The sequence below is a fragment of the Malus sylvestris genome, chromosome 7 (genome assembly GCF_916048215.2).
Source record: "Malus sylvestris chromosome 7, drMalSylv7.2, whole genome shotgun sequence".
Lineage (NCBI taxonomy): Eukaryota > Viridiplantae > Streptophyta > Magnoliopsida > Rosales > Rosaceae > Malus > Malus sylvestris.
The window spans coordinates 10,839,187-10,911,275 of record NC_062266.1 but is presented as its reverse complement, the minus strand read 5'-3'; the positions used below and the strand labels follow the sequence as shown (position 1 = coordinate 10,911,275).

Below are 72,089 nucleotides of genomic sequence, written 5' to 3'. Positions count from 1 at the left end.
TCGAAAGATACTCTCCACCATGATCTGTCCTCAAACTTTTGATTGGAAGGCTAACAAACTTTTCAACTTCAGCCTTAAAATCTTTAAAGGCTTGAAATGCTTCAGATTTTTCTTTGAGGAAGTAAACCCAAACTTTTCTTGAGAAATCATCAATAAATGTAATGAAATATAGATTACCTCTAAAAGATGCTACTGGCATTGGACCACACAAGTTAGAATGAATAAGCTCTAATGGCTTATTTGCTCACTAAGAGGACTCTGAAGGAAATGAACTTCTATGTTGCTTACCAAATTGACAATCTTCACAAACGCCATCCACCGGATCAATTTGAGGCAACCCATGTACCATTCTTCTGTTTGACAGCAACTTTAAACTTCCATAATTTAAATGGCCATATCTATCATTCCATAACTTAGATACTTCTTTTTCAGCATTCACAAAACACAATAGTTTTGTTGTATGGAGCTTCAAAGGAAACAAGTTATTTGCAGTAAGTCCAACCTTAGCAACAAATTTATCCTTCCTTTTGAGAATACAAAAATCACCACAGAGGCGAATATCATAACCTTTCCTCAATAGATGACTCATACTCAATAAATTACTCTTCAAACCAAGAACATAATAGACTTCAGAAACTTTCTCAATTATTCCAGATTTTGATTTGAAAGACACCTCACCAATTCCCTCAATTTTATAGGCTCTATCATCACCAATTCTTACTTGACCATGATCAAACTTATAGAGGGCAGAAAAAAAGGTTTTTGTTACCTGTCATATGCTTGCTAGCTCCACTATCCAAATATCACACATCATTCATTTGATCTCCATGACATGCAAGCAATAAAGTTTCTTTATAATCATCATCTCTAGAATTGGTTTGATGTATATAACTTGCTCCATATTGTTTTTCATCATTAGCCTTTTTTAACCTACATTCTCTGATCTTGTGCCCAATTTGTTGCGGTAGTAGTATCATTCCGGAGTGCCACGTCCTCTTCCTCTTTGAAAAACACGTCATCTTCCTCGGTATGAATTGAAATTTCTTTCACCTTCATTTTTGGAATTGCTTGATGAGCCTTGTTCATTGCCATAAGAATTAGTGCCTCTACCATTCAAATTTCTTCCTCTACCTCTTCTGCCTCTTCCACCTCTTCCACATTTGAAGCTTTGATTAGGGCTAGAAGCTTGATTGCCATTGCCTCCCGTAGTTGCAACTTGAGACTTGAGTGCTTGATAAGGTTGAGTAGCAGGAGGATTCCTCAAATTAATTTGATCTCATGTTACTCCAATTTTCCTTGTACCTCTTCCATAGAAAAAGTTGAAATATCATTTGACTCTTCGATCGCAGCCACAACATAATCGAGTTTCGTAGGTAAGCTACGGAGAATTTTCTCAACAATTCTTGCATCTTCGAGAATCTCCCCATTTAAAGCCATTTGATTAACGACAAAGGTAACTCTGATAAAGTAGTCTTTGATTGTCTCATCTTCTTTCATCTCTAACTTTTCAAATTCTTTCCTTAAAGATTTCAGGCGAACCTTCTTTACCTTCTCCTTACCTCTGTAGGCATTTTCGATCATATCCCATGCTTGCTTTGCATTCTCGGCTGTTGCAACTCTTTCATATACTTGCATCTCAATGGTTTGATAGATGTGGAAAAGTGCCTTGCTGTCCTTCTTTCAGTTCTCCCTCAAAGTATTCATCTGCGCTTGAGTTAACGCAGCTTCATTATCCGTCTCTTCATAGCTTGCTTCAACAATATTCCATAGCTCCAAAGCCTTCAACAACACCTTCATATTGTTGCTCTAGTAGTTGTACATATCACCACCAAATCGAGGAATTAGTGAAGCCAAGTTGTGACCATTTGCATTTGCATTCGCCATATTGACAAAACTTCAACACGGCTCTGGTACCAATTTGTAGGAGGAAGAGGAAGAGGGATAGAGAAATGTAGAAGAGTGGAGAGGTTTTTAAAAACTTGAAAATACTCTTTTGATTTCTGATTTCTTTTCACACACCAAACTCATTACACTACATGGCTTTTATAGCCACTACAATACATCATCATTTATTTAGGTAATTATAAGGTTCTTGAACATTGAAATATCTAGAGAAACCATGATTAACTCTAGAATTCCAAACATCACAATTCTAGACCTTCTATCTCCCTGATTTATGACTCTTTATTTGTAACTTAAAATTGGTTTAATCTTCCAACAGTGTTTCAATGGAGCATAATTTACCAGTGGAGACACCGTGAATTGTTTCATTTTCTTGTTTTTTCTTTTGAAAATAGTATGAGTATAATTCAATGCAATAGAAACAACATATATGCGCCTTCATCAGAGTCCCCAATGAGGTTCTTCCACCCTCTTCATAACGTACATAAATGTAGATGTTTGGATTAAAACTTAAACTTTGGGCTCGAAAGGGAATTAGCCCAGACGAAGGAATGGAAAGCAAGAAGCCCAAGGCTCAGCCGAAGCCCAGAAGGCGGAAAAGGCCTTTTTCCCGACTAAATGCAGATCACTCAAGTCACCTGCTCACCTACCTAAAGGTCAGGTGATGTAGACCAGCCAGCTAATCAGCCCAAAAGTACTTTACAGTGGCAGTAGAAGTAAAAAGCTGATGAGTCACTACCTTTCAGCAGCATTCAGGCAAAATTGAAGGTGCAGCCAGCCAAGCCAAATCGTCTATAAAATGAGGAAGGAGAATCAGAGACAAGGACACTAAATCAAACAAACAAATACAAGCACAAACTCTACTCAAACCAGATTTGCCTTCACGAAGCTGTAGTTAGCCCCCCAAACCTTCATCCCTTTCGAGATTAACTCTCACCCAAAAAGCCTTTGTAAAAGCTCTACTACCCTGTCTAAATCTTGTTGTAGTATCGATTTCTTCCTAAAATTCACCTTCCAATCTCCCCTTCTAGCACTAAACCCTTTTGTAAATCACAAAGAGAGGGAATTGCAAGACTATCAGCCTTACTTGACAAGGTGAAACCTTGCCCGACCTCCTTTGTTTTTGTCTTTTCATTCATAGATCTAGTAATATGATGTATATTTCCATCTGCATCCAAGTTATTTCTAGCCAGTTTATGATTAAAAGACTTCTAAGTTCTAACCAGTCGGGCAAACAAGATTGATCAATTAAAAGTCCTTGGTCTCAAGGCATAAAAAAAAAAGCCTCATGTTGACTTAACCCACCCACGACAATCCTTAATAACAAGAAGTCTGAAGTTACTTGGGGCGCAAGTAATTAGCCTATTTCTCAGTCTTACTTCTGTTATATCATGATTGCTACAGAACGCTAGAGTATAGAATTAATTCTGATGGGAAGCCTCAAGGCCTACACCTAAGGCCCTACAAAGGCACCTATTTGGATTCATTCTACTTTTAGGGCTCAGGCGATCAAAGTATAACAGTTGTAATACTTCTGCAAAGAATGAAACAACTACTATATGTTTAAGTACAAAGTTAGTTTGCAAGCCTCAAGGCCTACACCTAAGGCCCTACAAAGGCACTTTTCATAACTAACTCGGTCTCTCGGGCATATATAATTACAACTAAACATCTGTTTTACATCTGTCATGCTGAAGATAGTAGTGGCACGCCTGAATAATCCAAAGTTAGTTTTGATTGCGAGCCTCAAGGCCTACACCTAAGGCCCCACAAAGGCACCTTTCAGAACTAACTCTGTCCTTCTCTTACAGCCTGCTAATAAGCATAAGCCCGACAGACAATATCAACCGGCGCCAAACCTCTTGAGGAGCTGTGTGCTCGTTGGTCAGGAAACATCCCCACGGGATATTCCTCCAGGCGAACAATAGATTTTCACTATAAAATGGATGGAGGGAGCAAAGGAAGTATATTCCTGGTAAATACTCCCACAAAGACAAATTTCCACCAATAACACATGGATAAAAGGGATCTGCAGTGGTGTTAATATTACTCTCTTGATGCCCTTGCACAAGCTTGACAACAAAGTCCTTCAGCCGAAATCCATCACCCTCATAACCAATTTGCGGTCTCATAATTACCGAAACCTCCACTTCATCTCCTCCTCCTAATGTCTGATTCTCCATTTTCCAATGGCTCAACCATGTCATTTCTTCTCCCTTTTCTGGAACACCATAGAATAGTGGGCCATAGATCCACTTCAGACCCTTGCTCTTATTACCTACTTTAATCGTCATTGGATCATAGATACAATCGTCGACAACTTCAGATTCAGAATAATTAATATAATTTTCATAGACAGCAAAGATATTTAAGCCTCTGTGATCAGGAAATAAAGGCACAGTAAATGATATTGAGGATGACCCTCCACTTTTGCAGTTCAACCGGCCTGGAACTTCATTCCTCTGAAAAAAATTCATTCCCCGGCAAAAATGTGCTGAATATACCATATCGATGCAGTCCCTATATACGCGCTAAAGAAATCACAACATTATCTAGTCAACTCTTTCCAATTATATAAATATATGAGAGAGAGAAAGAGAAAGCACCTTGACGGGAGTCCAATCAGAGTCATTCAAATAAATTCGATCGAGTTTGTGCATCCGAATGTTTGGCAGGGATTCCAAGGTGCACAAGCCCAAAAGTCTAACCATTTCTACCTCAACTCTTTCGATGGGTTCTAACTTGTACCAATACTGCTACTCAACTAGGTTGTCGGTGTCACCCCCAATGGTGTGGCGTTCAGGAGACCAATTAAAAGACTGATCCAGCAGATATGTTACTTTTTCTAATGATTTATAACAACTGACATTCATAAGTTGGCATCCTTTTGGTAACCCCGCAAGTGATTTAAGCCTCGTACACCGCACAAAAGAGAGATAATCGAGCCTTGTTAAATCTCTCATGCAATTTGGCAGGCTAGAAATTGGATTATTATCTAGATATAGTCTTCGCAACGAGGACAGACTACTAAAATCCCTAGGAAAGGCATCTCAGAAAGATTGCACTCACGGAGATCTAAATCTACTAAAGAGCATGGCAAAGAACTCAAGATACTTAAACATCGTTCTGGCCATAATTCACTTAATGGAATTACATCTGTTTCAAGAACTTTCAGGGATTCTATTTTCTTCATCATCTCCACTCCAAACACATCAAGATTTGAGCAACCAGATAAAATGAGCTTTTCAAGTGATTTAAGCATGCACATGTTCTTCGGAAGCATCCCAAGATTCTTACAATCCTTCATATTCAAGCACACAAGTCTCTCCAGGTTTCCGATGGATTCATGAACAACAATCAGGCTTGTGCAATCTACAAAAATCAGTTCTTCTAGACTGGGGCAAAGTGAGAAGTCCATGATTTCAGTGAGGCCATGAGAATGGCTGACGTCAAGGATCTTCAATGATGGCAGAAACTATGGAAAATAAAAGCAAACAAACAAAAAATGTGTGTAGGAGTTACTTCTAACATAACTAATTAGTCAAAGAATTAAAACCTAAAGAAATAAAGGGAAAGAAATTGAAAAGAGTAGAGTAGCGTACTTTTAATCCTTTGAAGACTTGTCTCAAGCTGGTATATTGCATTTCAAGAAATACCACTTTCTCCAAATAAAAGTCAACAGGAATTGAATACAAAGGAAATTCGGGCCAGCACAACCATCTTAACCCTGTAGGAATTTCTGCATAACATCCATCCAATAGTACATGTCTAAGACGGAGTAGTTTTAGTTTGTGCATTCTTGCAAATGCATTGGTTCCCAAGACAGTTTCTTTTGAGCTTCTGGGAATGTTTGCCAGCAGTTTATACATATCCAAGATAAGACCTTCAATTGCTAGCGTACCCTATAAAAGAAATGGGAAAAACAATTGGTTAAATAGCACAAGAGAAAAAGAAATGTACTGGGAAAAACAATTGGTTAAATAGCACAAGAAAAAATACAATGAACATTTCTTACATTCTTTTCTCTCAACACTTAGAAAGAATCCTTAGGGTGCCATAATCTAATACGATTCCCCGGCTCATCTGATTCTCGACGAACAATTTCTCGTCCCATGTCACAAATCACGTCATGCATAGACAACTTTGTTATCCACATCTATTGTCACCAAGCACCTATCCCTGAGATTTTGAATGCCACGGATTGTATAGAAGTCACATCCATTTAGTATTCTAACAATGTAATCTTCATCCTTTCCAATAAAGAAACAAGCAATAAGGAGAAATAATTTCTGGTCATGGTCATCTTGTAAAGAGTCGTAGCTTATTCTCAATTTATTCACGATTTCACCATTTGGAATAACTTCTAACTTCTCCAACGTACTTTTCCATACACATTTAAGTTCTCTAAAAAGAGAAAAACCCAAAACTTTGAGAGCTAATGGAAGTCTTCCACTGTGTTGTACGACCTCTTCAGAATATTCCTCATAACCTTCAAGGGGATGATCCTGGCAAAAAGCATGCCAGCTTAAGAGCTCCAATGATTCATCAAAACTCAAAGGTGCAACACCACGCACCTTGATACCTTCCTCTTCCTTTAGCAACCTTTCACACCTAGTTGTTATGATTATTTTACTTCCAGGATAAAACCGATCTTTCATCCTTAGTGTTGCATCTGATTGGTTCATATGGTCCACATCATCAAGAACAATAAGAACTCCTCTAGAGCTTATGGCTCTTTCAATCTTACTTATTCCCTCACTAACATTGTGTATTTTCTCATTTTCCCCTTTACAATATCATAAAGAATTTGCTTTTGAATTTGAACTAAGCCGTTCTGTTGATTTGCAGTTTCTCTGATATTTTCGACATGGCTGCTTCCTTCAAAGCTTCTAAAGTTTGAATTGTAAACATGCTTTGCAATGGTTGTCTTCCCTATTCCAGGAATACCATAAACAACAAGTGTACCAACATGTTGTAACCATAAATTAATGTCTTCGACTCAAGAATGTATTCCAATCAATTTTGATTCAACACTCAAGGGTGTGCAACTTAGCTTGTCACTAATTACTTTCACAATATCTTTGATAAACTTTGACTCGTACCTAGGAATTTCCAAACAAAATGAAAAATATATCAAACATGTTGTCTACTTTATATTGATCAGGTATGTCTCACAAATTGGATGAATGAATAATGAATTGGGGAATTTAGATAATTAAAACATATGTTGATGGCCTTTATTTAAAAAAGAAAAGAAGGAATACAACACAAAACTTTACTAACTGTAGACAAATAGAGAACAAAATACATCCCAACTTTTTCCTCACCAGCTAAATTACCTATGAATTATCAACATGAATGAAAATTACCTATTAATATTCACTACTGAGATTGAATAAAAAAAACATATACATATAAAAATCAAGGTCCCTACGGATCATATATCAAATTAGATAAAATTGTTTAGGGTTTGAAGTGTATGTTTATTCTTCTCTCTAGGAGGTAAATATATAGTTGTACAATATCCCACATAACAGGAAATAAGAATCCCAATTATATAAGGAATAAATTATAGGATTACATTCCTAAACTAAATGGTTGACTCACGCCAACACTCCCCCTTAAGTTGATGCATAGATAGCTCCTAAGCCCAACTTGTCAAGTGAGTCTTGAAACACCCTTGCTGAAACCGCATGAGTTGACACATCTGCAACTTGTTCTTTGGACCTCATGTATGGAATATCAATCAATTTGACATCTAACTTCTCTTTGATTAAGTGTCTATCTACCTCCACATGCTTTGTACGATCATGCTAAATGAGATTATTGGCTATTTCTCTCGCAGCTTGATTGTCGCAGTATAATAACATAGCTCCCTGAGGTTTGTACCCAATCTCAGTGACAAGAATCCTAAGCCATAACAATTCACAAATTCCATGTACCATCCATCTGTACTCTACCTCGGCCATGGATCTAGCCACTACATTTTGCTTCTTGCTTCTCCAAGTTACCAAATTTCCTGCTACGAATGTGAAGTAGCCTGATGTGGAGCGACGATCAATAATGTTTCATGTCCAATCAGCATCAGTATACCCCTTTACCTCCATATGTCCATACTTCCTAAAGATTAGTCCTTTACCAAGTGCACCTTTCAAATAACTCAATATACGCATCACTGCTACCATGTGATCCTCACTAGAAGCATGCATGAACTGACTTACAACACTAACTGCATACGCAATATCCGGACGTGTAAGTGATAGGTAAATCAACCGTCCAACCAATCTCTGACATCTTTCTTTATTGGTAGGAACTTGATCATGGTATATCGCCAGGTGATCATTCTGCACAATGGGAGTTTCAACTGGTTTACAAGCCAACATTCCAGTTTTAGGGAGAAGATCAAGAACATATTTCCGCTGAGACAAATTAATACCATCACAAGAACAAGTAACTTTAATACCCAAGAAGTAGTTCAAGCCTCTTAGATCCTTCATCTCAAATTCTGATGAAAGATACCCTTGCAGCCTTTTTATCTCTTCTATGTCATCACCAGTAACTACCATATCATCCACATAGATAATTAACAAAGTAACTTTACCTCTCATGCGTTTGATGAATAGGGTGTGGTCCGCATTTCCCTGTCTATAGCCGTACTTTTTCATTGCTTCAATGAACCTTGCAAACCATGCTCTAAGTGATTGTTTGAGTTCGTAGAAAGCCTTTCGAAGTCTACATACTTTCCCTGCTTCATTCAGTGTTTCATATCCTGGTGGAAGATCCATGTATACTTCTTCTTCTAGATCTCCATGTAAGAAAGCATTCTTCACATCGAACTATTTTAAAGGTCAATCCAGGTTAGCTGCTAAAGATAAAAGGACTCAAATAGTATTCATTTTTGTGACCGAAGCAAACGTTTCTTGGTAGTCAACTCCAAATGTTTGTGTGTACCATTTAGCTACCAATCTTGCCTTGTATCTATCAATGGATCCATCCCCCTTGTGTTTTATGGTGAACACCCGTTTACATCCCACTAGTCTCTTCCCTTGTGGTATTGACACTACATTCCACGTTCCGTTTCTTTGTAAGGCTTCCATTTCTACTCCCATGGATTCTACCCAACGGGGGTCTCACAAAGCCTCTTCCACTTTTGTTGGAATTATAATCCCAGCCATTTGATTCACCATGGCTTGGTACTTGGGTGATAGTCGATGAGTGGACACATATTGTGTAATTGAATATCTCACTTTTCCTTCCGGAGAAAACCTATTAGGTGGTTTCCCACGGTTTTGCCTATGAGGTAAAATATAGAAATTTTCAAAAATATATGGAGTATGAGAACGTACCTCTTGGATATCCGTGGGGACATGAGCGTGTACTAGTGGAGGAGAATGAGGGTTATTTTCTGTTTACACAATTTCGGTATCACTCGCGAACCCATTACCTTTTACTAAATCCATAAATGGTGTAGGCCTACAATTCGATGTTGCATGAGCTATCTCTCGGTCAGGGGTTTCATGGTCAAGATCCACTGGGCTTTGGCTTGTTGTGTCGTTGGCCACTACCAGGTTCTGAACTGCATTATCGTGGCCTACTGTTGGGCTTTGAATTGATGTGTCGCGACCCTTTGGTAAGGCACGGTCATGTGGGTTGCTCATAACACCAAAGTCTTCAGTCTCAGTCTCGCATGTACTACTGGGACCATGCCAACTGTCTCATTCATGTGGAACATCAAACCAAATGTAGTCTCCGTATTTATTATTCAACTCCCCCTGAAGAGTACAGTGGGTTTGATCAGAGATGAAGAACATCTCGGTTTCAGAAAACGTCACATCCATGGCGACATAGAAATACTTAGTAGGTGGATGGTAACATCGATATCCCTTTTTTGGCTATTAAATCCCAGAAATACACAACGAACAGCACACGGATCCAATTTACTCCATTGATTCTTGTGAAGATGCACATAAGCCACACATCTAAATATGCGAGGTGATAATTGAAGAGAAGATGGTAGAGTGACATAATCCGTCAAGACTTCCATGGGAGTTTGGAAGTTGTGAACTCGAGAGGGCATTCAATTAAGAAGATAAACAGAATACGTAACTGCATCCGCCCAATAGGCATGAGGAGCATGAGCCCTAATTCGAAGAGCCCGTGTAGTTTCCAAGATATGTTTGTTCTTACGTTCTGCCACACCATGTTGTTGAGGATCTTGAGGACAAGTAGTCTCATGAAGTATGTCATGCTCTACGAAAAAATTATGATAGTTCAGAATTAAGATATTCCCCACCATTATCGGATCTCAGGACTTTGATAGGAAGAGAAAATTGATTTCCAATCATCTGATAAAATTGTTGGAAAATTTGCCCAACGTCACTATTCTGTTTCATGGTATAGAGCCAAGTCATTCTGGTGCAATCATCTACAAAGGTAACAAATGACCGAATACCGTGGCGCATCGCTGTTGGAAAGGGACCCCATACATCGAAGTGAATTAACTCAAAGGGCACTGATCTTTTATTGAGACTAAAGTGGTAAGAAGTATTATAACTTTTTGCAAGAATGCATTCCTGACACTGAAAATCAGGGTCTCAAACGCCATTAAATAAAGACGGAAGTAATTTTCTTAAATAACCAAAAGATGTATGTCCTAGTCGACAATGCCATAACCAGACTCTCTTAACCTTGTTGTTGTGACCATTGCTCATTTGGTTGACTTGGCCCAGTACCACATCATCCACATAATATAACCCTCTCCTCTTAGTACCACGCCCAATGAACCCCCATGTTTGGATATCCTGTAATAGGCAAAAAGTGGGAAACATGAGTACAGCACAATATAATTGTTCCGTAACTTGACCAATAGAAGTAAATGATTCGATAGTGAAGGAACAAGAAGAGCGTTATGCAGAGATAGAAATGGAGTAAGGGCGATAGAACCCGCTCCTGTAACTGGAGCAATTTCACTGTTTGTTGTGATAACATTCTCTTTGGATGGCACGGTTAAGTGGTGAAACAAGGATTCATCATATGTCATATGGTTTGTAGCCCCAGAGTCAATTATCCAGCTAGAATCTCGGTTAGCGGATGTTGTGAATGCAGTGCCAATTTTACTTTGATCATCAGATTGTTCTTGGGACGAAATCAAATTCAATAATGAAAGTTGCTGGCCCATACTCTCTGGCCCACATGGCTATTCCAGTACGCAGCGAATTGTTGCTTGGTTGGACTCACACCGAATTTGCTGCTTCTCTCCATGCTTGATTGATGCACTGTTGGACACTGGGCTCCAGGCTCTGCAAGCCTAGCCCGCTGGAGATCACTGCCGCAAGGAATCATGCCTTGGTGCTTGTCGGCCATGGAAGCAATGGTCTATTTGTGATTTAGATTTCTAGGTTTTTTCAATGGATGGTTCTCTTGCTTTGAGACCACGCTGGGGTTTTGTAATTTAGGTTTCTAGTTTTTTTTTTTTTCTATTCCCGTAGTTGGTTCTCTTGCTTCAAGACCACACTAGGATTTTTCTGGGTTTTCAAGGATCAGTAGCTAGGGTAAAAGGTTAAGGGAAAAAGACAGGCCGAAACCTGCTCTGATGCCAAGATAAAAGTGTTTAGGGTTCGAATTGTATGTTTTTTCTTCTCTCTAGGAGGTAAATATATAGTTGTACAATATCCCACATAACAGGAAATAAGAATCCCAATTATACAAGTAATTAACTATAGGATTACATTCCTAAACTAAATGGTTGACTCACGCCAACAAAATTGACTCAAGAAAGAGAAGAGAAATGGAGAAAATAAAAGTTGCCCATCAGCTTGATTTTGTAAGACCATGCCTGTTTGATCTGCAACCTCTGCAAGTGCCTCCCTTTATCCCTTCACCTTTCCCGGCTACTGAGTTTTCTCGTTTCTAGCAAATGTTTTCTCAATACTTCCCGTCTGCTTCCTCACGTAAGACGGATCGACATCGTAGAAGACTGGTAAAACAACATGGTCTGAGGTGGTCCTCTTGCGTTCAAGGATCACCACAAGCTCATCAAGGCACCATCTGGACGACGCGTAATCTTTCGAAAACATGACAACATAAGTTCGTGACAGCTGGATAGCTTTTTGCAGTTCCGGTTTCATATCTTCTCCTCTCTCAAGTTCATCGTCGTCTCTGAACGTGAGAAATCCTGCATTGTTCAAGGCTGTGTAAAGGTGGTCGGTAAAAGTCTTGCGAGTGTCTTCGCCTCTGAAGATCAAGAACTCGTCGTAGCGACAACCCCGAGAAGTGTTGGAATCAGAGGAGGTTCCTTGAGATGTTCGCATAAGAGCCATAGATCGATGAAGAACCAAGTCAATGCTTGTTTTTGGTCTAGCAAATGCTAAATGGAAAAAAAAATATATATATTTCGCTCAAGTATCGTAAGTGATGAGAGGAGGGGGGATGGTGGTCAACAATTATTAGTGGAGGTGTCGGTGCCCATACAGGGGTAAGCCAAATTTTATTTATATCTTCTCGAATATGTTGGTGCAGTATTTTTTTTTAATTATTATTATTATTAAAATGAAAGATGAGTTCGAAATTATTACAATACATTAAGGAATTGGAATTTTCGAATTTACAATGTAAGGGTAGAAATGAAACACCTTGTATATTGAACAACTTGCAATTTTTTTTTATTTATTCATTATTAAATCGTAGAGGTCGCACTTGGTGCGATGGCAAGTGCCTTCGCCCATGAGCGGTAGGTCTCGGGTTCGAGACTTGGGAGCAGCCTCTCCATAAAATGGGGGTAAGGCTAGCCGACATTCACCTCTCCCAGACCCTGCGTAAAGCGGGAGCCTTGTGCACTGGGTACGACCTATTCATTATTAAATCGTGGATGAATAATACCAACTTGGTCAACTGTTATTTTTCATTTCAATGCTGGAAAAGGTCTAGCTTTTGTTAGTGTGAATTGAAATCTGGTTATGAATTCGAAGAAGGATGTATGAATACACACTCAGAGGGAAAAATGGAAATGGATGCTTCACTCTGTAAGTCACAGAGGAGCTACTGCATTTTCATTAACCTTTATCTGATACCCTCTCACACACAAGTTGTGCAAGGAGGGAATATTACCGTTAGAGAGGCTGATGGATCCTTCTCTTCCTATGCTTAGATCACAGTCATTCATCTAACTAATAATAAAGGTAAAAATCCAAATGGCACTCATGGCCTTTACATATCAGAAATTTACACTTGGGCATTCTTTGCACAAGTGGATACACCATTTAACACAAAACTTATTCTAATAATATCAGCTCACAACTTATAATTCAACACTCCCTTTTAAGTTTTGAGCTGATTTCACTCTAAGTTTGTCCATGAGGTAGCTGAAACGATCCTTCGCCAGTGCCTTTGTAAAAATATCTGCAATCTGCTCATTTGTAGGACAGTAAACCAAATCAATGATCCCTTCTTGTAGAGCATCCTTGATGAAGTGATATCTTCAATCAATATGCTTGGTTTTCTGGTGAAACACAGGGTTCTTTGGGATGGCAATTGCAGCAATATTGTCACACTGAAGTGGAGTAGCCTCAGCTTGAAATTCACCAAAGTCTTCCAATACAAACTTGAACCAAATTGCTTGTGCATTTGCCTCTGATGCACTAATATACTATGCTTCAGCAGTGGAGAGTGCTACATAGTTCTGTTTGATTGAAACCCAAGAAAAAATCCCACTGCCAAATGAGAAAGCATACCATGTGGTGCTTTTACTATCATCAATTGAACCACCCCAGTCACATCACAGTAGCCAATTAGAACTGCACTTCTTCCTTTCACATACTCCAAACGATAATCAATAGTTCCTTTGATGTACCTAAGAACTCTTTTTGCATTTCCAGCATGAATCTAGCAAGTAGACTAGATGCATACATCACATCAGGCCTTGTGGCTGTGAGATACAGTAGACTTCCCACGATTTTCCTATATTGTTCTTCATTGGCTGGACCACTGCCATCATCTTTACTCAACTTTTTAGTTGTAACTAAAGGGATAGAGACAGGTTTATAGTCACTCAAGCCAAACTTATTCAACAAAGATGTTGCATAATTTCTCTGATGAATAAAGATGCTTGAGTGTGTTTGGATGACTCCCATTCCCAGAAAATGATGCAAGAGCCCCAAATTTGTCATTTCATACTTTGTCATCATGTCTCTCTTGAATTCCTCCAGCATTAATTGACTATTCCATGTGTACACAATATCATCTACATATAGGGACACAATCAGAATTTCTACTTCTCCTTTGGTTTTGGTATATAGAATGGCCTCACTTTGACTCTTTTCAAACCCATATTGAGCAAAGTAAGAGTCAATTTCACTACACCAGGCCCTTGGTGCTTGTTTTAAGCCATACAAAGCTTTATGAAGCTTGTACACTTTGTCTTCACTCCTCTTGACCACAAAACCATATGGCTGCTCTACATAAACCTCTTCTTCAAGTACTCCGTTTAGAAAAGTAGATTTGACATCTAGTTGGTATAATTTCCAACTCTTCTATGCTGCCAACGCAACTAGTGTTCAAATTGTATCAAGTCTAGCCACAGGTGCAAAAGTCTCATTATAATCAACACTTGGTTTCTATGCATAGCCCTTGGTTACCAACCTTGCTTTATTCTTCTACACTGATCCATCAAGATTAAGCTTGGTCTTGAATACCCATTTAACCCTAATTATAGGTTTATTAGTTGGTCTGTCTACCAGTTCCCATGTTGCATTCTTTTCAATCATTGCCAATTCATCTTCCTTAGCCTTCATCCATGATTCATCTTGAGCTGCTTCTTCAAACTTCTCAGGTTCTATAATGCAAAGATTGCATTGTGCAAAAACATCATCTAGGTTCCTCCATATCAATGGAGAATGGTCATAACCTTGAGCAGCTTCCAGATTTCTGCTTGTATCAGTTATTGATTCACATGAAGGTGTCAACCTTGATGATTAAGTGCATTCGCTTCTATCAAGAGTTGTTCTCCGAGTACTTGGAGATATAGAACTTGAACCAAACACTGTTTCTGCATTTCTTTCCATACTGGTTGTAATTCCAGATAATTCTTCATGGCTAATCACAGTTACATACTTCTCAGAGGTGTATTTCCAATTCCAGGAAGAGCCTTTATCGAATACTACATCTCTTGACAAAATCAGCTTCCTAGTGACTGGATCATATACCCTATAACCCTTTTCACAAGTTGCATATAGGGTTGGAATTTTTTTCCATGTGCCGACTTACCGACCGAACCAAATCGGTGGGGTTCCTATTGGTACGGTAGTATTTCGGTATATCTTCAAAATCGGTTGGCATGTAACCGAACCAATCATTAATGGTACAGCTTTGGTTTGTGTTTTGTTATACCGGCGGTATACCATACCAACCGATATACATTTTTTTTAATACTTTAAAACTATCTTAGATATTGTTTTGCATGCAAAAGTCATTCAATAGTCCTAGCCTTTAGGGTTTAGAAAATTAAAACCCACACACAACTCTCAGTTTCTTTCTACTCAACACTTCCCGATGATCTCCCGTAGCGCAGCCTCGCTTGCAGTTTTCCTCTTCTCATTGACGAATCAACAGCCACCGCGCTGGTGACCTGCTCTCCGATAACATATTGCACAAAAGATTTGATTTCCATTCTTGCTGACATTGTTGTTGCCTTATGAAGCAATGATTTGATTTCGATTCTATATTTTTAGTTAGTTTAGTTTCTTTTTGCTGTCCTATGATGTAATATCATATGAATGATGCTTACATGGTTCGAATTAATGTGATTTGATTATAATTAAATCATAATAGCTTGTGTATATATGATATTAGTTTCTGCTTGTTACCTTGTGCTTGCTGCCTTATTAGAATTGCAAGTATATACGATATTAGTTGTTGCTTGCCTTAAGAAACAATGACATTCTATATATGCTTACAAAGTTTGTGAACTATTATATAATTTGTATCATATTAGGTGCTACTGCCAGTTATGCCATTTACCAACCGAACCAGCCAACGGTTTCGGCTGAACCAATTTTCGGCAATCGCAAGATAACAGTTGGTTGGCAATAGATGATTTTCGGTAATTGTGTATATATGGATGGTTGGTGGCACAAGGAATTTAGCACAGTTTGCCTACCGAACCCAGCCCTAGTTGCATACCCTACAAACACACATTTAGTAATTTTCACATCAAGCTTTTGTCTTAGTCCACTTGGTATATGTACATAACACAAGGAACCAAAAACTTTAAGATGAGCAATTCCTGGCTTTCTACCACTGTAAGCTTCAAAAGGAGTTATATTTCCAAGAGCTCTTGTAGGACACCTATTTAGGATATAAACTGTTGTACACTCAGCCCACAAGTACTATGGCAGACCCTTGTCATGCAACATAGCTTTTGCCATTTCAACCACAGTTCTGTTCTTCCTCTCCACTACTCCATTTTGTTGTGGAGTATAAGCCATAGAAAGTTGCCTTTGAATTCATTCCTCTTCATAAAGTTTATTAAACTCACAAGATGTGAACTCACCACCGCTATCACTTCTCAAGCATTTCACTTTAAAACCACTCTGTAATTCCACTATTGACTTGACTTTCTTAAAACAGTTTAGTGCTTCTGACTTGTATATGAGGAATACACCCACACCATTCTTGTACTGTCATCAACTAGGAGCATAAAGTATTTGTTACCAGCAAAAAAGTCATTTTGCATAGGACCACAAAGATCTACATGTACTAGCTCTAGAGGATTTCTTGCCCTCCATGCTTGTTCTTTTGGAAACCGTTCTCTATGTTGTTTTCCAAGTTGGCATCCCTCACAGACTTCATCAACTTCTTCCAATTGTGGGAGTCCATGTTTGTTCTTTGTCCTTGAGCTATTGAAGACCTCTAAGATGCAAGTGGCCTAGTCTCTTGTGCCATATCCAAGTAGATTTAGAAATACTTGCCTTCAATACCACCTGATCATTTGGTACCAGTGCCAAAGGATAACACATGTTCTTCTTCATTTCAACTTTAAGTACAAGACAATCTAGTGATGGGCCATCAAAAATATTACACATTTTTTCCTCCAAATAGCAGGTAGTAACCATGTTCATCCATTTGTCCCACACTTAGCATATTCTCCTTCAACTCAGGTACATTACTTCCTTGACATATTTTCTGCCTTTGCTTGCTTCTATCACAAGAGTACCAATACCTGCCATATTTACAAGTTCTCCTATGGGCATTTGAACTTTGCGAACCACATTTGTCTTTATATCAATCAATAGTTTTGAATCACCTGTCATATGGTTGCTACAACCACTGTAAACATACCATTCTCCATTCACCTTTGGTTCATTGATTGTACTATTTGCATAAAACAAGTTCCCTGTCACCTCTACTTGATTAGCATTGTTTGCCTTTTGCACTGGCTTACCTACAGTGCACTCTCTAGCCTAGTGTCCAAACCTTTCACAGTTATAGCATTTAGGCTTCCCCTTATATCTACACTCACCAAAGTGAAACTTAAAGCACACTCTACACTAAGGTTTTGTAGCTTCATGGCCCATTGACTGTGGTGAATATGCAGCTTGTGCAAGACTAGCAGGAAATTTCTGCTAAAACTTAGGTTTTGAATCCCATTTCTTGCCCTTAGAATTCCAATTCTTCTGGAATTTAGATGGACCAGATTAAGCTCCACTTCTATTTTGCCCTTTTGGACTCACTAAGAAGGATGCAAATGCCTTCCCAGTAGTATCAACAGTGTGTAAATCAAACCATTGTTCTTGGCTCTTTAAGATTGCAATTACCTCCTGCAATTCTACAGTCTCCAGACATTTTGTATTTTCTATGACCAAACAGATAGGATCATAAGGTTTACTTAGACTAATCAGAACCTTTTGCACAAGTCTCTCATTAGAAAGAGATTCACCAAATGTTTTCATCTGATTAATCAATTCATTCAGCTTGTAAGATAACTAGATAAAGACTCATCATCTCGCATCCTAGCATATTCAAATTCTCGTCTAAGATTTTGAAGTTTTACCGATCTAACTTGATAACCACCATGGTATTCTCCATACAACAGATCCCATGCCATCTTGGGTGAATCAACGTTGGCAATCTGAGGGAAAATCTTGTCAGAGACTGCATTTTGTATGATTCCTAGAGCCTTCGCATCCTTCATGAACACAATGGTCATTTCTTCGTCAACTTCATCTTCTAATGACCCTTCAACTTTCTTCTTCTTCTTCTTCAAATCGGAGGTTGTAATCCCCTTTTCAACCAGATTCCATAACCCAAGAGATTTGAAGATCATTATCATCTTAATTCTCCAGAACTCGTAGTTCTCACCAGAGAAAGTTAGAGTTCTCACTTCCAAGCCTCCAAATCCAAACATCTTTGGTCTGAATAAATTGATTTCTCTTCTCAAATGATAACAGGACTTCAGCGACCTTCACCGAGCTTCGAGTAAGCTTCAATTTAGCTCAGTGACTTCACAGATTTACGCCCAAGCTTAGATGATCAAACCTGGCTCTGAGGCCATGTTAGTGTGAATTGAAATCTGGTTATGAATTCGAGGAAGGCTATATGAATACACACTTAGAGAGAAAAATGAAAATGGATGCTTCACTCTGTAAGTCACAGAGGAGCTACTGGATTTTCATTAACTTCTATCTGATACCTCTCTCACACACAAGTCGTGCAAGGAGGGAATATTACCGTTAGAGAGGCTGATAGATCCTTCTCTCTCTAAGCTTAGATCACAACCGTTCATCTAACTAATAATAAAGGTCAAAATCCACATGGCACTCATGGCCTTTACACATCAGAAATTTACACTTGGCATTCTTTGCACAAGTGGATACACCATTTAACACAAAACTTATTCTAATAATATCAACTCACAACTTATAATTCAACAGCTTTGTCTACTGTTACTTTTGTTGATTATTCATTATTTTATTTTATGAGAGATTTTTTCATGCAACCAAATTTTAGTTTTAGTAGCTTTATTGTTCAATAAATATTTGCCACAAGCACAAAAAATGTAAACCCTTCTAATAAACTATTGTCACGTGATAAGTGGGGGAGGGTGGGGGTGAGGAGGGAAGGGGGGTTCAATAATTATTATTTTAGGTGTCGGGCCATACAGAGGTTAGCCAAATTTTGTTTATATCTTCTCGAAATGTTGGTGCAGTTTTTTTTTTTTAAATTATTATTATTAAAATGGGATGTGAGTTCAGAATTATTGCAAAAAATTAAGAGATGCGGGTATCTAATTCCGTTCGCTCTCCATGCTTTCCCGCTCTAGCGTCGGGCAAACAGGCCAAGCCTTGGAACATACTACAGCCCCAGATGGCGAAGAGCCGACATGGAGGTGCCAAACTAGAAATTGAGTCCATGTAATGCCACAGGTTTTAAAACTGTGTTGAACACGTTGGTTAACTGTATTTCGAAACACGGAAAAAAAATTATTGGTTTATCAAATTATCTATCGAGCCATGAAAAAGTTAGTAAATGCTTTAAGAGGGATGAATATGACCACAACCCGAATAAGGCATCATCCCATGAGAAGTATCAAACAAATCAAAAAAAATTCTGGTATCTAAATATCACAATTCAGTGTGACCTAATCTGCATTCAGCATACTTCAGTTTTAGGCTTCTTTACGTTTGTTTTCTACTATTGATCTATGATACCAAACTAAACTTTCACTTGATTAAATCTTAAACACTTCAATTAAATCTTAAATTAAACAGAACAGTTCAATTCTATTCAACTACATAGAGGCTGAGAGAAAGAGAGAGGAGAGTGACATGAAACAGAGAAAGACATGATCCAATACAAAGAAATACATGAAACGGAAACTTAAAAGGCCCCACCTGGACATTGCTTTCTTCCATTAATATTTCCTTGGCCTTCTCGCAGAGCACCCTTACCCATATTAAACAAACAAATTAAGATGAAAATCATTTTACATCATTGAATGAAAAAGAAATATGCAACCTTAAAGAAACTCTGAAGAAACCATAAGAAAAAAAGGTCATTCAACAAACACTAAATTGAACATGCGTGCACTTTCAATAACAGATTTCCGGATTGTTGGTGAATGTGTAATTAAGTTGGCTATTTCCTAGCAAATGTAAAGAGTCTGTAAGTTGGTTAGGATTAATGGTAACGTGCAAAGGTTGGAGCTTGCCTTAAATGAGGAGCATGATTGACTGATGTTACACGGCAAAGCTCTTTTCTGGTAAGAATCATTTGCATTCATATAGGATTTGTTTTCCTATTAAAGAATGACTTGGTCTAGGATTCTAGAAGTCTATGCAAATCTGCATAGAGTCTTAAATAAGGAAGATGTTTAAATAAGGCAAATCTCTTTGTATATTAGGTAAAAGAGTTAACCTAGCATATAAAGGGTTGTGCTGGGAGTTTTAAAAGACAACTTTTGCACTGTAATCAAAATAGTGAGATTGTTTTATAAGGTCCAGGGGGAGAGACAAAAGACTATTAGGTTCTTAGATTTATCTAGGTGATAGTCTGAGAGCATAACACATCATTCATTCATCATGGAACTTTGTATAAGCTTTGCCTATGAGGAAGATCATCAACATGCGTGAATGAGTGTTCATCCAAGAGAAGGTGAAGAGGGTGTGTTCTACAAGACAAGTATTTAATAAAGCTTCTTTTGTGGTGTAAGAAAGTATCAAGTGAGTCTTGTATAAGGGCCAGTTTGGGATCATTGTGTTTTTCTTTTAAAACTGCTTCTATTGTACTTAAAGAATAATCAGCTATAAAATAAAGCAGATGAGCATTTAGTTTAACTAATGAAAAGGGTTTGAAAACTTTGAGTTTTAACGATAAGGACAAAATAATGGGTAAAGAGAATAGTAGCATGTTTGACATTTTAGTGTAAAAATGTGATTTTTTTTGTTAAAATGAATAATACCGCGGGCTTTTCGTTAAAATTCCCTTGAAAATATTTATTAAAGACTCAACTCTGCTTTTTATTAAAGCAGCTTTTAAAAGCAACCTACATACTGTTTTTAAAAGTTGTTGTCTAGAGGTCATTGATTTTAAAATAAGCAGGATATTTTACTTTTACCAAACACTTTTTTACTGCTTAATTTTAAAATAAAGTAGTTTTTGATGAAAAAAAAAGCAATATAAGTCCTTAAATTTTTTTAGTGAAATTGGTTGTGTGCCTTTACCTTTTTCTCTCCTGTGTGGAGGGTTTTTTCCTCGTACAAGATTCCATACATATCAATCCTACATATTGCATTTTAACATTTATCCATCCAGGTTTACAATTATAGTTGCTCATTACCGCTTTTGGAAAACAACTTTTTTGGTCTTATTACGTATAAACAGTGTGTAGGTTGGTGTACCATAGAACATAGCCAATGTTCTGAAATCCAGGAAGCAATATAGCAACTCAGTTTCGAAGCTAACACTCTTGTAAAGTATGCTATCAACCTAGCATACTCACACAACCCTTCATCCCTCCCCAAGAAATATGGATACGCTTACACGCACTATAAAGCATATACCGCAGCGTGCACATTATTTGGTAAATCAAAAGGTGTATAGAGAGACACTTAGTACTATGGTCTAGTAGTATTCTTATTTACTTGTAAGTGAGAGGTCTTAGGTTCAATTCTTACCAAAAGCGAATTTGAACCACATTATTATTAGCTTATTGTGAGACTAAGCCCACCCCAGTATAGACTATAGAGTTTCCTCCAAGAATGGAACGTAAACAAAGGAGGTTTAACATTACTGATTTCAGTACTGTCCAAATAAGGAAGAATTCAAGGTATCTCCTTAACAATATATTACAATGTTCACATTGAGCCACTTTAGAAAGCCATACAATGTTCATGTGGTTTCTATTCCATCTTTATCTCTTCTAATTTTAAAGAACACAACAATGAAAACAGCTTCTTTTCCTCCCATTTTCTCACCATCCAAAATCATACACAAAATCCCATTTAATAAAGAAAAAATAAAAAATAAAAAATCCAAGAATCCAAGTCATAACCAACAACCAATCATCAACAACAAACCCCATCAAGCCCAAACCCAAATATAAACACCGCTAACATAATCACACCCAAAATTCACAACAACAAATAGTACTAAAATCAAATGAAATTCTCAGAAATTCGTGGAAAATCCTGAAATGAACGCTCACAAAAGATGAATACATATAAATTCAAACAGAAAAAGAGAAGAGCAAAGTTACTAGAAATACCTCAACAAAAGCAGATAGGCAATATTTATACTAAAACTACAATTAATTGAAAGCTATGAAGAAAAAGAGTGACAGCGGATAAAAGCTTAGAATTCAACAAAGACTATATTCCCAATCTAACTATTGACAAACTCCAGCACAAAATACCCAGGTCTGTCCAGAAGGCTTTATATCAGAAAAGCAAAACTGCAAAAGGCTTTATATCAGATTAAGCTTTCAGTTTCAGACTTTCGGTTTCACTGTTTCAGATATGGGTTTTGTGATGTCCTCAGGGAATCAGAGATGGGTTTTAGACTTTTAGTTTCAGTTTCAAAGTTGGGTTTCGGTTTCACAGTTTAACTATAAACAAAGTGAAACTAAAAACGAAAGCTCACCACTCACTCACAGGAGTTGCAGACATAGACGAAGGAGACGACGGAGCAGTTGCAGACGGAGAAGATGGAGATGACGGAGACGACGGAACTGTTGCAGCTGACGGTCTGATTCGTGAAAGTCTCCCAAGCAGAGTGATTTCTAATTCTGAGGTTCGAGAGATAAATCCAAATTTTTTTTTCGAATTATCCTCCGATTTTAGAGTGATTTCAGTTACCTAACTTCGATCAATCACTATTCTACGGATTTATTGTGATTATTTTTTATTTTTCTTTTGATTATCCTCCTATTTTAGTATCAAACCTATCCGAAATGTATGATACTTGTATCTGGACAATACGATACTCGTTTATTATCAGTCTGATACGTATCTCTTCATTCTGATATGTATCGGGCGCATATCCACACGTATCCTTCGCGTATCCGTATCCTCAGAGTGTCAAATACGGGATACGGAGGTTTTCACCCATGTCCATGCATCGTAGCACGACGATAAACAATGGAAGAAATACAAAGAAGCAAGGAAGGCATAAAGATTACAAGACGCTGCCACTAAAGGCTAATGCGTCAAACCTAGACTTGCACTAAGAAAAATGGGCTATGGAAGACAAGGGAGGCCATCCTTGTTCAGAATTCCCACCAGCGAGGATAGGGGTCTTTCAACCCACACTAAGTTGCGCATCCTCACTGTCACGCCCCGATCCCAACATACGTCCTGAATTGACACGTGACGTCACTAATACCCGTACATCTAACATACCCCACCTTCGGGATATGTACAAAGCATAAATCAAGATTTAAATTTCATAGCATTTTTCGTACAATTTATGGCTGCATCTAACTGTGGAGCCAAAAATATTCATTAGGCGACACGTGGACTTTTGGACAAAAGAGGACAAAAATACCCTCGAGGCATACCGGGTTTCCTACACGCGAGCAGTAGAGAATCATCCATCAACCAAGTCAGGATACCCAAAATGGGTAACAATTCGAAACCTATTTCATTCCATATATGTTTTTACCTCATTTTTTCCTTATTCAATTAGCCATTTATTTCAAACATTCCATAACATCCTCAACCAATTAATATAATCAATATATTAAAGGCTAATTACATCACCCATTATACCCCAAAAATCACACCAAGGGCCGGCCATTCCCATCCAAAAAGAGCCTATCATATTCTCTACCTTTTCCACCATTTTCCCTTTTTAATTATTTGGTAACTCCTAATTAAACCTAAATTAAACCCAAAAAACCCTAGCCACCCCTATCCCTATAAATATACTCTCATTCTCACCAAAAAACCAATTCCAACACTTTGGCAAAAATCCCAAAATTCTCTAAACACTTTTTCTCTCTAAATTCTAACTTTGGCATCGGAGGTTCTTCGGCCAAAGCCCCCCCATTCATCGTGGGCGCGTGAGGCTCTTGGCCTTAACCTAAGGTGTTAATTGTTTTGTAGGTGCAAAATCGTCCAAGATCGAGGAGGAAGAAATTTGCATCCACAAATTGGTGCTTTCATTGAGAGTTGAAATCCATACTCGTAGAAGACTCTCGCACGAAAAAGGTTTTTTCTTTATTTTCTAGTCCATTTGAATATTTTTCATACATTCTTATTATTAGAATTTTTTACTTGCAAAGGTTCTTTGATAAAACGTATAAGCAAAATATAATGGCTAGAAATTTAGAAAATTCCATAAGTGAAAATTCTAGTGTTCAAGAAATGGGAGTGCGGAGATTCGTGAGGCAAAATGCAACAATAAGGGGAGCGGCATCACCACCACGAGTGACCCAGCCTGCTCCTGCCAAGCAGCCTGCTCTCGTGACCCAGCCTGCTCCCGACGAGCAGCTCACTCCCATGGTCCAGCCTGCTTCCGTCGAGCAGCCCACTCTCACGGCCCAACCTGATTTTGCCGAGCAGCCTGCTCTCGTGACCCAGCCTACTCCCGACGAGCAGCCCACTTTCACGGCCCATCCTGCTCCAGTGGCTTTCCAAGCAGCCCAAGTCGACCCAAGACTATCTCAACCATCCGGACCTACCATCGAGCCGGGGGCATTCTCACCACATTTTTTCACGGATTTGACATTTCCCAATTCAAATCTCGCGCCCGGAGTCTACCACATTCCACTGCCCAAAGAGGCGCATTCCTTCCAAGCTCTTCCAATCCAAATGGCGAACAACACTTGTCTCGACAAGTCATAGAGTTGACGAGCGCCCTTGCACAACAGACAACTTTGGTGAATCAACTTTTGCAACGCATCGGGATCCAACGTGCCCCGGACGAGGTATCCCGAAGTAGGACAAGGGCAGACGAACCTTTCTAGCAGCGTCCCGGCAACCAGCCATTCGACCAGCCACGAGCCGAACATTCAGGCAGTGTACATTCCCGATTGGGCCCCCGAGATAGCGTATATTCCCGTCTTAGCGCGCGGAGGAGCGTGTACTCTCGACTAGGCCCACGGATGAGCATACATTCACAGTTGGGGTCACACTCTGATAGTCAACATGAGCCACCTTCCGGACAAAGTGTTCATTCGCGGTTAAGCCCACAATGAGCATCATCCACCTCACATCAGAGTAAGCAGCACGACGGACGGAGAGAAGCAGTCACTCAATCCAACTCAAGTTCAACCAGCAGCCTGCGAAGAACTCGCTCGCCTGCTAGGAACGTACCACATACACTGCATTTACGGCATAGACGAGCCAAACACATGGAAGAGCAGCCTAGACCAGCAAGTCATGGCTGGGGGCAGCCGAGAGCTCCACTACCCCAACAAAGGCAAATTCAGGAAGAAGTAGACAGACTCTTGACCAAGCGATTGCATGATTTCCAACGCAACGAGGTCACCGACGAGGCACTACAACGGAACATAACCAACATAAGCAGGTCACCCTTCACGGACGAGATCGAGCAGGCAGAGCCTCCACGAAAGTTCAGCATGCCACATTTCACATCTTTCAAAAGGGATGAAGACCCGGAGAGACACTTAAAGCGCTACCGAAGCGCAATGATCCTTTATCGAAACAACGATGATCTCATGTGCAAGATATTCGCCACCACTCTACAAGGCGAGGCGCAAGATTGGTTCTACACCCTGCCGCCACAATCAATCCGAAATTTCTACGAACTTTCTTTGGTTTTCACCAAAGAATATTCATCCTATCGCTCGATCAAAAAGAAGTCTGACCATTTGTTTGACGTCAAGAAGAACTCAAATGAGTCGCTTCGCGACTATGTGAGGAGGTTCAAAGTAGAGAAGGCAAAAATAATCGGATGCAACGACTCGATAGCTAGAGCAGCCTTCCAAAAAGGACTTCCAGCAGACCACCCGCTATTCGGAAAATTGATCATGAAATAAGATCTAACTCTAGCAAACTCTTTTGCTTTGGCAGAGAAGTATGCACTTTGGGAAGAGGCTTGCCAATGCACATTCAAGGACTTGAAGAAGTACCCGACATCACCTTCCTAGAAGTAGCGGAGGACTTATTCACATGTTTGATGGTATCTAAAGTAGCAATAAGCTATACCATCATGCGAGAAGAGATGGGGGCCCGACTACCTGTATTCCACAGTTACCTGTATTCTACAGTTCAGAAGCTCTCATCGATGTTATTAAAAATTCAAAAGCTAACTTTTGCGATAGTTTTTGCAACCCAGAAGCACAAGTTTTCCTTTCAAACGCATGCAATCATCCTCATGACGTACTATTCTGCCCAATCCAGACGCGCGACGATAAAGGCGTAGACCCTGGCGGATGTAAAGTTTTCTGACGAACGCAACACTAGAAAGACACACTCGAAAGCAAGTTTTGTCCTCGTCACCGTAAAATATTCTACATAGGAGCAACATGTACTGGCAGTTGAGTACCATTTCTTGCTGCGTATCACACGACCCTAGCCGACCCTTGCTCAATGATTCAACTCTATAGTGGCCCAATACCGGCAATTGAACATCTCCTGCTGCGTATGACATGGCCCCATCTCCACAGCTCCCTACTGCGCCTTCACGTCGAGCCTAGGTGATGCAACAGAGCGGCCCAACGATGCCTCAGAAGTAGCCGAGCACACTCTAGCTGCGCCTACTCCACCCGATGGAGACTTCTGGCATTTGCATGTTGACGGTGCAGAAAAGCCTTCATCACTGCCGGCAACGAAGGCTCCAAAAAGATGGATCCCATCTAGGAAGGTCCGTACAAGATCAGCAGAGTAGGGGGCAAGAGTAATTACACCCTCGCCACCATGAAGCGGCAAAAAGATTGAAAAGCAATCCTACAATCTGAAGAAGTACCATGTGTGACCTCCCACTACATCAAAACACGAAGACTCAATAAGCTCGACGGGCACCACCTCACAAACTGAGGACTATCCAGTTGTTATGCAGTTCCTACCTTACAGCTAAAGTTCTCGTTCGTTTCACTCGTTTTTCAATGAGGAATTTAGAAGTAATCACAACTTGGCTTGGCTGCATGCTTACAACAACTAATCACTCCTGCACTTCAAAAGAAGACTGCGCCCTTCTTAGGGACTCATCGCAGGAATTACGCCCCCCGAGGGACCAACCATGCTCTCCAGTGCGAGAGGGTAAACCAATTCTCCGACACCCATATGGGTCAGCTCTCCAAGACGGGAGGATAAACTTTACACTCTGAATATCCAGACGTGGATGAGCCTGGCTGCCCTAGTATAACTAGATGCACGATGGCTTGCGCCGGGATTCCTAGAAGTAGCCGCAATGGTCTTTTTCAAGGCTTAGCTAACTGAAGGATTTTGGGTCTCTTGGCCTAATTCGTGGGGAACCGGGCCCTAGAGACGGAAAAGGCACATTACGTAGTACATCCGATGGACGGCTGCCCTGGAATCCTAAAGCTGCTACCGAGTGCACTAAGGTAGCCTACGGATTCGGGAAGACTGCCTACGGCTTGCCCTTCGAGCAGTAAAGCCGCACTAGACTTCTACAACCGCACATTCTTGTGAAAGGTTAAACAAGCTAGCGCGCATATACGAAGTTTTATCCACTGCCGACATGCTACGTAGTCGATAAGCTTCACCTCTGCCAAGCGCGGAACAACCTACACCAAGTCCTAAAGTGTTGTGATACTTGCTACGCAACCTACGAAATTGAAGAAAGTCAAGGTTAACAGCCTAGTGGTTACGCGGACTTGTCTGCTTTTGTAAGTAAGGCATCCGGCTGCCAACCCTATGGCTAACAACTTTGCAAAGTTCTACACCAACACCTACGGCTGCATAGGCTACGCGAGTTTGTCTGCTTATAAAAAAGTAGCATGCCTGCCACTGGTTTATCAAGTCTAAAGGTTACGGCATGAACAAAAGAAGTAAAGATGAAGAAAAACGAAGGAAACATGTTTATAAACAACTAGCAAAGGCCGAAGGAGTTCAAGCAAAACAAAAGCTACAAGGAAAAAAAAGAAAATCCTAAAGGCTACCTAAAATACTACACTACAGCAGCTTGGACATCCCACGACTACTCGGTCGCCACACCTTCAACAGTCGTAACGCTCTTAGCAGCGGCATCATCCGGCGCTTCACCCCCGGCTGCCCCAGTCTGGGCACTAACTTCTCCAACTACTTCACCAATGGAAGCCTTAAAAGTAAAAGCAAGCAAGTCTTCTGGAGAAATAGAGAAGGTCTTAAAACCTCAAGCCCACAGCTGCTCATTCTTCTTAAGTAGACTAACACGGACGCGCTGCAGCTCATCCACTCCCTTCTTAGCATAAGCAGCGAAACGAAGCTCCGAAATTGCAAGCTTAAGATCTTGAATCTGAGGCGAATCAATCTCAGCAGCAAAGGGAGCAGGCTTTAGCGCCACTTTAGCAGCAGAGTCCACCTTACCACTCTTCATAATAGCAAGTCTCTACAAAGGTGAACCGGACTTGGCTCCCAAAGAACGTCTTGGTACAGACTTCGGCACTGGGGGCATGATAAAACCTTTACGCTAAGCAATCTTATCCACAATTGTACTAGCCATTCTCAACATGGAAGACGCCACATGCTCAGATCTAGCAGCCTTATTTTTCCTCCCATTGGAAGAAGTCATGTCAATCACATACCTCTCGGTAGCAAGCGGACCCTCATGAGCAGCAGAAGAAGTCTTCAGTTTTTTCTTAACTGGCATCTCATGAGCAGGCGGGGAAGATCTCTTCTTTCTATCTACATTCATAGTAAGCTCAACGACAGCGATCAGACGAGCCAATGCATCCGCCTTGATCCTCTTTACCTCATTTTTCTGGAGCAGCCCACATTTCTTTCAACAAAGAGGACTAAGCAGCCAACGACATTCATGGTACTCAGTAGGGGAGCTCAACCCAGCATTCCAGCAGGCAGGAGGCCTGCATGCCCAACATTCCAGTAGCCCATAAGACCCGCAATCTCCTTATCTCTCTCAATCGCCAGCCTGGCCCGAGTCAGGTCCAAGAGCCCAAAGGACATGAGCCATGCAGCTCGCCTAGCACTGCGCCCCAACGCCACAATCCTCGACCCCAGCTGCACAAGCTGCCCTTGGCTCAAGCCAAGCCAAGCTACCCAAGTAGTGGTCCCTACCACGACATCTCCTCAACCCATGTCGAGCCAGCTCCTGGCTCCTGCCAGCCGACGTGCCGCACCACCCCGACGGCTACCCCGCAATAGCACTATCCAAGAATAAGGCAAGAAAAATTAAATTTTTCTTACATTGGTGCGGCACGAAGAAGACGAAGAAAGCAATGAAAGACGGTCCTTTGCATGGGCAAGATGTAGAAGATTGCTAGAGGAGGGGGAACAAATATCCTCTAAGCTATCTCTCTTGTAGGGTAGAATAAATCGCTCTCCAAAGTTGATTTAATAACCCACTTAAGGTGGACTTAAATAGGCTTTGAGAGAAATTTATTTCCTTTTCCTAGAAGGATCTAATTTCCTATTAAAGAGAGAATCAACAACAAAATAGGAAGCAGTCTTAAGTTTCCTAAAGCAAGAAGATCTCTACACCTGCTGCCCTTTTCTGCGAGCCAAAAATATTCATTAGGCGACACGTGGACTTTTGGACAAAAGAGGACAAAAATACCCTCGAGGCATACCGGGTTTCCTACACGCGAGCAGTAGAGAATCATCCATCAACCAAGTTAGGAGTACCCAAAATGGGTAACAATTCAAAACCTATTTCATTCCATATATGTTTTTACCTCATTTTTTCCTTATTCAATTAGCCATTTATTTCAAACATTCCATAACATCCTCAACCAATTAATATAATCAATATATTAAAGGCTAATTCCCATCCAAAAAGAGCCTATCATATTCTCTACCTTTTCCACCATTTTCCCTTTTTAATTATTTGGTAACTCCTAATTAAACCTAAATTAAACCCAAAAAACCCTAGTCACCCCTATCCCTATAAATATACTCTCATTCTCACCAAAAAACCAATTCCAACACTTTGGCAAAAATCCCAAAATTCTCTAAACACTCTTTCTCTCTAAATTCTAACTTTAGCATTGGAGGTTCTTCGGCCAAAGCCCCCCCCCCCATTCATAGTGGGCGCGTGAGGCTCTTGGCCTTAACCTAAGGTGTTAATTGTTTTGTAGGTGCAAAATCGTCCAAGATCGAGGAGGAAGAAATTTGCATCCACACTAACCTCATCGTTAGACTGCCTACGTACCCTCAATAGGGATCAAGCCATTCGTAGTTCAACGTTTGTCAAACTTTAATCTTTTCGTAAAATACTTATAGTGAAAAAAAAACATATGTACCACACTACGCATCAACCATAAGCCATACACAATTATCATCTTGTCATGCACGCAGGTATGCTATGCCCACACATATATTTTCCACTTCATCCTTCATATAAATCACTACATTTCACATGATTCTCCATTTCATAATATGCAACATCTTAAAGAACAATCAACGGATTACCATGCTATTCTCTAGCCAAAAATAGTAAACGAGTCTAATTATAATGACAAAAATCACAACCAACATTATTCCACAATCACATCAATCAACAACACATCATATACCAAAATGCAGGGCTAAAACGACACAGTTTGGCCGAAGCCTACATCTCTGAAGCTAACTCAATCCAAATTCAATAAACCCTAAGGTGAACACGATCCCGGACCATCTCTCAACGGAATCGCGAAGTAGGAAGGATTCCAGACCCTCTTAACAGGATCCAAGTGGGTACGATTCCGGACCATCTCTCAACGGAATCATAGAGTACAATGCATAATCACCACTAAATGAAACCCAAGTTAAATATGATTCTGGAACATCACTCAACGGAATTGCGGAGTAGAAAGGATTCCGGACCATCTCTCAACGGAATCCGAGTAGATACGATTTCGGACCATCACTCAACGGAATCCAAACCAGGATACGATTCTAGACCATCACTCAACGGAAACGCAGAGTAGAAAGGATTCCGGACCATCACTCAACGGAATCCAAACAGAACTTAGTTCCGAACCACTCAATAGAACCGAACGGAAGTCCAAGAAGCATAACTACGGCTCGAAAGAACAAGACAGGATTCAAGTTACTCAATTCACGAAGACTCAACAAAACGAACTAATATCGAGCAACAAATCCCCATCACAATGGGTTATCGGTCCATTACTAGATCTCACATCTCCCAACCAATTCAATTTGCATTTCAATCACATGACACAACCATTTCCAATACACAAGTCAAATCACATTTCACTACATCATACCAATCACTATGCTTCCAACATTATATCTCAATCCATAGCTTGTAACATATCAGGGAATCACGAAGCACAATATTAATATTTAATATTTAATTACGTTAATCAATCAGTGAGATAGCACATCATTTCACGAGTTTAATTAAAGAACTCTACATAATTCCCTACTTGGGTTATGAATAATAACATGGTAATTCTAATTTGTATGCACAAGATCCATTGTGCGTAATTCTCATTCACTCGAATTTAGGATTCTAAGATAACCTTATGGAAATGAGCAAAAGCAAGGATTCCAGACCACTCAACGGAATCCAACAACACTGGGTTCCGAACCACTCAACGGAACCAAATTACAAGTATGAGATAATCAATAAAAAGAAAGACCATTGATCATAGTTTATAACCTCAAATATAAATTCGTGAATATGAAAACATAATCAAGTCTCTAACAACTCTGAAGGAGTCACCTACACCATCAACTTCTCAAGGTCACCACTCATATGTCACCTAAGCATATAAGTGCTACAACATACCTCTAATAGGATTCTAGGATCACATTGTCATGAAAATAATCATACACCTCATACATATCTAACCACATTTCATAAACGTTTCCAAGCTATAGTCGATTCACAATTACTAAACATAGATCGATGCTAAAAATAAAAATAACAATTCAATAGAAAGCACATTTAATAAACAAGTATAACTCAATATGGTGCCACTAATACGTATATCGAGACACACGTCAACTGGGAACGACACGTCATCATGATGAGCCAACCAAGCTCCATCAAGCCTTAACAACTATAGAGATAAGCGACACTCTAGAGTAGAGCACGATGATTAGAACATCAATTGTCGATAAGGTAGGTCCATTAAGGTCAACAACCTAAGGTTATTCAATCCGGAAGATCCGTACATCGGATTTCCGATCTGTAAGTTCTCAAAGGTCCAACAACTGATAACTAGGGTGTTCACAAAATTGTACGACGATCCAACGATCGGATTGTCATCAATCATACAAACAAGTGGTCGTCCAATTTGATCACCACACCAAACAATTGAATTTCGGGAAACCAAGCTAGATATAGGTTCACAGGGTCACTATAAGGTATTTGGTACTTAAACAACACTCGTGGACTGTCCCACGCACCGCCACACGTGGTGGTAGCCAAGGTGGAGGGTTTAGAAAACCCAAATTTTCAATATTAATTAAATGAGTTCAAATTTACGTGGTAGCTAGAGCTCAACAAGGAAAACACTTTTCACAACTAGCCCAACGACAAATTCAAGCCGTATGCCATCCAATTTCACTAGGGAAAACCGGATTTCTAGGGTTCTAAACACCCAACACTAAAACGACTACAAAAACACAAACCAAGCATACCAACTTGAAGATTATAAAGAGTAGGTAAAGTTTCATACCTCACTCGAAGGAAATGACTGCCGGATTCACCGGAAAAATGATAAAACCGCCAGAAACCCACGGAACTTTGCTGCCTCCAACTGAAACAATGGATAAGAAAATGGGAAATATAAAAATACAGAGATGTAGGGCTCGCCAAGAGCTTTCCATGGACATCAAGATCACCCAAAACGGAGCTCGGATGAAGGAGATACAAGTGGGTCAAGTTTATGGGTCAAAAGGGTTGAAAATGCCCAAAAACGGGTCAAAACCAGACCCTCCTTACTCCTTTTTTTTTTTCTGTCCGTTCCCTTTTATTTTCCATTTCTCCCTGGTCCCTCTCCCACTATGTGGGAGTTTTAAAATAAATTAAAATATATAGTTTAGTAACACAACTTCAAATATCTGTAACTATACCGTTAAAACTCGGACTCACAAGTGGCTTTCGCCTATACGTTCGTGATCTCGAAATCTATTTAACGATATAAATTGTGACCTCGAAAGGTCTACGGATTTTAAATAATTAATCTCCAAAATTCAAACTTCGTAACTAATTTAATTAAAATCTTAATTCAAACAAATTAAAATAAATTCTCGAAAAATAATATCAAATCTCAATAATACAAATACGTAGATTATAACAGTGAAATCTAGGAACGGGATTTCACACTCACCAAGCTATCCGACGCCACAAAATACGCTGCTGAGTTTGCTGATCTTGGGACCCAAGACTAGGTGCAAGCTTGGAAGCTCTGTACTAAATGCACAACTCGACATAAGATATGATAGATTTCCCAATTGCTACACTCCAAGTGGTCATTCAGGGACGAGAACACCAGCTTGGAATCCGATTCAACAATGATGTGGGAAAAGTTTCTCCTTTTCGCAAGAGCACACCCCTCCCAAATTTCAAGGGCCTCAGCCATGAGAGCACTAGAATCCACAACCTGGGATCTGACCACCTCAACGCAACGCCAATGGGCGTCTCTGACCACCAAACCCACATACCCCCGAGATTCCCCATGCTTCTAAAAGGCATCGACATTGACTTTAAAGCAAAAGAGGGGTGGAGGTGACCAAATGATAAATCTGGAAGCCGCGGGTAGGATGGGCAATTGCACCGCACCACTTCTATCTTGAATAAAGGAATCATAGGTGCAGTTCACCGCCAAAATAGTGGTAGCCCGGGCAGGTCTGCGATGTTCAAAGATAGCCGAGCATCGAGATTTCTAGATATGCCAGCAGGAGAAAGCCACCAAAGAGAGAACCCGCATTCTATTTTGTTTATCCCCCAAGTCCGAGTTACCCACCTTAAGAATCCAATCGTCCAGGGAACCAATGGACGCTCTATCAATCCTGAGTGTAAGGGGACCCCTAAACCACACTGCCTCAACCCAAGGGCAGAGGAGGAGAAAATGTTCGACAGTCTCTTCATGATCACCAAACTTAGGACAGAGAGGGGAGGTTGCACATCTGCGTTTAAATAGGTTCAGTTTGCTTGCCAGGGCCCCCCGAATCCTATGCCATGTGAAATTGCGGACCTTTGGGGGAGAATCTAAATTCCATACAAAGCGCCAGACGGAAAAGTGAATAATGCGTGATGAAGAAGGCCTTTGAGGTCGACGCCTGGAAGCTCTGGAATGGACCCATCGACAACCAGATTTCACTGAGAATTTGCCCTTCCTATCCACATGCCAAATTAGTCTGTCAGGGTTAATAGGATCCCCAATGGTGATAGAGGAGATTGCAGCACCCACGTCCACCGAGATGAGATTAGAAATGGAATCAATTGCCATTCCTTAGACTCATGATCAATGATTGTGCTCACCATTTGGTCCGGATTAGTCACCTCTCCCATATCGGTAAGAAGGTGCCCATCTAGAATTCCAGGGACCCAATTATCTTTCCATAGCCGCACCTGACATAATTAATATCTAAATATTTGTAGTGTAATATTGTTATTGGTATAAAACAGTCCAATGCAACGATGGTTTGTGGTTTGGAGAGTTTTTCTTTATAACCTCCAAATTTAATGAAACACAATTCAAGTTGTTGAAAAAGTATGGCACGACAACTTCAATAGAGAGAGTGTAGAGATCAACAACAAGCATTGCTCACTGTCAAAAACTGATCAATGCCTAGACCAGTCTGTCAAGAACAGAATTCTCCAATTTTTCAGTTTCCATCCTTTCCTTCTTAGAATACCATTTGGAACTAGATTTATCAGCCTCCCAGTAATGTAATTGAAGACCAAATTTGGTTCCGATGGACATGTTAGATCAACCTTTATAATCTAAGAAGAGATTATACCTTGATCTAAGTTTATTCAACCAATTAAACCACTACCAACATATGAAATTAAGAACAATTAGAGGATTTAACAAACCTGTAGATGAGAATGATAAAGAAACCATCCCAACTCTGCAACCACTGTTCTAAAAATCCTCGTCTAGGCGCTAGGCGGCTGGTCACCGTCTCGATTAATCCCTAGTCATTCAAAAATTAAGAAATTGCGCCTAGACCTCCTTAGGCGTCTGCCTAGACTGCCTAGGCGCCCGCTTAGCCCACTTAGATCTGCCTAGGTTGCGACTCTCACTTAAACAACAAAGCAATAACTTTCATTTTGAATTTTATTTTTGTTCAATAAATTGTAAGAGATTTGTTGAACACTTGGTTGAACACTCATTATTGTTGTTCTCCATATATTCAATATGTTATAATACTTTCATCTATATGTTATTTTATTTTACAATTTTATGTATCCCAATACAATGATGTATTTTTGTAAGTATAAATAGGCAGTTATTTATACAATATATAATAAATTTACTTAAATCTGCTTAAGATGCCTAGGCTCCCGCCTAAGCCCCACATAGCTGCCTAGGCGCTAGGCCCAGCCCACCACTCAGCTAACGCCTAGCGTTTTTTAGAACCTTGTCTGCAACACAAAAACTTCTCATCTCTTGCAAGTTCTCGATAATCAACCAAAACATAGGTGTTTGGTTCAATCAAGAGTCGTACTTGTGAGAGTAGTAGTCTATTTTATTTATATCAAAACAACTTGATTGCCCTATTACAATCCTATAAGATATACTAAAATATAATCCTTATCCAAGTATGAGTTCTACTCCCAAGTAATTATAGAGTTTCAGTATTAATACAATTCGAAAAACCCCGTTGAACAAAAATTGTACATAATATGTAAACAAATAATTCCCTCGACACAATTTCACCCTCGTTCATTTTTTCGAAGAGGGTTTTATTTGTTTGAGTTCGACCCATTCTAGTCTACGAGCCTATTAATTACAACCTTTCTTTTGGGAAAGGAATACCCTTTGATTCTAATATGAATGAATCGTAACTTGAGGATTTGGGTGTTTATTTGATTTTGTGACTGCATCTAGGTAGAGCCCTAGATTGCCTACGTACCCTCGTTGAGGGATCAAGTCACTCGTAGTTCCTTATGTGTTTTGTTGGAGTTTGATGCCTTGTACAGTTTCAGCTCATACAGGCAAGGAGCAACTGATGCCTTGTGCAGATTTAGCTCATGCAGACGAGGACTTTAAGCCATTGGAGCGTTTAATGCCTTGTGCAGTTTTAGCTCATGCGGGCGAGGACTTAAACCATTAGAGCTTGATGTGGCTTCATGCCATTTGAGTCTTGTTGCGGCTTCGTGTATTTGAGTCTTGTTACAGCTTCATGCCCTTTGTAATTTGAACTGGCATTATGCCATTTGAAACGGCTTCGGGCCGTTTGAGCGACTCTATTTTTTTATTCACGGAGTCCAAAATATAGAGCTCACGTGAATATAAATTTGTTGTTCTACTTCAATCTCATATGAAGCAACATTCCCTAGAAAAACTAGGAACTTTGTTGCATGGGCAGCATCCATTAATTGGAAATCTAGGAACTTGTGCTTGAAGACTTCTCTTTTACTCTTTGTAGAGTTTGTAATTACTTGATCGAAGTAGCAGGAGTGAATTTAGTTTATATAAACCATGGATTCGTTTCGATTTCTTGGTTGCGTCTAAAATTTGATATCAGACTGCCTATGTATTCTTAATGGAATCAAACCGGCGTAGTTCATAAAATTTGTTGATATTTGATTTGGATTTGTGTTCACACTTTGGCTAAATGAAAAGCCAATTGGATTTATTTAAAACCCACATATGACCTTCGTATTTGCCTAATAGGCTTTGTGAAATAGGGGTTTTATTTTGTCTTTTCCTTAAGTAGTTTTGAAGACATAAAGTGGGACTCCCAGCCCCACGTGAGATGCACCATTCAAACTTCTCCTTAAATGGCTGAGACTTGAAGACAAAGTGGGATTTCCACAAAGGATAAAGCCACTCCCCTTTTTTTATATTTTTCTTCCTTTGAACTTTCAACTCTTTTACCATGGGGGTTTTTTAAAGGACTTGGATTGTCTGCCCTTCTATTTCGGTGCCCTCCTGTTTTGTACGATTACGGTTAAGCTACGTCAACATTTTATATTGTTTTTTTATAAACATAATAAAACAAAAAGAAATAGTAATATAAAATGTTGACGTGGCTTAACCGTGACCATACAAACAGAAGGGCACAAGAAGGGCACCGAAATAGGAGGGCAGACAATCCAAGTCCTTTTTTAAAACCCATTTGTATTTTTCCAATATGACAGTAAGTTTTACTATCTCATTTTTTATGTGATTTTACGGCTTCCAAGCCCAACAACATTCCTTCTTTTCCACGTGAGCAGGCCCCCTCATGCGGTGCGACTTTATCACCCCCCCTCCTGTGTAATTGCTTCAGAAGTCCTCATTTTCTTGACTCTAACCAGGTGGTTTTCATCCAGCAGCAACCGTAATACTTGGTATTCAAATGATTTCGTAATGTTTTGGAATTCTTTTCAGGTTTGTCAACCGTCGATTTCCAAACGAAGATGGGTGAGATTGGTAGAGTTCAAACTCCTTTTGATTTGTTCCAATTTACCCTTTTTTACTCCCTAGACCGTAAGGACTCTTCTCTTCTCTTTTTTTTTCATGAGGTCATGATTTCTTCTTTCTTCTGCTGCCTTTATTCTTTTTGCTCGTGTGCTTCCTTTGTAGGTCGAAAGAAAATCAAGACGAAGAGGAGAAGAGATCGAGCAGTTTCCCCCCTTTTCATTTTCTATTTTCTGGGTTTGATTTTGGAGTGGGTTGAAATTCTGAATTGCAAGAATTGCAACTGATTGGTTTAATTATTTCATGCAGGCTGTCCCTGGCAACAGACCTCTCTTCCATTCGGTTGTTTGGACAAGTGTTAATTTATGGCTCCAAAGGTGAGGAATGCACTCTAAAGTCTGTGGGATGCCCTCATAGTATTTGCTATATTTGTGTGTTGCCTTCTATGTTTAATTGGAATAGAATTATACTTTTCCATTTGTATGTCTGGCGAGTGGCTTTACAAACAACCATGCTCATGATAATTTTGTCCTGCTTGTTTGTACTTGTGTAAACTGATTTGTATACCAGGTCTTTGGGTGTTAACACATAGGTTGCCCAGCGAATGAGTTTCCCAATTAATTTGGGAAGTTTGACATCAAGCTTTGAACTCTCTTTTTTTTATATTCACATGGCAGAGAAGCAAGTGAAACTTTTTGACACAATGAAAGTTTTGTCCCATCTTCACGTGGCAAAGAAGGTTGCTTATCCATTTAAAGATTGGGAAATTTTCCCTTTCTTTCCTTGTCTTGTAGCATTTCAATGCTTTGAACCTTCTTCACGTCTCCTTCCTTCTTTGTCTTTATCAAAGTTGTGTTGGGGACTTTTCTTTTGTCATCATCAAAATTTCTGATTTCTTTTCCTTAGTTTATTTGTCAACACATGCACTTACTCTCTTTAGCTTTTCCAAACATGATAACCACCTTCTTTAGCTTTTACAGAAAACTTTTCTTCATTTAGTCACTCTCTTAGAGCATATTTTTCTACTTTTCTTCTTGCATTGGGGAATTTCCAAGTATGAGTTGGTCAAGTGGTATTTTTGGCTTCTTTTCCTTTGCTCATTTGTCAACATATTTACTTATATGGTCATTTGTCTACATGTGCATTTGTCTTTGTTCCCTTGTCTCTTTTATCCAAATATGACTTCCACCTGCATGTCTCCATATGTTAAAGAAAAACAACTTTTCTTCTTCCTCCTCTTCATGTGCATGTCTCCATGTTTTGTACCCGTGAGTAGCACCAAACAAAAAAATTTCTTACCCCTTGAGTTGTATCTCGGTATATGTTGCTTCCTTGCTGTCTTTCTTTACAGAAACTGAGCTTGGGATTTTGAAGTTGCACTTGTCAGTCTGGTGAGGGGGTATAGACCATTTAGACTCGATTAAAATTTCATGGGTTAGTCTAGGCCACCCCGAAGAAATTCATGGGATTCTTGGAGATTATTTCTGCTGCAGTTAGTGGGGAGTTGTGTCGTTCAAAGTCTCCACCTCATCCAAGCAAAGAGACAAAAGCCAAAAGATGGATAAAAGAAGGATTAGAGAAAACATGATTTGTCCTTCTCCTTTTTCTTTTTTTTTGCGTTGTGGACCATTGCCGAGCAAAGGGGAATGTCGTGGACCATTGCCTGGTGATCTTCGGCTGCCATGTGTTTTTTTTTTGCGTTGCTTCTTCTTTTGTGTCCTTCTCTGTCTCTTGTGTATACACACACACACACACACACACACACACACACACACATATTACCCTGCTTTTGTCTGCAACATAACATCAAACAAGAGAAGAATAATTTTAACAGGGCTTTGTTTCATACATGGTGGTGAATGTTCTTCTTTGGATCTTGGCTTGAAAGCACGAATGGTTGAACTCGTTCTCTTTTTTTGGCAGCACTTCGTTGCTTTTGGTATTGTCTCTCAAAGTTTCTCTATTTTCTGCAAAGTTTCCCCTCTTTTTTTTTTTTTTTTGTCCCTCTTCCTGCAGCTGATGCCTATTTATAGGCATCCTGAGAAGGCTCTAGAGTTTTTAACGTGGGGGAGATGGAGGCCATGTTTTCTGCCATTTTCTTTTAACCTCTTCCATGTTCTTTTTGTTGCAGAAAAGTGGGGAAAGCATCTGTTTTGTACGTTTCTTCCCACTTTTGTAGGAAGAAATGCATTTTTTTTATTTTTTTATTTATTTATGGATGTTGATTTGTATGTAAAGCCCACCCTCATTTTTTTGGGGCTAGGTTACATCTTTTGTTTTGTCTTGTAGTTTGACCCAATTTGTATGGACTCTATTTTTTCATATGTTATCTTTTTTTGTTCAACAAACCGTACCAATAGTGATTGTTACAAGACTATAAGAACTATACTCATACTCTAACATTTTCCCACTTGAGTGTAATTCATTCTTGTAAACAACCACTTCAAATTATTATGGAGGTGATCACATAAGTCTCATACAAATGTCCCATATCATAGATACAAACAGCATACATGTTTCAAAACATTGGACTTACAATCTACCCTGTAATTCAAAATACATAATTAACTTTTGAGTGTGTCGGCGACGCAAGTCAGCCGAAAGGGGACAACTTTTGAGGAGAGGGTGAATGCGAATGAGATAAAGAGGGTTTGCAGAGAGAGAATAACGGAGCTGAAGGATGAGATCAAGAAGAACACGCAGGAGAAGATGAACAAGAGAGGAAAGGGAGAAGAAGAAGGAGAATATTTTGAGATCTAGGACTACTCTGAGAAGATTTTGGGTTCGGGGCAGTTGCACCTAGAATTTGGTACTAGATTGCCTACAACAACACTTAGGTTTCTATGTCATTTTCTTTCTATGACCACTTTCGCATCATTTGTGAAAAAAAAACTTATGGAATGCATGCATAAGTGGAGTCTTGTTGTAAACGAGAAATATCCACGCATAAAAGTTTGAAGGCTAAAGAGTTGTTGATGCTCAACTCAGTTAATTCTGAGTGAGTTTTGATCATTGTATTAATAAAGTGATTTACATCAATTATTTACAAAGAGACCTATCTCTAATGGTAATCTTACAAAACTAAAAATATACAAGATGATGCATTGAATTATCAGTTGAAGAGTTGGATATCCCACCTCTTCCAGCAACATAATCGTTGAAGTAGTTGCAATAACACGTAGCAGGAAACCTCCTTGGTGAGACCATTTGAAACTTATGTCTTATCACGCCCCTGCAAGCTAAGCAGGCGGCGGAGAACGGGAAGCTTGGAGAAGAGGAAACTTAAACCAAGTGGAAGACAAGCCCTTGGTGAGGAAGTCAGCAACTTGATTTGGGGAGGCAACATAACCCACAACAATTTCTTTACGTGTAACTTTTTCTCGGACATAATGATAATCAACCTCAACATGATGCATACGAGTCTAGTCAACAAGATTGGAAGCAACAGCAAGAGCACTAATAGTATCACACCATAAACAAGGTGGTGTAAGATAGAGATAAAGACATGAAATAAGTTGCGAAACCATGACAAAGTAGCAGCAGTATAGGCTAATTGACATACTTAGTTTCAGTTCTTGAATGTGAAACCCCACATTGTTTCTTGGAGCTCCATGAAATTAAGTTTAACCCCAGAAAGATACAATAACTCCTTGTGGAACAACGACCATTGGGATCTTCTGCATAATCGACATCTGCATATATGTGTCATGATTGTTAAAGAACTAGAACGATATAACAGTCCATGATCATGGGTACCCTTATGATAACGTAATATACGTATTACCGCAACCCAATGTACAGTTGTATGAAAATTCATAAACTGACAAACCTAGTTTATGGTGAAAGCAATATCTGGACGTGTGAAAATGAGATATTGTATGGCTCGCACAACACTTTTTTTTTTTGGGGGGGAACCTCGGCGGTACGAGGGAAATTTATTGATAAGAAAAAAGAAGTTACACCTAGACAGAGGGGGACATAAACCTAACCCCTCATAGAACAATAAAAAAGAAATACAAGGGGGGGGACATGCACTTACCCCTTTTGAGAAAGGAAATACCGGAAAAAGAGGGGGGACATAGACCGTACCCCTCTTGGAAAAGAAAATACAAGGAAAAGACTAGGCGGACATAAGCCCATACCCCTTTAAAAACCTTAAAAGGTAATAACCTGCAAGACAAACTGCAAGACAAAAGGGAAACCAAAAAGGTTAGGAAAAGAAAGGAGAACACACATCAAGAAGAGGAGACAAACATGTAGGTTGGCATGCCCAAGAGATCTGAGTGCAGAGGAGGAAGGATCTCTATTGGGGGAGTGGAATGCCAAACAAGTGAAGATGATAGAAGCCCTAAATTGGCTAATTTGTCAGCAGCAACATTCCCTTCTCGAAAAATATGAGAGCAATGAAAACCCATGTTCTGCAAATGGAGAGTAAAATTGTTCCAGCGTGTCTGGAGCGACCAAGGGGGAGAGAAACATCCAAAAGCAAAACATGATATTACACTAGAAGAGTCGTTTTCAAGCCATAAATTTTGCCAGCCCCGCGCGTGGGCCAATTCGACAGCAAGGATGACAGCATGGAGCTCCGCATAGAAAGAAGTACGATGGCCCAAGCTTAGGGAGAAACCACCAAGAAAATAACCCGCAGAATCTCGAAAAACCCCGCCACATGCCGCAAGACCCGGATTACCTTTGGCAAGGCCATCAGTTTTCACTTTGACCCAAGAAAAATGAGGGGGTTCCAAAGAACAGGGACAATAGAAAGAGCTTTACAAGAGTTGGGTGATATTCCAAGAGAGACTAAAAGTTGCCTATCCAAAATGCCTCGTACATGGCCAGGGGTGAGAGCTCCAACCTGCCTAATCCAGGCCAAGGTGGAGCGGCAGAGACATGAGAATGAGGGAGCTCGCACAACACTTCTAAACTCCGTGGCATCAGGAAGTGGATCACCTTCAAAAAGGGAATCATTTGCGGCCATGGGAAGCAGGTGTTTGAAGGGGTTTACAATCCATTTTCGTGTGTCAGAGAAGATCCTTTATTTATTTGGCTTGCGATAAATGGAAACATGAAGCTGTTCGGGAAACCTCCATACCCAAGAAATAGTGCAACAGCCCCAGGTCTTTCACTGGAAACATTAATAAAACCAAGTTAAGCAATAAGCTTTCTAATCTGCGATACACTATTGACAGTAACCAATATGTTATCAACATAAATTAACAAATAAATGATCGTGGTTCCATCAAAATAAGTGATTAAAGAAGAGTCGACTTGAGATGCAACAAATCCGAGCTCCTCAGGGTGATGAGAGAAACACTGGAACTTTTTCTCGAAATGCGAAAGAATATGGTAATTGGTTTACAAGATGCTCTTAGGGAGTCTTGTCTTCTCGGATTCCAGCTTTCTTCCCTTGGGGCTTGTTTGAGACCGTAAAGGGAATGTTGAAGTTTGCAGACATTATGTGGAAATTGAGGATCAATGAAACCCTGGGGTTAGACGCATACAGACTTCCTCAAAGAGAGAACCATGCAAAAATGCATTTTGGACATCCAACTGATGAATTGGGCAATTATAATGCAAATCCATGGAAAGAATGAGTCTGATTATGGCATGAGTAACCACAGAACTAAACGTCTCTTCATAGTATATTCCTTCTTGTTAATGAAATCCATTGGCAATGAGGCGAGCTTTAAATCCTTCATGTCACACCCCGATCCCGATATACGTCCAGGATCGACACATGACGTCACCAAATACCCGTATCTCAACGTACCTCACCTCTAGGATATGGCAAATCAAAACTCAAGAATCGAATCGCAGTGGTAATTTTTCATATACTTTATGGTTGCATCTAACCTCCTAGTTAGACTGCCTACGTACCCTCATTAGGGATCAAGCCATTCGTAGTTCGTCGTTCACTAATTTAGACATTTATTCCAGCGCGTTCTAACAGTAATACATAGCATTCTGTAATCAATTATTAGAACTTGACATGCATGACATGCATCATATAAATTCCATGTTTTCAGCATGATACTTCCATTCACAGCATGTCACATATCAAATAACCAACGAAACACATATTATTCTCAAGCCACATTGATCAACTAAAATAATCAAAATAATAACAACCATAACCAAGGTCATTCCACAATCCCGTCAATCAATCAATTCATGAATCAAATATACATGATCTTAGCATTTAATTATGTTAACCAATGAATGCAATAACATATCATTTCACGAATTTAACCAAGGAACTCTATATAATTTCCTACTTGGATTATGAGCAATAACATGGTAAATCTATTTTATATTCACAAGGTCTATTGTGGGTAATTCTCATTCACTCAAATCTAGGGTTTTAGACTAACCTTATAGGAATGAGCGAGAGCAAGGATTCCGAACCACTCAACGAAATCCAACAACATCGGGTTCAGGATCACTTAATGGAACCAAAATATCAAGTTGTTTCTCATAATCTACCCGACCTGTCATATGCAAAATCAATGCCTACATCATGATAATGGTGCGCCGGCCAAACAAAACTCGGATAATCTGCAGAGCTCAGGTGAGTGACAATAATACAAGTATGTGATAATCAATAAAAATAAAGACCATCGACCACAGTTTATAAACCTCAAATATAAGTTCGTAAATATGAAAACATAGTCAAGTCTCTAACAACTCCAAAGGAGTCACCCAGACATCCAACGGCTTTTCCCATTCAAACCACCAAGATTCTCAAAAACCATCATTCATATGTACATTAAAAACTAGGGCTCGAGGGACGCAGTTTGGCCGAAGCCTACATAAGTAATCAAACAGGAAGTGGCCCTTTATCGCGGATTAACCAAGCAGAACCACTCCTGCTGTAACCAAGTAGGCAGTGACCCCTATCGCGGATTAACCAAGCAAAGTCACTCATACGCATCTGTTAGGCAGTGATCACCTATCGCGAATTAACCAAGCATAATCACCCATAAGTGTGTGTGTGTGTGTGTGTGTGTGTGTGTGTGTATGGCCATACCAAAGATATAAGGATCACATATCGCAGATTAAAGAAGCACAATCCATAGAAAATATGGTTCCCTATCGCGAATTAACCAAGCAGGACCAAGATAACCAAGTAGGTAGTGACCCCTATCATGGATTAACCAAGCAGAACCACTAGTGACCCCCTATCGCGAATTAACCTAGCAGGGTCATAATCCCCTACTAGCCCTCAATTTACAAAACATTTCAATATCCAATTCGAATCAATTTTCCACAAATATTACCAATCCATGAATCAAATCACATTTAATAAAAATAGATCGATGGCCAATTAGAAAAGAATCACATTTTAACAGAAAACACATTTATAAAACCAAGTCATATCCACAAAGGATATTAATATAAAGAATTGGGTAATCACCATATCACATATATTAAAGTCACTCACCGAGACAAGTCCGCAAAGCTTCACTGAGTCTCTAGTAATATTAATTTTAGTAACTCAAATGGTTCAAGACCTATTGAACAAAAGTCAACTGTGGGGTCCACACCCTAGCAATTTAATCTGGAAGATCCACACATCACAATCTAGATCCGTATCTTCCTAAGGTCCACATTATGCTCAAAGAACAACATAGTAAAATCTCATCGCGATCCGACAGTCGGATCTCCGCCAATTGCTAGAATTAGGTGGCGATTAACAATTAATTTTACTAACTTAGAAATCTAATTCAGGAAGATTGGTACGTCGGATTCCCAATCCGTCAATCCCAGTTATCCTTAAATATTATGTTCTATAACACATTAGGGTTTGGTGACAATCCAACAATCGGATTGGCGATTCGTATTTTGATCAAGTAATATATCGTAATGAAACTAACTTCAAACAATCAAATTATGTCATATGGATATCAATTATGGAATCAGGGCATCTAATTGAACTTAGGAAGACATCATCAGCCCACTGGGCACGCGCCAACGTGGGTGGCGGTCGGCCACCCTGACTCGCTGGAAAATTCAACTATTTTAAAAAATTACCAAATTTTACAAACAAGTAGATGTTAGTGAGGGAAGAAATTTTCATACCTGTGGCCAAGTCCAATTCGGCCGAGAAGTGTCCCAATTTCATCCAAACCCGCCAGAAACACTAGAAATGGGTGTTCCTTGATTCATCGCCAAAACGAATTCCGACGCCTCATCCAATGTTTGGGCCTTGCTCCGGGGAGTCTATTAGTAATAGTGATCGACGGTAATCATTGTCGAAATCACCGTAAAATGAGAAAACTTGCCGGAAAACCCTCGGCAATTTGTGGCTTCGACCTAGAAAAATGGAAAGGAAAAATGGAAATCTAACACTACATGGATGTATGACTCGTCAAGAGCTTTCCATGGACACCAAGATCACCCAAAACGGATGTCGTATGAAAAATATATCGCCAGGTCAAAAATGGTGGTTCACGGGTGAAAATGACCCATTTTAGGTCTCTCATTTCCCCTCCTTACTCTCCCCTCCCATTGGTCACTCTTCCCTTCCTTTTCTCTCCTGCACCCTCATCTTCTTCTCTCTCCCGCTGCCACCTAGCATCATCCAGTCCCTCCTTTCTTCTTTTTTTTTTTTTGTAAGGGTAAATTACACCGTAGCCCCTCAGGTTTTGAGGTTTATTACAACCCCATACAACATCTTTAAAACATTTCACTTTCATACATCAAGTACTATTTTATTTCAAAATAATACCTCCGTTACATTTTCCATCCATTGATCCGTTAAGTACTGACGTGACTGCCAAATGTGTGCCACATGGCTGCCAAAAGTATGCCACGTGGCAAAAATAATAATTAAAAAAATTTTTTTGAAAAATCTGAATCTTCTTAAAAAAAAAAACCAAAACTTAGAAAATGCAGAACCACCCCCGCAACCTCTCCCTACCCTTCTTCTCCCTCCCAACCACCTCCCTCTCCTCCACTCTCTTCACCTCCCCTCCCATCCAAAAACCCACCCCATCCCACCCCACCCCCACCTTCCCTGAGCGTTTTCTCCTCTTCACCCCTCACCCATTTTCTCCCTTCTCTCAACTGCAACCCCACCCATAACATTCCAACATATTCAAATTATGAAATTGAACAACAATTTTCTCAATTCATACACAGCAACCACCATACCTTTCCAACCTTGACTATCACTCCCACTCTGCCACTTTCTCGCACACTGTGATTATTTTCTCAAGAAAATGACGGAAGACAACTGAAAATGGTGGTCAAGAAAAGTCAATCAGCAACCCATTTGGTCAAGGATTCAAGGGTGGAAGTTTGTAGTAATGAAGATGGCTTCAAGGGCGCATGGTTCCCTACCAAAATCATTGACTCGAAACCCTGGATTTCGGCGACGAAGAAGAAAAGGAAGAGCTTTTCTGACGGCATCAACAACTCCTTCTTACCTACCAAGGCTGAGGTCCAGTACAAGACTCTGCTCTCCGACAACGACCCGGACAAGCCCCTGACGGAGTTTGTCGAGATGGGTCAAATCCGGCTGGTGCCTCCAGACGACAATGTCGACAAGCCCTTCGAGCCCGGCGACAAAGTCAACGCCTTTCACCTCAAAGCGTGGTGGCCCGAGGTTGTGATCAAGTGCGAGAAGGATGAGTACACGGTGGGGTTCATGTACCCACCTGATCTGCTTGTGCTACGGCGGTTCGAATTGCGTTCTCACTGGGATTTGGCAGACGGCATTTGGGTCCGATCCAAAAAGGAAGTATTGGTTCTGGGTTTTTGGTAATGCTTGTGGGTTTTGTTTTCTGAGCCCTAAAGTTCCTCTTTAGCACGTACTCCTCGTCGTATGACCGCGGAGGGAGGTGGTTCTGCGGGTGGGTCTTTTTTTTTGGGGGGGGTAGAAAGAAGGTGGTTTACGGGGGAAGAAGGTGGTTTCGCGAGGTGGGGGGGGGAGGTTCTTGGGTGGTTTGGTGGAATAGGCTTCCTGGGTTCGAGGGATCAGCTTTCTGGGGTTCGTGTTGGGGGGGAAGGGCGGGGATGGGGAATGAGGTGGGTAGGTGGGGGTGGGGGACTAAGGGATCTAGGTTCATATTTTTCAAAAAAATAAAAATAAAAAATTATTATTTTTGCCACGTGCCATACATTTGGCAGCCACGTGGCACACATTTGGCAGCCACGTCAGCACTTAATGGATTAATGGTTGGAAAATGTAACAGAGGTATTTTTTGAAATAAAATAGTACTTGAGGTATGAAAGTGAAATGTTTTAAAGATGTTGTATGGGGTTGTAATAGACCTCAAACCTGAGAGGCTAATATGTAATTTACCCTTTTTTTTAAATACCAAAACGTCTCTAATTTCTTTGTTATAGCTCCATTTTACGAACGATTTGCACCTACGCGTTCGTGAGATCAAGCTCCATTCAAAAATATAAATTGTGACCTCGAAAGGTCTACGGATTTTAAATAATTAATTTTCAAACTTTAAACTTCGTAAATAGTTTAATTAAAATCTAAATTCAACTAAATTAATACAAATTCCCGAAAAATAATATAAAATCTCCTTAATACAAATACATGGTTTGCAATAGTGAAATCCAGGAACGGAATTTCACACTTCAATGGATCCATCGAATTTCCGTTTGATCCTGTATACCCATTTGTTTGGAAGAATGTTGAGATGCGGTTGAAAAGGCACAAGAATCCAAGTGCCAGTTGGAGTGCTATGAACTTCTCGGCCATGGCTTGTCGCCACTGTGGAAGTCAGTTAGCATGTGTGAAACAAGCTAGTTCAACCATATGATCAGTGGTAGCAACAAAAGCATATCGTGGATTAGGTTTTCGTATTCCATCTTTGGCCCGTGTCGCCCGTGGAATCACGAGTGAGATGGTAGGGAAATGGATTCTCTTCGGATCCCATCCACCAAATCCACCAAAGTATGGGAATTCGGGTTATTGAAATTTGTTCCAACGGCTACAAATAGGGGCCTACTTTAAAAGTTATAATAACTTTAGCTATTTGATCAAATTTCAAGGATTCGGATCCTCGAACTAAGTGGATTTGGTGGAAGGAATAGAGACTTCCCCTTTCGAGATGGTAGTACTTGAATCGTGGGCACGGTGATTGGTTGTCAGGAGTTGTCCCTTTTATGTCATGTCAACAATTTAAACAGACTTTTGACATACTTAGGCAGTAGAAGAACTGATAATGAGGGATAAGGATTGTCTGCCCTCCTAGTTGTGGTGCCCTTCCATGCCCTCCTATTTTGTGCGGTCACGGTTAAGCCACGTCAATATTTTATATTTTGCTTCTTGAGTCTTGGTTGTTAGAAATGTTCTCCCATTTTTCATTTTGCTTCTTGAGTCTTGGTTGTTAGAAATGTAGAGCACTTGTTAAGGAACAAATTCTATCAACAAACGCTGCTGCAGTCGATGCTTTTATACGACCAGCGACTGAGGCAGCAAGTGTTGTTGCGTTTGTTGCTAGCATTGCTACTTGGTTTAGAGACTGTTCACAACGTTGGCATGATATGGTTTCTTAAGGTCAATATTCGCATGATATGATGTGTTGGTTAAGAGATTGTTCACAATGTTGACATGACACTCTAGTTGTTCTTTGTAATGCAATTATCTTTGAGATAAAAAAAAATGTGTAATAATTATATACATTTTTTCTTTTAAAGAAAATAAAACTGTGTTTAAATAAATAATAATAATTAGAATATTAATAAGGGAGTTTTAACAAAACACTCCCGGTACTGTTCATTTTTAACGAAAAACCACATTTATACATTTTCCTAGTATTATTCACTCTACCTTTAAAAAAGGCTTTTCATTAAAAATGAAGTTTCTTTGGATTTTTCGTTAGTTTTCATTATTAATAATGGTTATGAATGAAATGAGGAAATGTAGGAAGTGAAAACAGGGGAGTAAAACCAAGTCTAATCATTATATTGCTTTTTAAGTTCATTATAAAATTATCAAAGACGGTATAATTGACGGGTCATGATCAAGGACACATTTTTTGATACAATTGATCCTAAAATTTACCAAGTCTACGTGGCATGCAGATCAAATAGCTAATGAGTTAATTACGTCAGTGGTTTGAATGCAGGGCATGCGAACTCGTCAACCGAGCTCAATCAATGAGTAAATGAATGTGGTGGTGGTGATGTCAAACGCGTTGTTGATTTCTTATCTAGCGATTGCAGCTGAGAAAGGAACGTCTCAGCCTCTGGATTCTAGCGCATGAAGACAAGGCTACTAGTCACTAGGAAGTTCATGAATGGTCTGCATTGGGCTCGGCTGCTTTAATAATATTTGTGCAAATATAAGTGCGCCGAATTGGTATGGACACAAATACTCAAAAGAGATAAATGTCTTGTCTGTAAATATAGTTCAGTCGTCGGAGTCGAACTCAAAAATGCACTTGTGAATATCCAATCATAAAATAGGTTCAGTTTTCAATGTGTTGAACAACGTAACTTTGTAACACCTCATTGCACTGAGAAAGTTAATGAGGTGACATCTTCCAACAAGGACTTAGAGATTCCTTGTTGATAAAGACTTGGTTAGGTAGTCAGCCGAACTTGGGGTAGAGCTGTTTCTACAAAGTGAGCTCCTCGCTTGACTCTATGACCCTATAGCTGTTTTTACAAACTGAGAGATGTTGTCGGTTGTCAATCACATAGTTGTTTATACAAACTGAGAGATATGCTTGACGAAGTTAGGAAGGTTAGTTGCTTTCTCAAAAAATAAGAGGGTTTCGGAGAGCAATAAATTGGCAGATTTGTGTATTGATTTGAAGAGGCTTTGAGTGTTGCAGATCCTCTTCTATTTATAAGAGTGATTTTCACCTAATGCCACAGTAGAGTCCCACTCGGACTATATTTCCTTGGTATTAATCCATTCAAATCTCTGCATAGAGCTCAGCCACTCCTTGTCTTAGGACTTGGAACCTAGTCCCTTCTTCATCTCTTATTCGTTCTAATCCTGATCAGCCACGAATATTAATCCTTGGAATATTCCTAATTTAATCAATATTTGCCCTGATGTTTGACATTTCTATTCAATCTAGGATTCAATCGAATCCAACCCTTGTTTCCAGAGGGCCATACTAAGATTAGGATTCGGCTCACTTTCTTTGGGCTGGACTTATCTCAAAGAAATCTAACGTATTGAAGGTTTCTGTTCTGGGTTGAGACCCAAGTTATCCTTAGTCCAGGCCCAATATTTTGGGCCCAAACAGACACTTTCTTATAATTATTCAAGATGATTCAATGGATAATCATCATCGGACCTCTGACACACTTTCTTGTAGTTCCATTATGTATATTTTTTTAAGAATCCGAACAATTTATATTTCAATTCATCTATCTTAGATTATCCTTGCAAAACATTGGATAAATCTAAAATCACTTAAACAATCATTTGTAGTGAAAAAACGGACAAATACGATTTTATCAAAAAATATTAAAATGACTATCAGTTAACACAATAGTCATATGGTTTTTAATTTGTGTAAATTTTTGGTTGAGATTATTTTTTATGAAAGAACTAAAAGATAGACAGTTAAATTGTTAAAATACATCATAGAGCGATTACTAAGAAAGTGTGTCAAAATGTGTCCCACAATCTTGATCTCATAATTGACAATTTACACTTTGGTTGACAAGCAAGTGTTTTCTTAATAATAAGCAAAATTTGGTAGGTTATTACAAAAATATTGTATTCAAAAAGAATTTTAATACCTTTATGTGAGAGATAAGGACGGATCCAATTTTGGCGAAATTTGTACAAAAAGAGATGGACAAGTTGATCCAAGCAGAATAAAAGATTCTGATTGATTTTTTTGGCAAACTTCACCCAGCCACCAACTCCAACGGGGCAACATTCATGGATTTCTTTTTTCTATCTTCAAATATCTTGCAACGCACATCTCATTACAAACAAGAGTACTGTATATTGTCGATAGTTTCGATATCTGGTACATCACTGTTGCATGGAGCATAGGCAATCCAACTGCTTGACCCGCATTCATAAATTCGCTAATGAAGTGAGGGTTCGCTGTTAACATGGACTGATTCTGTAGTGGTGATTGTAGCAATCGAAGAATGAGATCGGAGTTTCCTGCTTCATCTTCACTGTAAACTAAGGACAAAGCATCAGCCTTAGATTAGAAATGGGTTAAAAGCGGGGAACACAAAACCAGTAACAGAGTAATCAAAATCATATGTCCTCTGTAACATCGATCAATCCCAAGATTTAATAGAGCTTACAAGGAAGGCTATGCACCGACAGCATCTCCTCATGCATTGAATTAAGATCCTTACGATACCTTCTCCATTCCACAGCCCCCGCCCAGAAGAAAAATAAAAAATAAAAACCCTACTAAGTCATGTATTCACCCAAGCTGATCATTAAACCGTAGTGCTAAGACCCAATCACACATTGCCTCATGTAGCGAGCGAATCTTTACCTAATGTTTCAATTTAATTGATTTAAACCCTCAAGGTTGCACATTGTAGCAGTATCAACCGTCCAGTTAATTTTACATTTAAGTCAGTAAAATTAGTAATCACAGGGTCCACATTTATGCCAATCCAAGGGTATTAAATTAAAGATGAATTCCAACCTACAACATTTATAGTGTGCAATAGCTAGGATAGTGCAGCTGTTCTGCTTTAGGTGGGAACACATTTTCAATCTTATTGTACCCTCATATCAGCTTAATCGGTATCAAATTCCTTTGACTTAACAGGCAATAGACAGTGTCTTTGCTACATGTGCAAATGTTACGGGCAAAGTGGATCATAATAAAATATCAAAGACGAAAGTGAATTATCAAGAACTAAAATGAAAGTTCAAGCTAAACTATACCTAAAAAGAAGCACCCATACCCGGCAGAAAAAAAATGTTGATACTCACACTACATCTATATTAGGAGAAATTCTAGCATATAACGGGTGTACACAACGTCCCTCTCACAATAACTGGTCAAGCAATCAGTATGCAAGTGAATTGATTGTGCGATGAACACTGCACACACCTATTCTATGCAAGAAGACCTCCTACACTACTCCTCAACTTAATGTTAAAGGCATCACTCATACAGTAACACAGTTTCTGCAAAATTACTAGACAAAACTTATTGGGGACGTACCAAACTAGTCCCAGTGCATGGTAGCTTTAACATCTAGGTATATACATTATGAGAAACATAAGTGACTTTTCAAAAAGCAACTTGTGCATAACAAATGACCGATTGCCAGTACTCAACCAAGGAGATAGTGGGAAAAAAGCATTATAGGAGGAAACTTACGCCGGCGTTGAGCGCCGGTTTGTTGTACCAGCTGAGAATATATGTACTCATCAACCCTCTGCTTTGCCCGTGCCACCTGGTACACAATCAGAGATTTTTAAAAAAATGAGAAAGTTCATATGTTGTAAAAACAGAAAAGTTTGCAGCATACTTGTTTATCGAACAAGCAACCAGAGCTTTTCCAAATTACAAATTTTAAGCCCATTTCATATAGGGAATTGTTATACGCCCCCAATCTAATAGTATAAATCTTTACATCATAGGAGAAAGAAAAATGAAAAAAAGAAAAACCTAAACACACCACCCATTTTGACTCAAATATCTCACGATAATATGTAAAGAAAATATTATACACCACTTTGCCAACCTTAAGCATGTTACATCCAATGACGTTTATCAGAATATTGGGTGCTGTTTGTGGTAACCAAATTTCACCGGCCCCATAAGAGACACCATGTGTACTAAAGCAAGCCAATATGACAAAATTATCTCTGGAGTTTCACCAGTACTTAACCCTTACGTGCGTTGAAAACTAATGCAACGGAGGGATGTCTATTAGTACATCACACCCAGCGGAGGTGGTATCTTTGCCAGGACAACATGTTCTTCACGCCAGACAAGATGGACTACCATGAAACGATGCGCTCGGCCACACCCACTCAGCAGAGGATATGAGCTTGGTTAGCCATATGAGGCCCAATGAAAGATCTTGTGAGCCTAGTTGGACTCACAGGCGAGATTAGCCCATAAGGGATGGATGAGGCAAGATTCAACAAGATCTCCAAGGCAGAGTCATCCTTATGATCATTGCTTAGAGATATGCCACCATCACCAATGTTGTTAGCATTCATCCCATGGTCAACCGTTGTTGGCTAAATAGGTGAGACTCCGTTGAGTTCAAACCAATCATTTAGTAATGAAGTATGATCATTTCCATTAAAAGGTAACTATTCCATAGCCTAGAAACATAAAGCTTGAGATTCATTCTTCTGACAATTAAGTCTAACATAGGTGTTGGAACCAAATTTGCACATCGCAGTGAGTGGTGGCTGAGTACAAACTCAAGCAACCTGCAAAACAATAAACAACCGTACGCAAGTTTGAGACGGGGGGGAGGGATGTGTGTCGGCTAAAGGCTCTACAACGGTCAAGTTAGTGAATGATTTTAGACTCAAGTAGTGATCAAGAGAATTGAATGTTTAGATGGCGTTATCATAGATGAACCCTAGATGGGTGTATTTATATCGTGGGAAAGAGACCTTTTTAGGATAGTATTCTTATTTTAAGGCAAGAGAATCCTAGAGGATAACTAGGAGTAGATATTGCATCCTCTTAGGAGTTATGAGTACTTTGCAGCATGCCAATTCCTAGATTGTAGGAACTTCAAGACTTAATACGATATGATTGAGTCAATATCCGGATCAAATTGTTTGTCTTGCGGAACAGGCATGGTCATCCAGCGGAGCTGTTAGGACTCCACCTATTGCCCAGGAGTAGAGTGATGGTGGCACCGCTACTCTGTCTGATACAACTCTACTTGAAGCTAGGGAGTCCATGACTGGACTTCTAACGTAGCAATATTCAGATTAACCTTAATTTGGCATGGAAAATCATGATCCCATGCCCCTAACTATCCGTTTGAGAAGCAACCCGTTCCCCTTGAGGATTGATTGTTATCCAAAGACTATGCATGTCGGAGGAAGTTGGAATACATACTATTTGGTCTTCACATTATTGCAAACGTCATAATTTAGTGTTGAATTAGCCATTTACACGAGTCGAACCTAAAATTATCATTTACGAATGAAGAGAAAAATCATTAGATTGTAGTAGTAAATAAGTCACTCTCATTGAATGTGCAACGAAATGCTAATCAAATGAGATGGGTCTGGCTCAATCTCATATCGACCTTACTGTCCCATAAAGCTCATTTAAGGCCCAAATGTTTTGGTCTACGAAGGGGAAATTAATCGATAGATTTTGGGACTTGTTTCAGCAAACAGGTTGGGGTTTTCGAAACGGAGGCAGATTCTATGCCCTCCCACTTTTTGTGTCTCTTATTTGTGTGGTTACGGTTAAGTCACGTCAATATTTTATATTACTATTTTTTTTTTTTTATAAAAAAAATAATATAAAATATTGACGTGATTTCATTATTAAACGAAGTGGGAAAACAGAGAATCTGCCTCCTTTCGAAACGAGTCATTCCAGGACTGTAAATTGCATATGAATGCTTAAACCCCCAAAACCCAAATCCTGCATCTTCTTCTGAGGCTCGTCTGTGCCTCTCAACTGTCGCAGTCTTTCTTCTTCTTTCAGCTTCAAAAGGTTAGAATCTGGGATTCATAAATTGGTTTGGATATTGGAAAATGAGTTGTATGTACCATCAACTTTTAAATCCTTGTGGAATTAAATTGTATAAATATTTGGGCGTTTGATCAGACGTCACAATGGAGAGAAAGGCTTGTGACAGTGACAGTTAGTTCAAGGACGATGGCGATTTCGACAACGATGAGTTGAGTTTTAGTTTGATTTGTAAATTCTGTTATTGGGTTACGGTATTTATTCGGTTTTGTTTTGGTGATTTTGTTGTTAGTTGATGATTTGTGATGTAGATGGAGCAGGAAGAGGATGACTTTGATGATGAGCAGGCGAGGAGGAAGAAGAATCAGAAAATGAGGAAGAAGATGGAGAAGAAGTGGGGGGGAGGAGGAAAATGGTGATGGGCAAAACGATAATAATGATGCCGAGATGGAAGAACGCGAGAAAAAATACATCAATCTTCGTCATCAGGAGCAGGAAGAGAGACTCTGTTCACAATCCTTTTATGCTTAATTATAAACCTGTGATGCTTAATTAGAATGAAGATATAGAGCTAAATAATGTGAATATAAGAGATAATATGCATAGCAGTTGGGGGTTAGTGACGAAATTTGATATTAACTTCATACTGCATATGTTCATGTATTGCTTCTCCTAATACATATCCTGTTCTCTAGGTAACTCTGAACAATCTAAGAAGTCACAATCATCTAAGAACATTGACAGTGATGGTGATGTGACGAGGATTGGTCCCGGATTTCTTAGTTGCTGTCGAGGTATAAGAATCATATTCTACTATCTAGATATGCTCTTGTTATATTGAAGCCTATCTATAGAACTGAAATATTGTTTAACATTATTATTCATGCCATACTTCGCTGATCCATTTGGAGCAGCAAAAAGAACTTTGGAATTTTGTCGTTTTATTGTTTAAAATTCTTGTAAATGGTGGGTTCAAGTACCTTACTATTATTGCTGTATTTCAATACCTTAGTGCCTAACTTTTGTTATATTTCAATACATAGTTCTTATCAGTTAATACATCAGGCTATTATGTTATTAAGTTTGTCTCAACTGTTCAATCTGAAATATGCTAGACGATAGTTTTCTGACCTTTAAATTCCATTAGGTACTAAATTAAATTAGTTTGTTATCTAAAGGGGCCGGCAGAGAACCATGAAATTCATTTGTAAATTATACTTGTGAAAAATCTATGTTGCCGTATGTTTACTTTAAGCATACTCTCGGGCAGTTCTATATAAATTCTTTCATGCTCCAATAACTTCTCTTGCATGAATTTTAGGAATTTATTCTACTATGTTCAACTTTTCATTAGTGTGTGCATTTCCATGCGGGTTACTTGGTCTAAACTAAGGCCTGTCACGTTGTATCTTGTAGAATAGCTACTTTCAAAAACAAATTGATAGACAAATGACAGAGGAAGATAGAGGTGACCACAGGCGCTACTGCTATTGAAAGCGAGCTGCATGCTTTTAATCAGGTCTGGCTCTATGATTGAACTTGTAAACATGCCCTTCCCTATGACTGCTTGTGCCATGCTTTGCCAGATATCACTAGGAATTCATTTTTCTTTTTCCAATTGGAGAATATTAGTGAACAACTTGCTTCTTATATAGAAGACCCAAGCAGAATGGTTGGGCAGATGCAGATGTGGAAATTAGCAGTTGCTGTATTTGGCACTGTAAGACATTAATTCTTATATCTAAATTGAAAAAATGAAAATTTCACAGCTCCCAAGGTCTCACGTGCATGCTCAGATACATTTGGGCTTCATATTTTTAACATCATAACAAGATTGGTTTTTTACATTTAGTAATTTAAACACGAGTTATTGATGTGCAGGTTCCTGTGGGGGAGACCACTGCAAAGGGAAAGGTACTTATTGCATATAATTGTGGTTAAATATAATTTTATACTAATCTGAGGTCCCATTTATAAATTCATTGGAATTAAATGTCCCATGGAATTCACAATTTTCCCATGTGCTATTTTAACTCCCAAATGATGTACAAATTCATTGTTTGGGATAGATGCTGTTTATAATTAATTCGATACAACGTCTGAGCAAATTTTGGGTTGGTTGTGGTGTTTGCTTCAATTTTCTTTTTGTATGGCCTCGAGGGCTGTGAGTGTTTTCAGTACACTTCATGCACCATTAGCTTTAATCCTATCTTTTATTTAAAATTTTGATTTGTTTGCCACTTCGATGTGCAACCTGTGAGGTCCGCTTTAATTACCTTGTTGATGTGTTATAAAAGTTATATTTCTATTTGCACAAATTGAGTAATTTTATTCCTTCACTCTGATAGGTGACATAATCTGATGCTGGTGCACAAGTTGATGGTGACCCCGAACTTTTGGATGACTCTGAGTTATACCAGACATTACTGAAGGAATTTTTTGAGACAATTGACCCAGCATCTTCTGGTAAAACTATTAGGGCATCTCATACATGAATGATTGCATTTGAATGTGATATACTAATATGGTTTACCCAATTTATAATATTTCCTGTAGTTCAAAACACATGCAGTCAGATTGCATTTAAAATTTGTGGCTTTTGAAATTCTTAATGATTTTATCCTCCCATGTGATGCCTGGTATCCTCGTTAATGATTTTCAAATAATTTGGACTCGTCTAACCAACTTTAAATAACTAAGTCCGAGTCATGAGGGAAGTTTCATTCAAACAATCTGTATCTGCGTCTATTGATGTCAATGACACTGCATTGTATCAGCAGCTTTTAGTGGGCTTGGAACCTCATCAATCCTGAACTTCTATTGTTTTTTTATTCTAATTTTGCACTATTTGATTATCCACCTCAGAGACAGCCGTTCCTCCTAATGCTTCCTGACACTAATAATTCGGGTTGAAGAAGCAGAAACCTGCTCCGTAGTGTAGTAGCGATGCAAGGCTGAGCCAACTCTATAGTCCTTAGATCTCGGGCTAAGAAATTGTTTGCTGTTTATTTATTTGATATATTATTCAATTTAATCTGTTATACTTATTCACACAATTTTTCAGTGGGAGTCGAATCTTTAAGAAGCATGATTTTGTAGTAAATGACAATTAAGATGGCCGAGTCTTTAAGAAGCATGATTTTGTTGTAAATGACAATAAGATCTGTAACTTTGACATTTATAAGCAAATAGGATGTTTTTGCTTTCCAAGGTGCCGAAATAGTATTGCTAATGCTGGATGTATTTCAGTATTTGATGATGTTGAACACATTTGAGCTATGTAATATTTGATGATGTTGAACACATTGAACTTCAATATCTAATTGCTAGGGTCTTTTATATCTCAAGCGGTTAAGAGCGCTTAGCTGTGAACTCAAAGTTTTGAAGGCAGAAAATATCTTGAAAACAAGGAATGCAAAATATGTCTGTATCAAGTAAAATTGCAAACTCGTGGAGGGCTTATTGATTACGGTCGCTTCTTTTTCTGGGAGATGGATGACCGAACTACTAGAGCAAGCGTGAAAAAGAAGCCAGCAGCTGTGAGGAGCACCTTCCAGCGTCCGAGGCTGCAGTTATTGCTGGCAGGCCTCGTCTTTGCAATTGTGTAATCAGGTTCATCCTCTTGGCCTCCTTCTTTGTCTGAAAAACATACAAATAACATAAAATTTATGTTTTTGAAATGAATACAGACAGACGTGGAAGTGCTTGGATGGAGTATAATTCATTGCAATACAACAATACGACATACCTGTGTCTTCTTTACCAGAGTCCATGATGAGGCGATTCAACCATCTCGACCCATGGAAATTAGTGTTGTCATAAAGTTCTTTAGGGTGACTGCAAAGAAAGTATATTCCCGGTCTATGCTCGAACATGGACAAATCTCCACCGATGACAAATGGATAATCAGGATCTGATTTGGTGTTGTGTTGGGTACTTATCATCATATTATTCTGGTGCTCTTGCACAAGCTCGACACCAAACTCCTTTACCAAAAACAACCAAGGGGTCATTACTGAAACATCCACTTCATCTCCACATTGTAATATTGTTTCAGTCTCCATCCTCCAATGGCTCAACCATATCATATCTTCTTCGTGACCTGGAATTCCATAGAACTCTGGGCCATAGATCCACTTCAGACCCTTACTCTTGTTACTCACTTTAGTCCGTATTGGATGATAAGAATCACAATTATCATTATTAGAATTCTCCTTCTTTGCATAGGTAGCAAAGATGTTTAAGCCTCGAATTCTGTGACTAGCAAGTAGTAAAGGGACAATAAAAGATATCGATGACTTGGTACTTATGTAGCTGAATTGGCCTGGAACCTCATTCCCAGTAAAAAATGTGCTGAATATACCAAATTCGTACAGTCCCTATGTATTTGCCAGTCATCACAACATTACTCAGTCATGTCTAACCATGATATATTTATGACTTATAAGAGAGAGAGGGAGAGAGAGGGAGAGAGAGATGCACCTGGACAGGACTCCATCTATCCTCTTTTGAACCACTGCATCCGAACGGTGAGTTCATTCTAATGGCTGGCAAGGATCCCAAGTTGCACAAGCCCAAAAGTTTGATCATTTCCACATCAACTCTATCAATGGGCTCTAACTTGTAATCGTACTGGCTCTCAACTAGATTCCAGTTGTCACCCACATTCATCATTGCAGCGCATTGCTCAGGGGAACCAAAAGTTTTTTTTTTTAATGATATGCATCCGGCTATAGTTATGCTTTGGTGTAGTTTCGGCAACCCCACAAGTGATTCGAGCCTATTACATCCCTCGAAAGAGAGTTTATCGAGCCTCCTCAAACCTTTGATGAAACCTGGCAAACTGCAAATTGGATTCTCACCTAACTTTAGTCTTCGCAACGAGGATAGACTACTTAAATCCCTACAAAAGGCATCATCAGAAAGATTGCATCCCTTCATACTTAACTTTACTAAAGAGCATGGAAAAGAACTCAAGATAGTTGAACTTCTATCTGGCCACAATTCACTTATTGGAATTTCATCTGTCTCAAGAACTTTCAGAGACTCCATCTTCTTCATCATCTCCACTGGAAACTCATCAAGATTTGAGCAACCAGATAAAATGAGTGTTTCAAGTGATTTAAGCAAACACATGCTCTTTGGAAGGATCCTAAGATTCTTGCAATCCTTCATATTCAAGTACTCAAGTCTCTTCAGGTTTCCAATTGATTCATGAACAACAATCAGGCTGGTGCAATCCACAAGAATCAATTCCTCTAGATTGGGGCAAGGTGAGAAGTCCATGGTTTCACTAAGGGCATGAGAATGGCTAACGTCAAGGATCTTCAACGATGGAAGAAACTGTGGAAACAAATAAAAACAAGCAAACAAAAATATAACTAGGAGTTTATTCCAACATATGAAATTAATTAAAGAATTAAAACCTAAAGAAAAGAAGGAAAACAAATTGAAAAGCATACAGTAACATATGTTTGCTCTTTTGCAGAGTTGTCTCAAGTTGCTATATTGCATTTCAAGAACTACCAATTTCTCCAATGAAAAATCAACAGGAATTGAATCCAAAGGAAATTCGAGCAAGCACAACCATCTTAACCTTGTCGGAAGTTCTGCATAACATCCGTCCAGTCGTACATGTCTAAGACAAAGCAATTTCAATTTGTGCATCCTTGCAAATGAATTGGTTTCCAAGACACTCTCGTTTGAGTTTATGGGACTGTTTGTAAGCAGTTCATGCATGTCCAGCATAAGACCTTCAATTGCTTGCGTACCCTATAAAAGAAATCGGAAAAACAATTGGTTAATTAGCACAAGAGAAAAACAAACACACACACATACAATGAACATTTCTTACATTCTTTTCTCTTAATACTTCGAAAGAATCCTTAGAGCGCCACAATCTACTACGATTCCCAGGCTCATATGATTCTCGACGAACAATTCCTCGTCCCATGTCACGAATCACGTCATGCATATACAACTTCTTGTCCCTATCAATTGTGACCAAGCACCTATCTATGAGATTTTGAATGCCACGGATTGTATAGAAGTCACATCCATTTAGTATTCTAACAATGTAATCTTCATCCTTTCCAATAAAGAAACAAGCAATATGGAGGAATAATTTCTGGTCATGGTCATCTTGTAAAGAGTCGTAGCTTATTCTCAATGTATTCATGATTTCATCATTTGGAATAACTTCTAACTTCTCCAGTGTACTTTTCCATACACGTTTAGGTTCCCTGAAAAGAGAAGAACCCAAAACTTTGAGAGCTAATGGAAGTCTTCCGCTGTGTTGTGCAACTTGTTCAGAATATTTCTCATAACCTTCAAGGGGATGATCCTGGCCAAAGGCATGCCAGGTTAAGAGGTCCAATGATTCACGGAAACCCAAAGGTCCCACTTCATGCACCGTAATACCTTCATGTGCCTTTAGCAACCTTTTACGCCTAGTTGTTATGATTATTTTACTTCCAAGATAAAACTGATCTTTCATCCTCAGTACTGCATCTAATTGGTCCATATGGTCCACATCATCAAGAACAAGAAGAACTCTTGTAAAGCTTATGGCTCTTCCAATCTTAATTATTCCCTCACTAACACATTGTATTTTCTCTTTTTCCCCCTTTAAAATATCATAAAGAATTTTCTTTTGTATTCGAACTAAGCCGTTCGGTTGACTTGCAGTTTCTCTGATATTTTCAACATAGCTGCTTCCTTCAAAACTTTCACAGTTAGAATTGTAAACACATTTTGCAATGGTTGTTTTCCCTATTCCAGGCAGCCCATAAATAAGAAGTATACCAACATCATGTGATGGATCTTGTAACCATAAATTGATGTGTTCGACTCGAGAATGGATTCCAACCAGTTTTGATTCAACGCTCAAGTGTGTGCGACTTAGCTTATCACGAATCACTTTAACAATATCTTTGATAAACTTTGACTCGTACCTAATAAGAATTTGCAAATAAAATGAAAGATGAATCAAACATGTCGATATCGATCAATTATACGAAGTCTGATCATGATGGAATTCACAGGAGAAAATTATATTAGGGTTCGATCAATAATTCTTAACAGCTATTCCATGCAGCTACATGGTACAGATCATGACAACTTAATTGACCTTAAATGGGATTATTACTGGAGCAATTTGCCTGATGTCATATGAACATTTGTGTTGAGTAAATCAATATTTTGTGATTTTATTGGAGAGGTCAACAACAACAAAGAGAAGACAAAAGAAGAAAATGAAAGTTACCCATAAGCTTGATTTTGTAAAACCTTCCCAGCTAGATTTGCAACCTCTTCAAGTGCCTTCCTCCCATCTCTCCATCATGTCGGGGGGTTCAGTTTTCCGGTGTCTAGCAAATGCCTCGGCAAAGCTTCCCGTCTGCTTCCTCACATGGGACGGATCAACATCGTAGAAGACCTATTGGAGTATAAATGTATTTGATGTGGTAGTTTCATTATAACAAAGTGTAGGATCTAATGTAAACCTTTGGATCATATTCCAATTGGTATTTAGATTAGATTAGATTAGAATGAGTCATAGCTCATGACATGTGCAAGCATCTTACATGATGACTTAGAAATGAATGGTTGTGATGGATTTGTAATGTTGTGAGAGAGTAAAGTTGTTTCTTACTCCTCCAACGTTAAATCATGCTTGTTGAGCTCTTTGCTAATTGAACAAGTTGAATACACTGAAATCTTGAAGAAAGCTCTGCTCTGTGTGTGTGTGTGCATTTTTACTGTTCCATTGAATCTATCAGAAAATCAAACACTAATATGGCCTCAGAGCCAGGTTGGATCTCAATCTGGGCGTGAATCTGTGACAAGGGTTGCAGCTAAGGAACTCGACAGATAATCGAGTTTGCTGCGATTGAAGAACAATCTGAAAATCACTCGGTAACTCGATAACAAGTCTAATATGGCTGGATCGAGTGGTGCTGATCTTCGAGCACCGATTTTCAATGGGGAAAACTTTGATTTCTGGCAGATAAAGATGAAGACTATTTTCAGATCTCACGATCTGAGGGACATGGTTGAAACGGGGTATAATCCTCCAGTGAAGAAAGAAGACGAAGAACTCACTACCGCTGAGCTAAAGCAGCTGAAGGAGAACATGATCAAGGATGCTAAGGCTCTCGGGATTATTCAAGGTTCTGTGTCCGATGAAATTTTCCCACGAATCGCTATTCTGGAAACAGCAAAAGAAGCCTGGGATATACTGAAGCAAGAGTTTATTGGAGATAAACAGGTGAGATCTATGAAACTTCAAAGCTTAAGACGTGATTTTGAATATACTCGAATGGGTGAACATGAATTATTTTCTGTGTATCTTGTGCGTTTGTTTGATCTCATTACGCAAATGAAAAGTTATGGTGAGAGTATTGGAAATCAAAGAATAGTGCAGAAATTATTGATTAGTCTTCCTAGATCCTATGATAGTATTGTAGCTGTGATTGAGAATACACGGGATTTGGAGACAGTTGATGTGCAGGATGTAGTTGCCACTCTAAAAGGGTTTGAGCAAAGAATTGAGAGACACTCTGAAAATAGTACGGAAAAAGCCTTTGCTAGTTTAAGTATAGCTCCCAGGAAGAACAATTACAATGGCAATCAAAGTTTTAAACCCACCAAGAACTGGCAGACAAAGAGTAAGAAATGGGATAACAAATCAGTGCATCATCAAGGAAAATTTACTGGACCTTCTGATAATGTCAAGAATGCTTGTAAGTACTGTGATAAACTTCATTTTGGAGAGTGTTGGTTCAAGGGAAAACCAAGGTGCCATAACTGTGATAAGCCAGGGCATTTTGTTAAGGATTGCAGATCAAAGAAGGTTACTCAACAGGCCAATTATGTCAAACAAGTGGAGAACAATCCAACCATGTTCTATGTGTGTATGGCTGCTGCAGTGAAGAAGGGAGAAGATGTTTGGTATGTTGATAGTGGCTGCAGTAATCACATGACAGGAAGAGAAGATTTACTGGAGAACATTGATAGAAGTGTTACTGCCAAAGTTGAGATGGGCACAGGGGAGTTGGTTAATGTAGTTGGAAAAGGAGAGTTAATGGTTGCAACTAAGCAAGGCAAACGGTACATCAAGGAGATCATGTTAGTACCTGGTTTAAAGGAGAATCTATTGAGCGTGGGATAAATGATGGAGCATGGATATTATCCTGTGTTTGGGGGAATTGAAGTCAGAATTTATGAAGACTTTACATGCTCTAATCTGGTTGTTAAAATTCCTATGAAGGGAAATCGAAGCTTTCCTTTGAAGTTGCAACCAGGAATACAAATGGCTATGAGGGCAAGTGTTAAACAAGCAGCTGAGATATGGCATAGAAGACTCGGGCATCTAAATATGAAAGCTCTCATGCAACTTCAAGAGCAGGACATGGTGACTGGTTTACCTGAGCTCAGAATGAATTCCACAGTATGTGAGGGATGTGCTATTGGAAAGCATTCTAGAGATGCTTTTCCTAAAGAAACAAATTGGAGAGCTGCACTACCATTGGAGTTAATACATACTGATATATGTGGACCAATGCAAACACTTACCAAAGCTGGAAACAAGTATTTCATCACTTTCACAGAAGATTGTACCAGAATGGGATGGGTCTATTTTCTGAGAAACAAGTCTGAAGCATTTGGCATATTTAAAAGGTTCAAGGCAACTGTTGAATTACAAAGTGGATTCAAAGTGAAGAAATTAAGGAGTGACAGGGGAGGGGAGTATACTTCTCTGGAATTCTCTCAGTATTGTGAAGATCTTGGCCTAGAAAGACAACTCACAGTGGCCTATTCTCCTCAACAGAATGGTGTTGCTGAGAGAAGAAATAGGACCATTGTAGAAATGGCTAAATGCATGATGTTGGAGAAAGGGATTCCATTTGAATTTTGGGCAGAAGCAGTTAACACTGCAGTCTACATTCTCAATAGATGTCCTACCAAGGTGTTGCATAAGAAGACTCCATTTGAAGCTTACAGTGGACGAAAGCCTGGAGTAAAACACTTAAAAGTGTTTGGATCCTTATGTTATGCACAGGTTCCATCACAGATAAGGCAGAAACTGGATGCAACAAGTGTAATGTGCATATTCCTTGGCTATGGAACGTGTGAAAAAGGTTACAGGTTGTTCAATCCTAAAACTAACAAGGTTGTTATTTCTAGAGATGTAATCTTTGATGAGAACTCTTGTTGGGATTGGAAATCTGGTAATAAGAAGACTATGTCCATCTCAGTTCCAAGTGATGTTGATGGAAGCAAAGAGAATGAGGCTGAAGCTGTTGAAGATGATGCAGTATTTGAATGCACAGAATTACTACAGGAACAACATGAGCAAGTTATTGCTTCTTCTTCAAGACAAGAAGAGCAAATGGATCATACCAGTTCACAAATGTATGATCATACTCCATTAAGGTTCAGAAGCTTAAATGAAGTTTATGAAAGGTGCAATTTCTATGTGATAGAACCTGAATGTTTTGAAGAAGCATCAGGAGATGAGGCTTGGAGAAAAGCTATGTCCACAGAGATTGAGATGATCGAAAAGAATGACACATGGGAGTTGGTCAAAAGGCCATTTGATAAACCTGTAATTGGTGTAAAATGGGTTTACAAAACAAAACTTAATCTGGATGGTTCAGTGCAGAAGAACAAGGCACGGCTAGTGGCTAAGGGTTATTCTCAAAAGCCCGGAGTGGACTTCAACGAGACCTTTGCACCTGTGGCAAGGCTTGACACCATTAGAACTCTAATTGCATTGGCAGCTCAAAAGGAATGGAAGTTGTTTCAATTGGATGTTAAGTCTGCATTCCTAAATGGTACACTGCATGAGGAAGTATATGTGGATCAACCACAGGGATTTGAAGTTCAAGGACAAGAAGATAAGGTCTACAAGTTGAAAAAGGCTTTATACGGTCTGAAACAAGCTCCCAGAGCTTGGTATGATGAGATAGACAATTATTTCAATCGATCTGGTTTTGAGAAAAGTCAAAGTGAAGCTACTTTGTATACAAAGTTCAGTGATGCAGGTGTGCTTATTGTATCTCTGTATGTAGATGACATTATCTACACAGGGAATTCTGATGAAATGATTCAAGAATTTAAGAAGGATATGATGAAGCAATATGAGATGTCAGATCTGGGATTGTTACATCACTTCCTTGGTCTGGGCATAATTCAAACAGATAAGAGTATATTTATTCATCAGAAGAAATATGCCAAGTCACTACTTGAGAAATTTGGATTGAAAGAATGTAAAGCAGTAAAAACACCACTTGCAGTTGATGACAAGTTAGCTAAGGAAGATGGAAGTGAGGATGCTAATGAAAGTTTGTACAGGACAGTGGTTGGTAGTCTGTTATACCTGACAGCTACTAGACCTGATCTAATGTATGCATCATGTTTGCTGGCAAGGTTCATGCACAAACCTACTAGGAAACACATGGGGACAGCTAAAAGAGTCTTGAGATATGTGCAAGGCACATTGGATTTTGGAATCGAATATGTGAAAGGAAAAGTTGATGTGTTGATAGGCTACTATGATAGTGATTGGGCAGGAAGCTTGGATGACATGAAGAGAACCTCAGGCTATGCATTTAGTTTAGGTTCAGGAGTGTTTTCTTGGGCTTCTGTTAAACAATGCAGTGTGGCTTTATCTACTGCAGAGGCCGAGTATGTAAGTGCTGCAGAAGCTACAACACAAGCAATGTGGTTGAGGTTTGTTTTATCTGATTTTGGAGAAGAACAAGTGGAGGCTACACCTTTGTTGTGTGACAACACTTCTGCCATAGCCATGTCTAAGAATCCAGTGTTTCATCATAAAACCAGGCATATTAATCGGAGGTATCATTTCATAAGAGATGCCATTCAAGACGGGACAATTGAACTGCATTATTGCAGCACAGAGGAGCAGTTGGCAGACATCTTTACCAAGGCTCTTCCTAAGGATCGATTCGAATACTTGAGGACTGCTCTTGGTGTGAAATCAGCAAAACATTTAGAATGGAGTGTTGGAGTATAAATGTATTTGCTGTGGTAGTTTCATTATAACAAAGTGTAGGATCTAATGTAAACCTTTGGATCATATTCCAATTGGTATTTAGATTAGATTAGATTAGAATGAGTCATAGCTCATGACATGTGCAAGCATCTTACATGATGACTTAGAAATGAATGGTTGTGATGGATTTGTAATGTTGTGAGAGAGTAAAGTTGTTTCTTACTCCTCCAACGTTAAATCATGCTTGTTGAGCTCTTTGCTAATTGAACAAGTTGAATACACTGAAATCTTGAAGAAAGCTCTGCTCTCTGTGTGTGTGTGCATTTTTACTGTTCCATTGAATCTATCAGAAAATCAAACACTAATAAGACCGGTATAACCACATGGTCCGAGCTAGTCCTCTTGTGGTCAACGATCTCGACAAGCTCGTTAAGGCACCATCTGGATGACGCGTAATCTTTCGAAAACACAATGACAGAAGTTCGGGACATTTGGATTGCTTGCTTCAGTCCCCACTTGATACCTTCTCTCGTCTCGAGTTCATCGTCGTCTCGAAATGTGCGATATCCCGCGCTTTTCAAAGCTGTGTAGAGGTGGTCGGTAAACGTCTTGCGAGTGTCTTCACCTCTAAAGCTCAAGAACACGTCGTAATGATAACCCCGACGACTGTTGGAATAAGAGGAAGTTACTTGAGTTGTTCTCACAAGATCCATTGATGTGGATCGGTGGACAAACAAAAAAACTGGTCTTTGTTAGGTGCAATGCAAATGTCTGTGTGCAGGGGGGATATTTAATTAGGTCGTTCCTATCAACTTCCAGGAAAATTAACAAACAATTATAAAATGGGTCTTTCCCATGTATTGACCTAAAAAGCAAGGTTCCAAAAAACGCTAGGCGCTAGTCGGGCGGGGGGCTAGCGCCTAGCGCCTAGGCGCCTAGGCGGATTTAGGTAAATTTTTTGTATATCTTGTAAATAAGTAGATATTGACACCTAAAAAAAACTATACTTGTATGGATAATAAAATAATGATAAAATGCAAATTAGGTACACTATTTCCATAAGTATTGGATGAACTTGTAGTAAATTCATCATTTGCAAATTAGATACACCATTTCCATAAGTATACCACCATAAAACCAAAAAAGAAAAAAGCACGCAATTAATAAAAAATAAAATTAAAAAAAAAAAAAACCTCCTAGGACCGCCTAGGACCGCCTAGGGCCGCCTAGGACCGCCTAGCCCGCCTAACCCGCCTAGCCGCCCAGCCCGCCTAGACCGCCTAGGCGCCGCCTAGGCCCAACCAGATTTTTCCTCCCGATTTGCCCAAAAACAACTCGGTTGCTAGGCGCCCAGCGCCTAGGCGGCCGCCTAGGCCGTTTTTTAGAACACTGCTAAAAAGTGTTTCTTTATGTCATGGCCGGCCACTAGTGGCAGAGATGAAAAGAAAAAGAAAAGAGTACTTGTTTCATATGTGATTTTATAAATTATAATTTATATTGATCGTTGCTCATTTTTGGTGATAAAATAAATTTCTGATTGCAGCAAGATTTTTTGTGATAAAATACAGCATGTTTTCATCGATGCTCCATACTCATTTCTTGTTTTTGAAATGTTGGAGGTATTTATACCAATAAACCCACCAACTAGTGTTTCCAATATCACCATCTCGAAGGTTTATGTATTAAACTGCAAGATTGGTTGTTCCAAACATGATGCGGTTATGAGAAATCACTTGCCGGCAGTGGCATCTCTATATTCGAATCTTGGAGAATCCCAATGTAAAAATTCAAGTTTTTTAGGTAGAAACAAAGCAAGCGCAAAGAGCGCAAAAAATTATTTCATTTTGTTCATTGAGGCATATTTCGTCGAACATTTGATAGGATTATTGTCCTTAGCCAAATCATATTGCGCACAATTAGGGTTTTTAAATATTTTCTTTTGTTAATGTTTGAGCTACACGTTAAGGATCTTGTTGCAACATATTTTACACATATATACGAAATGTATAAAGTGGTGAGAAATGTATATAAGACCTAATATTTATAAGGTTCGGCAAATTGTGCCAATATCCTTGGGGTAGCAATACTGGTTTCTCATCATACGATATATAACTTACAATGTCAGAAACAAGGAAAATTGGGAGCAATTTGCTCTTTTTCCTTCCTTCTTTTTTGGCCTCTCACTCCCATTTATAAGAAAATGGGTAACCGTTAGTAAACTGAATGATGAAGGTGACTTTCCTCGTTTTTTTTTTCTTTTTTTTTTTCACTTTTCCCACTTTCCTTCTACTCTACGAAGCTTTCTTTGTCCTTTTCTTTTTTTTTCTTAAGAAAACTAATGAAAAATACTTCAAATCTTTACATTTTAATCAAAAATCATCCATAAACTTTATTTAATAATAAAGACAAAAGACTAATAAAAAAATAAAAAATAATAAAAACTAACACCGAAGAAGAGTTTTTGATAATCTTTACAATCGAAAGCCTTGACTCTCGAATCGCTGTAAGGAGCTTGGAAAGGTGGTCGCCTTTTCTGAGCTCTTCAACATCAATAAAGGTGTTGATTGGTTTCTGACACAAAGCTCGATAAAGATGGCTGACGAAGCCCCTGCGAGTGTCTTCCCCTCTGAAATTAATGAACACATCTATTTCCAACAAAGACTAGAGGAGGGGGAGGAGGAGGAAGAAGAAGAGGTGTTGATTGTTTTCTGACGCAGAGCTTTGTAGTGATGGCTGACAAAGTCCCTAAACCATTAATCGCACCTGGTCGGCGATGATCGAGCAGCTAAGAGTAGGAGGAATGTAAGAACAAAAATTCTCAATTGATCTACACACTGGATCACCAGGTCTGATCGATACCAAGTCAATGAGTCAATGCAAAAGGGAGAAAGGAAATTATGCTTTATGTGTTTTCACATCGTCTTCAAGGAAATTTCGGTGTGAAAAGGAGTGTGCATATGAGTGGGTACAATGAAAGAGAATTTAAGAAAATAAATTATGCTTTATGTGCTTTCACATCTTCTTCCCGTTTGCGGCATATGAGTGGGTACCAGAAAAGAGAAAAAGAAGTCTTTTTCTTTGATTTAATATATTTATGTGAAAAGAATTTTCATAAATAGTGTCATAAATTTCATAAACAGTATCATATGTTTCGTAAATAGTATTATAAGTTTCATAAACAATGTCATAAGTTTCATAAACAATGTAGTAAGTTTTATAAACAGTGTACCATGAGTATGCGCATTAGAATTTTTATCCTTTTTATTAAAATTATGTCGTTTTCATTAAAATTTAAGTTCTTTTATCCTTCTTATTAAATTTAAGGGTTTTTCATTAAAAAAATTCATAAAAATTTAAGTTTTTTTAATTAAATAAGGTTATAGCATGATTTTTTATTAAAATAAACTTAGTCCAAACCTTTTTCATGAAAGTTCCCATTTTTCTTCTCTTCACTTCTCCTTTTGTTCTTTTCTCCTTTTGTTCTTTTCTTCTTTTCCCTTCTCTTTTTCCCTTCTCCTTTTCTTCTTTTCCCTTATGCTTTTCTCTATTCTCCAAAATTTCCTATCATTTTCCCCCTCCTTTTCTAATTTGCCCTTCTCCTTTTCCTTCTCTCTACTCTCCAGGAGTTTCTTTCTCATTTTCCCTGCCCTTTGACTTCATTGTATTTGGGCTAAGATGTGAACCTATTATGACACTGTTTTAGAGATGTGTATATTGTGGTCCCACATCTATTTTTGAAAGAATTAGCTTTTGATCTATTAGACCAACTCCAACCCTAGGCCCAAACCCAAATATTTGGGTTTAAACTCAAAAATTGCCACCCAAAGCTAAGACTCAAACCTAAAAAATTTGGGTTTGGACCCGAATCAAAATCTAAATTTGGGTTCAAATGTGGCTGATCTAAGAGTTAGTGGTTGACAACTGGGGCTCGCGTGGTAGGGACCCCATATGTCCAACTGTAAGTGTAGCCTATAGGCCTTTCGATTGTTGGGCCGTTGGTTATCAACGGTCTAGATGAAACTCCTTTTTTTGGGCAATTCGTTGAAATTGATCGAATGATCCGTATTACTTGATTTGTATATTGAAGTTTGGTTGGTTAATGTGTATATTGAAGGTTGGTTGGTTGAGTGGTTGGTAAGTGTGATTTGTTATGTTATGGAAATTTTGTCGGAATTTATATTTTTTTAGGTTAAAACATTCATAAAATTAAATTAAGATAACATAACTCAAAGCTAAAAAAAAAATCCTTAGTGGAAATAACAATTAGTGTTAAAACCATTCCAGAACAATTAATACATTCTAAGTCTTGAAACTTAGGTCTGGAGGGTTGGGTGACGTTCACTATTCCTAGAGCTAAAATTTGTCTTTTACTGGACCTAAATATTTGAGTTCGGGGTCCAAGGGTTGGAGTAGGTCTTAACACTTATCTTTTCAATTTTGGTAGAGATCTTCAATTTCAATTTCACATTTTGTTACTAATAAAAGAATAAAATACTATTTCAAACTAGGTCAAATATTAGGAGAGGACATGTAAAAAGTATGGGGGTTGATACTAGGAGACAACATAATGTAAAGATATACGCGGTTGAATATATCAGTAAAAACAGAAACCTCCACTCAAATTCTAGTGATGATCGATAAATTGGGTCAAAAAGTTTTCTAATTTTACTTGTTTGCTAAAAAGAATTATATTAAAATATTACATTAAGAAAGCCTCATTCATTCTCGTCTTAAGCATCAATTTGCATAAGGATGACTTTGGTCGTATTTATAGCGTAAGGTCATCTCCAACCGAATGGTCCAAAATGTCAGAGAACCGAAAATAGTCCGAAACTATCTCCAACTGAGGGTTAGACCAAATGTCTCATGGGCCCCACGAGATAAAAAAGAACCAAAGGAC

At 39.1% G+C, this 72,089-nt stretch overlaps 2 long non-coding RNA genes and 2 pseudogenes across 3 annotated transcripts; 2 read left to right on the top strand and 2 right to left on the bottom strand.

Annotated features, from left to right (window-relative positions):
* Positions 1–2,236: 2,236 nt before the first annotated feature.
* Positions 2,237–12,295, bottom strand: LOC126628563 (disease resistance protein RUN1-like; annotated as a pseudogene).
* A 42,740-nt stretch (positions 12,296–55,035) lies between these two features.
* LOC126628569 (uncharacterized) lies at positions 55,036–55,500 on the top strand. Its single transcript, XR_007625473.1, has 3 exons — positions 55,036–55,197; positions 55,312–55,384; positions 55,485–55,500. It is a non-coding gene; the product is annotated as an uncharacterized LOC126628569 (long non-coding RNA).
* An 83-nt stretch (positions 55,501–55,583) lies between these two features.
* On the top strand, positions 55,584–59,034 carry LOC126628566 (uncharacterized). 2 transcript variants are annotated; one of them, XR_007625467.1, is made up of 7 exons: positions 55,584–55,967; positions 56,590–56,692; positions 56,798–56,893; positions 57,055–57,087; positions 57,522–57,639; positions 58,039–58,785; positions 58,863–59,034. It is a non-coding gene; the product is annotated as an uncharacterized LOC126628566 (long non-coding RNA). The 2 variants fall into 2 exon arrangements; XR_007625468.1 differs by lacking the exon at positions 58,863–59,034 and having other exon boundaries at positions 55,590–55,967; positions 58,504–58,641.
* On the bottom strand, positions 58,485–68,043 carry LOC126628562 (disease resistance protein RUN1-like; annotated as a pseudogene).
* Between the last annotated feature and the right edge of the window lie 4,046 nt (positions 68,044–72,089).